Genomic DNA, 72,089 nt, shown 5'->3' on the forward strand with positions numbered 1-72,089 from the left:
CCGGTGCACAAACCACCGGCGGGACTGCTCGAACCGCTGCAAACGCTGTTTGAACCATGGGAGAGGGTGGCCCTGGACTTTGTCACGGATCTACCCAGCTCGAGAGGCAAGACGGCTGTACTAGTGGTGGTGGACTTGTTCACCAAGATGGCACACTTCATACCGTGTGCGAAGGTGGCCACGGCAGAACAAACAGCCAAACTGTTCATAGATCACGTGTTCAAAGTGCACGGGCTGCCGCGGTCTATACTGTCCGACCGCGGTCGCCAGTTCATCTCGAATTTCTGGCAGAAGCTGATGGGCTTCCTGAACGTCAAAATCAACCTGACATCAGCGAGACACCCGCAGACCAACGGGCAAGCGGAGAGGGTCAATGCCATCATGCAGCAGTACCTGAGATGCTATGCCAATCAACAGCCTGCGACGTGGGTGGATTACCTGCCGCTCGCCGAGTTCGCCTACAACAACACGAAGCACGTGTCCACAGGGGTGACACCGTTCTTCGCCAACAATGGGAGGAATCCCAGAACCTTCCCGGGACTGGACAGAGTGGGGGAAGGGGAACCGCAGACGGCGGACGCTTTCGCGTCTGAGTTGCAGGAGGTCCACGATCAACTCCGACGGCAGCTGGAGCTAGCGAAGCACGCATACAAGGTGCAAGCGGACAAGCACAGGCGGGTTGGCGAAGAGATCCGAGTGGGAGACTGGGTCTGGTTGGCAGCCCACGCAGTGCCGACCAGATCGTTAGCCAAAAAGAAGTTGGGGCACAAGCAACTCGGTCCATACCAAGTCGAAGCGCAGATCAACCCAGTAGCTTTCAGGCTGGTGCTCCCGGAGGGTTCCAGGATGCATCCGGTGTTCCACAGGTCGGTGCTCACTCCCTACAGGACACCTCACAGGTTCCAGGAACCAGGAACAGCACCGAGTCCGTCTCAGGAGCGGTCGGAGGCGGGAAGATTGCCACAGCAGGACCCCATCAACGAAGTCACGGAGATTTTGGACTCCAGATGGGGGGAAGACGGAGTGGAATACCTCCTAGCCAGGGAGGGCACCCGGGCTAGTGCTCATAGCTGGGTGCCAGACTACGCTTTGGAGGAACCCCTGCTCAAGGACGAGTTTCATGCCCTTTTCCCACACAGACCCATGCCAGCAGGCTTCTTCGACGACTGGTTGTTCACGCCCACACTTTCCTCCAGCACGTTCCATGGCTTCGACTCGGACGGGGAGCCCACACAGCGCACACATTCCCCAGAGGGGTCACCGGAGGGTTCGGCGTCCGACACCTCGTATTGGTGGGACGATCGGCCAGAGGAGCAGTGGCGCCGGAGGTGGCTGGAGATGCCAGGTCAAGCGACCGACGCAGAGACTGACATGGACGTGTGCGGGGAGGATCTCGGTTTCGAGCACGGCGGCACTGAAATGGAGGCGGAGCAGCTCACCGTTGACGAACGCGAGGAGGAAGACTCGGAGGTCTTCAGTTGGCGGCCAGCAACGAGGAGCGAACTGTATCCGGCATTCACTCCTGTGATGATGGAGCACCCTGCAACCACCCTTGAAAGTGGGGAGGGGGGAAGGGGGGGCTTCGAGGGGGGGATGGATGTCAGGGGTTCAGAAGCAGAGACGCAGAGAAGGGAGGAGACAGAGAGCGAGGGGGAGGAATACGAAGGAAAGATGAGTGGGGATGACGAACCGAGATCGCCGAGCTTATCCAGTGAGTCCGAGGATTCCCAGAAGGGAGCGCCAGCAGTCAGAGCAAGGGGGGAAAGCAGGGGGACACCCCAGGAAGAAGGGTCCAGAGAGGAATCAGAGAGCAGCAGTTGGAGATCGGGACCCACGTACCCAGACGGGAACAGCGGGGAGAAAGGGGACCAGATATCGGGTTCCGGAGGCTTTCAGAAGGAGGGAGGGCATGAGTCAGGAGTAGTCACGCCCACCTCGGGGAGCGACGAAACGATCAAGAGGAAGGTTGAGAGTTGGGCGCGCGCGCCAAGTTCAAATGTAGCGGAAGTTGGCGCAGTAAGCAGCCCAGAGAGTGAACCAGGTCCCAAAGCCCGCCGCAAGGAGGCGGAAGGGTCAGGGGGGTCCGCGTCAGAAGAGAGTAGGAAAAAGGAGACCCCGGGGGGCAGAAGGACCCAGAGACGGAGGGAAAGGCGCAGGAGGTGGAGCAAGGCTAGGGTATTAAGCTGGTGTGCTAGAGGCGGAGACTCAGACGGGTCTTCGCCGGTCTGACCTAGAAGAAGTAGGGCTGCATATTGCAGTTTGGAAATGGAAGCTGTAATCCAATAAAGACTCTTTTAACCTGAACGCTGGCTAACGTGGTCCTATGTGAGCTGGGACTGAGTGGCAGCCCTGACAGTGGGTTTCCGTTAAGGAGCTCTTATGTTGGAGACGATTCCGAAAACAACCACTGTCGGAATCTACGAGTGACTAGGGCAGACATGTTTGTGGAGCTCTGTCACACACAGAGGTTTGTGGAGTGGCACAAACTCTGAGGGAGCATGATTTTACGCACAAGCAGCTAATCATCCCATCACAGTTAGGCACTGGGAATTCTAGGGAAGTCTACACATTTTGTAAATATAATGTGGAAGACACTGGAAATACCATCCATGCGAAAACTGTTACATGTGATAGCCAAAGCATGTTTAGTACTGATCTACTGCTTTCACATTATCTGGTGTTTAGGGGCATGGTTGCATGTGACTATTTCTGATATACTAACTTTTTGAAAACACATTGGAAAAGACTTGCACATGCTGGAGGGGTTATTTCGAGATCATGACTCATTTTGTCATTTCCATTTTCAAAGATATTCCCAACCCAATCTATGAGTCATTAATAGGATACATAGCAATACTTTTCAGAGAAGATAGGAAAAGCCCTGCTGGATCAGACCAAAGGCTTATCTAGTCCAGCATCCTATCTTCACAGTGGCCAGCCAGATGCATATGCTGATCCACCTTGAGTGGGGGGCGGGAATAGTTTGCTCACCCCACCCCCCTAGAAAGAAGACTCAAAATGGTTTTGCCCTGGGGGAGATGGGGAGTGGAGTGGTTGGGTGAACCATCAGGCCAATCAGGATGGAGGGAAAGCCAAGCTTTATAAGCTGGCTCATCCTTAAAGCACTGCACTCCTTTCTTTGCAGCAACCTCCTCCTTTCCCAAGCAGTATGGACTTTGCTAGTTGCCTGTTTGGGGGGCTGAGTGAGAATTTTAAGGTGGAGCCCCCGAATTAGCCTTGGAACTCCTCTGTTTTTGTCTGCTCCACACTATTGGGAGGCCTGTTTTTTATTGCTATAATTGGCTTTCAGTCCAGACAGGAAAGAAAAGTTATGATCTGAGGGGGTGGGAAATACCTGAGGTATTAAGAGCACTCTCCGTCACCCTATGGTGCCTTGGCATTGGGCCCTTTATGATGCCCTTTCGGCAAGTGGACCAGGGTGAACAGCAATGCAGCAGTGCCATAGTGCACTTACCGGGTTCACATACCCAAGTTTTTTGTAGCAGGGAGAAATAATTTGTTCCATTCCTTTGCTGCAGGGCCACAGGTGAAACTATGGTGTAAATATGTACAGGAGTGGGGAAGGACCCAAACCTTCACACCTTACAGAATCTCCTTGTCTGGACTATGTTTTGATTTGGCTAATTGTGTTTATTTGGTTGTTTGCAGATGCTCTGCGTTGTGTCATTCAAATAAATGTATTTTATTTGCCACAGTTGTGGTTTCTTGAGTCTTTGAGAATGTGCTGGCAAAACCTGCGTTTGGCTCCATATTCCAAGAAAACATCCACGGTTTCCTTCATGCACAAGATGTTAGTCATCATGATGCAAAGGCTGAGATTAGAGCTTTTATGCAATACACACACGAGTTTCATTCAAACTAAGGCCAGATTTCTGTACCAGCAATAGTGCTGCATCATGGCTGCTCTCGGTGTGAACCAGTAACATTTTCAGGAAGCATTTAATGTGCAGGAGCACAGCTTTGTGGTTACTTCACATGAGACCACCATCTTGCCAAAGGGCTGGCAAAGAAGCAACCTTTTCATTTCTGCTGACATGACTGATCTGCTTTTTTCAAATGTTGCTGAAGCAGCATGGGAACATTCACTCTTTGGGATCTCCCACACTACTGCTAATAATGAATATTCCTAAACTGGGCTGTCGAGTACCAATTACGCTGTTTGGAGGTATGCACATAAAGATGAAGGAAACTTCAATAATATCCTGTATCTGGCTTATTTCAACCCCGTGATGAGTTTCAAGATTATGTAAACACTTTCCATAGTCTTGAAAATCTTTTATCAGGCAGTGAGATGTGTTTTTCTGGTCACACGGTCCACCCAGCCAATTTTAATTCAAACAGGAGCCATAGATTGTTAAAAGCCATTAGTGTCTCTCTGATTTGTAACACCTTGTTCCTTCCCTGCATCCTAGTTTCTTTAAAGCATCTTTGTGTTCTTTCTAAGCATCTCTGCATGCCATCAAATGTACTCCTGGTTCCACCTCCAAGGTGCAGATTTTGAAGATTTTAACCTTAGTCTAGGGGTAACCAACCCTCCAGATGTAGCTAGACTAGAACTCTCATCAGTCCCAGTTAGCATGGCCATATAGCAGGACTGATGGGAACTGGAGTACTGTGATCATTGAAGGAAGGGTGGTATAGAAATTTAATAAGTAAATAAAAATAAATAAATAAATAAATAGAGTTATTTAGCCCGTTCCACAATTCTTTGCAGGCTGAGAGTTCTGATACTCGTGATGAGTTCCTTGCTTACAAAAGCTTCTGTACTTGCTTCAGAAAGGATGCAATTCATAGAATGGCCCTTGGCCTATCTGATTGCTTAAGGACTGCCATGGACTGAATATGGCACGGTGTGTCAACAGCTAAGTATTCATCCTTATCCAAATGCAAGTGTAGCTATTTATCCTTCAGTAATAGTTCTTTCACATTATGTTATTTACCTGTTATACGTAAAATATATATCTTCCTACAATTGTTGGGTTTTGTTTTTTTATTTAAAAAAAATGGCAACAGTTATCAAGCTTGGGATAATATCAGTGTCATCAATTGTATCTTGCTTGTTTAAATTGTCATAAACTAATGGGGCAATTTCCCCTTATGGGATTCTGCTATACACAGGCTGAATCAAATAATTCACAAGAAATGATGATCAGACCTATAACAGCCCTTAAGAGCTAGATATTTCCCTGTCTGATGATGTGCTATTTTCCTCAGCTGCACTTTGTAAGGTGACATTGATACTGGCAGAAACGAAGTTTCCTGTAATAAACTAGCACAATACTTGCCGCTTCCTGTGGAATTAGACATTCTGCTTAGGGGTTGTGATCCTTAGGAGTCATTTATGATAGACAAAAAATGAATCTGTATCAGTAGAAATGCCTTGCAGAATTAATGCATTTTTAAACAAAGCAGATCCAGGAGGGATTAGATTCCTAATTATAGAACAAATAATGAAGGTGTTATGGGCACATGGTAGATTGCAGACTGCAAAGGGATGCCCCATTCAATTAATATGCCTGCTGTGCTCATTCTCAGGAGTGAAGAGGTACCTAACCAGTAAAAATTGCTCATCTTCCCCATCCTGAAACAGGATCGAAATATCTCCCTTTTATTAAATATATTGATCGAAGGTGCATATAAACCATACATTTAAAGCACACAAATTCCATTGGGAACTGTAGTTTGCTAAGGTAGCTGGGAATTGTAGCTCTGTTGGTGGCAAACTACAGTTCCCATGATTCTTGGGGGAAGCCATGTGCTTTAAATGTGCTCCTGTGTGCAGGATATAAGTATTCAGCATTAAGCCTCAGGCTCTTGTTTCTTTTAAACTATGAGATGATACTTAATTAATAGAAATGGTAAAAAGCTTAGCTGGGTAGAATTCTTTCCTATAAAGAAAAAGGGATGCAGGAGGTCAGCTTCACAGCCTGATGGATTACACAGTTCTCTTGTGGGGGAAGCTCTGTGTATCTAAAGAGGTCCATGTGAAACACTGCTGTGGCATTTCTGAAATGAGCAAACACTGAAGAACCAAAAGGCTTTGTTTTAGCTCTCTCTCACTTCTGTCACTAGTCCTTCTTCTGAAGCATTGTAGTGTTATTTAATGACGTTCTCTAGCTTCTATAAAAATTATTGCTGAGGCATGAAACAACCTGGAATTACATGTATCACATATGCTCTAGTGAACTCATTTTTCAAACTATGGATCCTTATGTAGCCTTATTGGTAGACTTCAGGGAGTTGTGTTTTGGAGGAACGAGCGATAAACAGCTCAATGAACATGTTGTTTGGTGAGGAAATGGAAGAAAAACTGGAAAGTGGGGTAGAGAGGAAATAGAATGGAATGGAAAATAGCATGGGGGGGAGGGATAGAATCCTGACTAGGACCATGCTACGCTACAACATTTTGTTGCAGGCCCAACATGTTAGAAATACAGTGGTACCTCAGGTTACAGATGCTTCAGGTTACAGACTCCGCTAACCCAGAAATAGTACCTCGGACTAAGAACTTTGCTTCAGGATGAGAACAGAAATCGCGTGGTAGTGGTGCGGCGACAGTGGGAGGCCCCATTAGCTAAAGTGATACCTCAGGTTAAGAATGGTCTCACGTTAAGAACAGACCTCCAGAACGAATTAAGTTCTTAACCTGAGGTACCACTATAACAGACAAACCAGGGCATTGGTACAAATAGCAGCTTTCTTCCAACCAGCAGCTTCAGCAGAGGCAACTTTTATCAGGACTGAAGCAGACAGAGAAAGTGCTAACCTTTCGCCTCCTTCAATAGCCAGATCATTTTTATATAGACTAGACAGCAACATAGTTTTAGCAAGATTTATTGTCTTATGGACTTATGCTGTATGTGTGTTATTGTCATTGTCGTCCCCGCCCCCTCCCCAGGTCAATATTTAATTGGGACAGTCCACTAATACAACAACTATTTTGCTAGCAGGAGCCCTGTCTTTCTGTAGTGCAACACTCAACTCCAATGGTTGTCTTGCACTTGCAAAATATGTTGTGCAACACTTAGCACGAACACTATAATTATTATACTCAATTATAGTGCTTCCCTTTGATTGTGTTTCCTATTATACTCAGTGATGTTGCTTCCTGTGTGACTTCTTGCACTACTGCTAGTGCTTTCATAACAATATCAACATTGAAACTGCATGCACTAATAGTAAGTTGCATGTTACCTTTGGACTGGGCAAGTGGGATACATAGGGGGTGATAGATATTTGTGTAAGAAGATGCATTATAAACTGGGAGCTAAATGGGAAGCTTCTTGAAGTCAGATGGAAGGAAGAAGAAGAAGAAGAAGAAGAAGAAGAAGAAGAAGAAGAAGAAGAAGAGGAGGAGGAGTTTGGATTTTATATCCCTACCCAAAGGAGTCTCAAAGTGGCTAACATTCTCCTTCCTCCCCCACAACAAACACTCTGTGAAGTGAGTTGGGCTGAGAGACTTCAGAGAAGTGTGACTAGCCCAAGGTCACCCAGCAACTGCATGTGGAGGAGCGGAGAAGCGAACCCGGTTCCCCAGATTACGAGTCTATCGCTCTTAACCACTAGATAGATAGATAGATAGATAGATAAATTTATTGTCATTGTCCATATATACACAGTATACACAACAACGAAAATCAAACACCCACCCAAAGACCGGGTTCACATATACATTTGCACGTATCTCCGACACTCTCATCCTATTCAGACATAATCTATAAAACATAACATAATCCAGAATATAACATGACCTATTAAGGCATAACATAACCTAAAACCTAAAACATAACCTAAAACCTATCTCATTCCTTCCTACTATCTGCTTGCTAAACCTTGCAACTGGCCCTGAGATCATTATTTAGTGCAATCAGAGCTCTTGGATAGAAACTATTCAGAAGGTGTGTGGTTCGTGTTTTCATTGTCCTATATCTTCTGCGCGAAGGCAATAGTTCAAAGAAGTTGTGAGCAGGATGGGTGGGATCTCTCAGGATATTATATGACTTCTTCAAAATGCGAGACGTGAAGATCTCATCCAGGGTTGGTAGTCGGAGCCCAATAACATTCTGGGCAATTTTAATTGTTCTCTGTAAAGCTTTTTTATCCGTTTCAGAGCTGCTCCCATACCACGATAATATACTATAGGTTAAGACACTCTCAATGGTACTATGATAATAGGACAGAAGTAGGTGCTGGGATAGATTCAGTCCCCTGAGCATTCTCAGGAAATACAACCTCCCCTGCACCTTCCTCACAACCATATTAATATTTACAGTCCATGAGAGGTCCTCCGAGATATAAATGCCCAGGTATTTAAAACTACCAACCCTCTCCACTTCCTCGCCATTTATGTGCAATGGTAAAAATACACTTTTCTTTCTCCTAAAGTCAATTATGAGTTCTTTGGTTTTTTTTGGTGTTAAGCATAAGATTATTTTCTTTACACCATTGAATTAACCCCTGTACTTCTTTCCTATAAGCAGTCTCATCGTTCTCACTGATGAGCCCCACCACTGTTGTATCATCCGCAAATTTGATGATTGTGTTGGACTTATACAGTGGGGTGCAATCAAATGTGTACAGGGAATAGAGAAAGGGACTTAGCACACATCCCTGAGGGACTCCTGTGCTTAATACTAGAGTAGAAGAATAGTAAGGTCCCATTCTCACTGTCTGCGGCCTATCAGTCAGGAAATTCCTTACCCACAGACAGATCTTCTGATGTATACCCAAATTGGTCATTTTAAGAAATAACCTGTCTGGCAGAATTGTATTGAAGGCAGAACTGTAGTCCACAAACAACAGCCTTGCGTAGGTTCCCTGTCGTTCTAGATGACTCAATACAGTATGGACAGCGATGGAAATAGCATCATCAGTAGATCTGTTTCTTCTGTATGCAAACTGGAACGGGTCTAAAGTGGATGGAAGACCAGCCTTAATATGATCTAGCACCAGTCTCTCAAAACATTTCATAACGACAGATGTTAGGGCTATTGGTCTATAATCATTGAGAGATACCACCACTGACTGCTTGGGGACTGGCACTATAATCGATGTCTTCAGGCAGGTAGGGACAAAACCCTGCACCAGGGATAGGTTAAAAATGTCCGTAAATACGCCAGCTAATTCTGCAGCGCAGTCCCTAATAACCCGTCCCATGATTCCATCTGGTCCAGCTGCCTTCCTAATGTTAATGCTCCGAAAGGCACGTTGTACGTCACAGGTCTGTAATAAAAATGGTTGTCTATCAGTAGTAGTTTCTGATGATGTGCTGGTGGCCAATGCTGTAGTGACGGTAGTTCCAGTTCCCTCCTCAAAGCGGCTAAAAAATTGATTCAGTTGATCAGCCAGGTGCGCACTGCTGCTAGCCAATTCGTTTTTAATATTTTGCCCTGTAATTTGTTGCAAGCCTTGCCATACTCGACGAGGGTCGGAGCTCTCAAAATGTTTTTCGATCCTCTGGCAGTACATAGCTTTGGCGTTCCTAATGCCCTTTTTCAATTTGGCTCTGGCTTCTCTATACTGTTGCGCATCACCAGAGTGAAAAGCAGCATTCCTTGCCTTTAACAGAAGATACACATCCCTGTTTAGCCAGGGCTTGTTGTTAGGGAACACCCGTATTTGTTTGGTGGTAGTGACAACATCAATGCAGCTTTTAACGTAGAACAGTACTGTTGAAGCATATGTGTCCACATTATTCTCCACAAAAAGCGACCACTCGGTGCTCCGAAAGCAATCTTGGAGTTGCTCAGATGCACCTACTGGCCACACTCGTATCTCTCTAGTTGATGGTCTGATTCTGCGTACGAGAGGTCTATATGATGGTATCATAAGTAAAGATATGTGGTCTGACTGCCCCAAATTGGGCAGGGGCTTGGTCTTGTATCCATGCATGATGTTACTATATACTCGGTCCAAGGTATTTCCCCCCCTAGTGGGACAATCAACATACTGGTGGAACTTAGGGAGCACAGTCCTTAAATCGGCTCGGTTGAAATCACCAGCAACCACAAGTGCTCCATCCGGGTGGGCCCGCTGCTGTCTGCTAATAGCAGTTAGCAGGTGGCCCATAGCTGTAGTAGTGTTTGCATCGGGAGGTATATACACCGCTGTTATTATAACAACATTAAACTCACGTGGCAAGTAAAAGGGGCGGCACTTCACCACTAGGTACTCCAAGTCAGGAGAGCAATGCGTGTCCATTTGTTTAATGTCCGAGCTCCAGTTGTTATTTATATAAACGCAAATTCCTCCTCCTCTGCTCTTCCCGGATTCGGCGGTTCTATCCGCTCTAATTACTGAGCGTCCTTCCAGCTGCAGAAGCCCCTGTGGAAAGGAGGGATCCAGCCACGTCTCTAGAAGGACCATAACACAGCAGTTCCGGATACACCACACTGGCACCTTCAGAGCCCTCATATAGAATGTATTCCCTTTGTCTTGGGGAATATTAATGTGTTATATTTTTTCCCTACATGGAAAAGGAGTATATTCATACATGTTGTTTTCCATGCAAAATAAGCACACAAGAAGTATGTGAACCATCTTGATTAATGATCACATACTTAAGTATTTCAGTTCACACACGTGTGTGGTTGCCACACAGATACAATTCCTGTGTAGGAAAAACACAATTTAAGAAGTATCCCTGATTTCATGCAGTTTGAGTCCCTCTTTCAGAATAAAGCTTATGATCCCGGTCCATCTACCTCAGCCGTTCACTGCTCTCACCCATAGAGCTCATGACTATTTGTATAAATCAGACCTTCCAGGGAGGAAAGGAATTATAATTTGGAAGATAATCTCTTCTCCTCTAGCATCTTTACTGATTGACAAAGCCCGGGTGGAATAAAAGAAAGAAAGAAAGCTGTGCAGCTATAAAACTGACATTATTTTTATGGCAGCCTTTCTGTGGAAAACTGTGCCTCATATATGGTGTTAACATAGTTCAGTTTCAAAGAGCACTTGGGCTGCACCCTTATTTGTTCCGCAGTCTCTTCGCAACAGCAACACATAACCCGTGGCCTCGAGGCAGTGGTATGGTAATTGTGTTAGGAACAAAATGAAACTGCAGTAGTGCAGCTGTGATCCTGTCAATGTAGCTGCCCTATATACATTTTACATTGCTTGGCTATAAAATACCAGACTGATTCCAAAGCTGGCTGTGTAGGTGTTTATAATGCACACATGGTAAAGGCAACAGATCTGGCCATATATGTGATGTCACCTGTAAATCTCATCTGGGGCAGACACCCAGCCCTAGCTATCTTCCAATAGTTCCTTTGGCCATCGTATTAGAGGCCATTATGATGGACACCACCCTTGGTCTGTAGACAACACCCATTAAAAGTTTACAATCAAGCCCTATTAAAACCTCCTGTATCTCAATAACATAATAAGGCACCCCAAGGTTACTTCACTAGAACTCAAGGGTTGCAGAGGAGGAGATAGTCTCAGCTGCTTCACACTGATTTACACATTTGTCACAAACTTCCAACCTACGTTTAGTGACCACAGGTGCTAGAAAAATTAGCAATGCCCTGCTATCTAAAGAAGCTACATGGCAATTGTTGTTTTAAAAAGAAAGATTTCTCTTCCTGAGGCACTTGCAATAACGATGTTCCTAGAGTACAAATTACTGTTGTTTATTTGAGAGTCATTTAACTTTACTTTGGTTCCTAGATACACTGTTTATTTGATCAAATACGAGCAGCCCTTTTGGCAAAAGCGCTTTCCGATTCTTTTAAGAGCTTCTGTTTGTTGGCATCACTCATGTTTAGCATTGTATTCCTGGGGCCTTCCATTTGAACACAACACTTGAAGAAAACACACAAAATGTTTGCCTGGATCTCTTTGGCTTGGAATCAGAGTGCACCTTTGCTCCCTTTGTTTATTTCGGACTAGATTTTTTTGTGTGTAAGAAGGATAATTACAAAGCTCTCTGTGGCAGGAAGGAAAAGAGTGGATAAAATTTTTAATCACTGTGCATCGAATTAAAAATCTGTTTTGAGTTCAGTACCGCTGAATAAATTGAGAACAACCAACCTTCCTTCAATGGGGACTGGGATGAATCTAAAGAACGAAAGACAATAGATATTATAAGAGCCACTCTGGTCCTTCCATCACAGTTTTATCAAGTCATGGAAGGGAACTATTGGAAGAGGAGAGTCTTCTGCATCTATGGAGGTTTCCCCATATTCTTAAACCCTGATTTTCAGGTTTAAATAATACAGGAAGCCCAAGCATATAGAACAGACTCTCTAGTTCAGACTTCCCCCCTCTATGTGAAGAGTGGTGGAGCCAAATGCTGAGGACATGATGGAGGAGTGGGTTCAACAGGCATGCTCTCATGTTCTCCTTCATATGACTCCAATTGCATGGAGCTACGGACAACTGAGTTTGGACCATGTTAGCTAACAGCATGCTGGGATACTGAGTTTTTCTTCTTCAGAATCTATTGTAGGTACAGTGCCTGTTGGCTCTCTGTTGGACTGCTTAAGCTGTGCCTCCATTTGTGTCCAACCTCTCTCTCTCTCTCTCTCTCTCTCTCTCTCTCTCTCTCTATATATATATATGTGTGTGTGTGTGTGTGTGTGAATAAACATGAATATTGCCACATTGATGTTTTTTACTTCTTCTTTTTACAATCAAGAGGTATATAAATTGTAAACAATAATAAATAATTACATGGTACCAATCTGCTTTAATTGGCTTCCAAAGGCAACCAAGCCTGGGTAAGTAATTCCCCTCTTTGGATTGGTATAGCAATATGTTATAATTCTAAAATACTATAGTATTTTAAAGAAACAATTAAAAGCAGTTCAAAAAGTGAACAACCTAAAAAAGGAAATTTCTGATCATCCTAGAGAAAAACTCCTTTGAGAAAAAGTTCCAGAGCTTGGGTTCAGCCACTGAATCTACCCTCTCCCTGATCTCACTTGGGCATATTTCTGGAGATCTTTGGTAGAGATGAATGAATCTGTCAGTTTTGGTTTCTCTCTGTTTCTCATTCCTTCTTCTTCAATTTCAAATTCAGATCTGCACATGGCTGCCGCACTTTGAATAATTTTGGGGGAGTGAGGGCATTGTCATGAAAACTAGTAAGCATTTTAAGTGAAAATTTGACTTTTTGTGAGTATTTTTTCCTAAGATAATGCATTTTTGTATATTGCATATTATTTTTGTATATTACTTTCATTGGCATATGTATTTTGCATACTTTCCATCAAGATACATGTTGCTTGGTTGGTTGCACAGCAACATTCCAAAAAGTGCAAATTTCAAAATACAGTTTCTGTTAACTTATGAAGTATGAAATAAGTGGCAAATCAAAGAAAATGTCTTCCCCATCCCCAATGTTGGGACACATTTATCCCCTGCACCCACACCCCGGTGCTTGATACTGCAAAATGACCACAGGAATAGATCTGAAAATAGACAATTAACAAAGCTCAGCCTGAAGAAAGGAGACTTTAAAAGCTTTCCCAGCATCGTTATGTGCTTCTTTTCTCAGAGGAGCAAAATAATGGAGACAAGTTTAGAAGTCATTTTGCTTGCCAAATATCTGGATATAGTTTTGGATTCTGGTATGTGTTGTAGTCACTGGGGAGCAGTGAGGTACCTATTTTATTTTGATGCCTTCTGTGTCCTCAAAACTTAGCTGCCATTTGGGGATGAATAGCATTAATGCTCTTCAGTTTCTCTCTGCTTTCATGTATAAACGGCTGCTGGGCATAATGTAAGAATTGTTATGGATGTGGCTCATTACATTTTCCTTTCAATGAATCTTGTTTTCTTTCTAACAGGTTTTTATGTATCTTTTATACCAGAATGTGTGTGTGTGTTCTATTAATGCATTAAAGCAATGTGCTAATATTTCCCACGTGGAGCTTAGTCTTTTTCATAACCTTTACAAAAGGGAAAAATATCAGTTGGCATTGTAACTTTTCAAAACCTTTCAAGAAAGGAATTCCTTTTCAGCAAGGAATTTCCATCAGGTCAGATTGACTGAGAACCCTTGAAATATGCTGGTGTGGTGACTGCCTCTTCTGGTAGCATGTGGTTTTCCTTGCTTATGTGTGAGGACCCCCATCACACACCACTGCTTTTTTCATGGAAATAGCCATTTTTGGCTCAGCCTCAAATTTTAAAATCATTGCAATATAAAATTGACTAAATGTGTTATTTTAATTGGGAGCTTTACTTGATAATGGTTCTTTAGTTGACGACCAATTTTTATTCCATTTCTTTGCATGCTTGTTGGTTAGTCGGGTCCTCCATCATGGAGGGTATGTGTTGCTGTGAGATCACCAGAAACTGCCTCCCTGTTGTGGGGCAGGACCGTTTGGATGGCCACAATGTCCCATTGGTTGCCCCTCTGTTTCTGGGGCAGAAATTTGGTCATTTGGGTTGTCTATTGGCTGCTGACGGGCTACTTAAGCTGCTGCACATCGCTGGAGAGTTTCACTTTCTTGCGATGTGCAGCGCATCACCCGCTCTCCTCTCCCTATATTTAGGGTTGTTGTTATGGCCTTGCTATGCCTGTCTAGGGATCGTCTGTTTTGGAGCAGGGGCCCGATAGGAATTTTGCCATTTGGCTGATTGGCTGGTGCCACTTGGCTTTTGCCTACCATGTAGCAAATCGTCACAACTTTGTAAGGTTGGCGGTTAGGCATTTGGTTCAATGTTTTGGAGAGGGGACATGGTTGGCTGTGGCTTCTCCTCCATTGCTGCTGCTAGGGAATTCCATTAAAGGAATCCAGGAGCTTGCCTTGCTTTTGTCTGAAACCTGTCAAGGGGCTAGGGCCATGCCAGAGCCCTTGGGAGCATCTGGGGTGAGCTGTGAGATCGAAGGAGTTCTCGCTCTCCCAGGACGCTTTCCCTTACTGACATATGGTGGTGCCCAGTGTCAGTCCTGTTCCTGCCACTGTGCAGGTTCAGGTAGTCTGGAACCAATGCCTAAGCAACCACTCACATGCTGTAATCAATAAAGTTGTGCCCAAAACTTAATGCCAAAAACCTTAAACTAAAATCTGTGTCTATTGTTTCTTCATTTGGAGGTGGTTTTGGGGGTCTTCACATGCAACTCCCTTTAAGACATAGCACTGAAAAGTATTTAATGCAAACCTGCAATGTAAATTGTTATGCAATCCTAAATGCTCTCTTCTGTCTCCCCCTCCCTCTTTTCTTTCTCCTTCAGTCCTACATAATTCCATCTGGCGCTCCCAAGACAACAGAGCTGAAATTAAGTCTCCATTCATTACAAAAATTGCCCACAAGTAATTCAGGGCTATGGACCGTCTGCTATTTGTCAGTGGTACTGAATGATTTCTATCTACTGTAACAAATCACTCAACAGTAAAATAAAAAAAATGGAAGTTGATCACATGCCAACCATGTGTTTAACAATGCCCTATTGTATTGTATGCTGCAGATGTGTACGAGGTCTTGAAGAAGAAAAGGGGGACACCCACACACTTGATGCAATCTTTTGGTTTCAAAAAATAAAATATGGATACAGTGGCCTAGGGACACGACAAGCCTACAAGGAAGATTGGTTTTAACAGAGTCTTAGAAAACCTTGGGATGCCTGGGGAAAAGGATCTCATTCATTTCAAGGCATTTTAATTAAGTGTACTAGTGGTACCACAAGCATCCGTAGAATGGTTTCTCCCCCCCCCCTTCAGTTAACGAAACCTAGAAGCATCTTATAGATCTGCAGGAAAGAAAGGAATAGTAAGATACTTCCTAATGAGCACTCAGAGGCAAGGAGGAGCAATCACAGCTCTAAAGCTATAATCATTCCTTCTGGGCAGTCTTTTTTCACAGGCTGATTGGCAAGACCAGACAATGCTTGATGTTTTTCATTACCACAAGCTCTCTCTCGTTGATGGAAGATCCCTCTTCTTGCTCACTCCCCCCCCCCCACTTTGCTTTCCTGTTGTTTTCTGCTCCGTATTTCAGCCTCATTTTGCCCTAACTACACCTTAATGCAAACATTTGCCTTTCTTACCTCTTCTCCCTGGTAATCCCTCACTGAGCCTGACTTCATTTATTTTTTCATTGTTAAAAATGCCAGTTGGTAATAATTCCAGTGTCCCAACCAGCCCAGTCACCACTGGCATGCAATACATTTGGAACTACCCATATTTTCTCCATTAACATTTCAACAGCTGGCTTTGCTGAAGGAAAAACAAAGTCTTCGAAACCCAATCTGAGTGTAATTTTGATGCCCACTCCAGAATCCCTGAATTAAAGGAGTGGAAAAAAGTGAATTATTTTTACTCCTTTCCATCTAGAGACTTGTTCCAAAACCTGTCCTCCACAAGGCTGAAATTATGTTCACAAAACAACAGAAGCAAAATCTTATTTCTGTACATAAACACTAAATCTCCTTAGGGGCTTTCCGTTCAAGTTTCTTTGAGCAAACAGGCAAATAGTAGGCATTTTAGGTTTTATAACTCCTTCTGGATCTATGAAGTTCAAGGTGCGGGTGGTATCTATGCATCAGTATGAGTGGCTAATGGAGCAAACAGAAATCAGTCTGCTAAACAGCCGATTCTAATACAAAGATGTGGACAATTATATTTCCCCTGCTGGTAGTGGGGAACTATTATTATGCTGACATAAGTAAAATAAAGATGAAGGGGGCGAGACAAATAAGGGGAAGTAAAAATTCAGCATTTTGAAATCATATACTCTTATCACTGATCTTAAGCATTTGTTCTGTTTGAATTTGTTTTCTCCCTGTCCATACTATTTGTAGATTTCTAATGGAGCCATGTGAATTCCAGATGTCCTATTTTAGAACTCATTGTGCAAGAAAGTGATGAGTGGGGGATTTATTTATTTATTTATTTCTTTTGAAGAAGAACCAGCCATGCCCTATGGCTATCATCATTCGTCTCTTATCACCATTTATCTCTTGTTGACTGATTTTCCATCTCAAAGAGATCTGGGCTTGGTTTATTTTACTGATTTTAATATTGATTGCTGTATTTACTTTCTCTTTCATTACCCATCCTGAGACCTACTATGGACAAAGGTTGGGATATAAATTATATTAATATATACCTTACTATGCATAAAACTGGACCCTCATTTGTTCTGACCTCTTTCCCCCACCTTCTCATTTCCCTCAAAGATGCTGCAACCCACCAATGTTTTGATATCAGGGTCAGTCTTTCACAGATGTATACATGCTCCATATGACTCTGTATTCACATGAGCCCCACAGCTGAAAAAAGTCTGAGCATGTGCAAACTTATGCTTAATTGTAATCTTATTGTACCGTGCTTTGAAATGTTGGGGCTAAACAGTATATAAATTGATGAAACAAATAAGCAAACTGTTTCTCATGAAAGGCTATAACCATGGCAGCACCTACTTATTTCCTTATTTCCTCTGTATAACCCTGGCTTCTCTGCGTGAAGCAAAGTGAGATGTCCACTTTAGGTGTAAGGTAAGATCTACCATATCAGAATGATTCCACCAATGTTGCACTCAGAAATACCCAATGATACCATATGTGTGTGTGTGTGTGTGTGTGTGTGTGTGTGTATACAATTTTTAAAATGTTCATAAATGGAGTAGTGGTTTGTTATTTCCATTTGTAGAACAGGATCATGTTACTGTTGCTGCCAATGACATCATCACACCCCAGTGGCTTTACCTCCAGACATGAGTGTGTGGAGAGCTGTAGGTCTGGAAAAGGGTAACTATCAATATACAACCAGTTAGATGTCTCTAAGTACTGAGTTCTGAGATTGAGTCCAGTGGGACATCAGTAGTGGCAGTACTGGTGTGATCCCACCGCTTCCTCCATGCGCATGGAGAGATTTTGTTAAGGTCACTTTATCTCCAAGCATGTCCCAATGGTTCCCAACAACTTTACTTGGTATTAAAGCAAATAATTTTATGTGGAGGTGAAGGTTTGAAAAATTCAGTATGTTTAAGATTTATAAATTTGCTTCTTTGTGCCCAAGACACTTGCTCAATAAAAGACAATAGACTTTAAGTGACTTTTAGCTACTCTAATATGCAGGATGTTTCGTTGCGCTACAGATGTGTTTGAAAATATTTTGAAAGAAGAAATACTAATAGTTAAACCTGTATACTGGGAACCACAAGCTGCTGTCATGGCCACTTTCCATGCCACCATTGGCCCTCACTGGGGTTGGCATGGGAAACAAGGTGTCAGGGACTGGACTGAAGGGGATGAGATGGAGGAGGAATGGAGCCCCTCCCCTTCTCCTGACGCTTCCAGAGGAGAGGAAAGCAGTATTGATTTACAGCAGGGGTTTAAGGAAGGTCACAGCACAAAGACAGGCAAAAAGAAGAGTTGGGAGGTGTTGGGAGATGAGAAGGGGGAGACAGAGACAGAGCAGCCGGCTGACACATTATCACTGCAGAGCTTTTCTGACCTCCCTTCCCCCAGAACTTTGTGTTCACTAAGAGTGCAAGAGCAAAGGACCCAATGACAGTTGGCTATGGGTGGACACTATAAAGAGAAATGCTGATGCTGTTGCTAGGAAGGGAGGGAGGAGGAGCTTAGTTGGAACAATGCCATTATCGGTAGGAAGACTGCATTCTTTTGTCTCTCGCTATTATGAATGAATAAACTCATTAGAAAGGACTCACACAATTTCCTATAGATAGATCTTACTGGAAATGGAGCCACAGGGTGGTGCAACTATTCCACTATGGCAAAGTCTGGGATCTTGGAGAAAACAGTATAGCCTGTCATACTATAAACTGCAATGAGTTGCATTGGCTCCATCCCCTTACCAGGATTTGAGTTATTCCTACTACTCTCACAATCCTTCTTGACATGAATCATGAATTTGTCGACAAGTGTAATTAGAATAGAAATAACAGAACAACTCATGTATTCTTTGACTGTATATCAGTAGCCTCTGTTTTCATAACCTGGCAGCTCCTGCAAGTTTCTATGAAAATTTAGTGTGCTGTGGAAGGTAGGCCCAGTGTTTTGCAGATGAGCGATGCATTCACAAAGAAATGCTTAAGTTTATAAACTTCAGGCTGGAGAATCAATTTAGCTGCATGGAGAATACTTAATTACACTAACATTCGTGCCAAGGAAATGACATTCTGAGAACCCCATGAAAAACTGACACTGACATCCTGCTGCTAGGGCTTTCTTCTTTCCATAAATAGACTGTGGGGTGAGTTATTTAGTGCCTGTGATACTATGAAGAAGGGAGTGGAACTCTCTGGATATGCTGTAGTCTGCATTCACTGTGAAGGTAGAGAATGTATGAACAGCACTTTCAAGATTGCAAAAAATCAGCAAGTAGGCTTTGGAGAATTACAAGCATAAATATTCTTCTACAGGAATTTGCCCATCAGCTGGCAGAAAGATGAAAGGGAGGAATGAAGAAAAGATGAAATGTGGCTCTGAAAGGCACAATATATTCTCAACCACCCTTCCTCTCAGTAGCAAGAATATTTGCTTCTTCTTTTTTTTTATTTTTACAAGGAGGAAGTGTATAATACCATTCAGTAATTGCAGCAGAAGGCTGAGATTTTTAATTTTTTTCTGAAATGAGGAAACATTACTATGGAGGGGTAGGAGGCATATAAAATATAGCCTAAAGGTATGATGTGGTTGCTAAATAAATCAGTGAGGTTTTCAGAGTTTGCTAATAATAATAAAAACAACAACAAATGCTATGCTCTAGTTAATGCTAAAAGATGGTGAGGCTGCAGTCCTATGCACACTTACTTGGTAGTAAGGCCTTTCATACCAAATGGAGCTTAATTTCAAGTACACATGCACACGGTTGCACCATAAGCTCCTCATATTTCTTTCCTAGCATATTCTTAGTTGTGTTCTATTTAAGTTAGTGTATCTTTGAAATGGGTAGCTTTGATTTGGCATTTATGGTCCGCTTTTTTCTGTTTGAAGCCAAAGCTCTAAGACAGGCCAGTGTTCATATTGCAAATAGGGGATGAGTGTCACACACTAAATTGATCTCAGCTGAAATCTAAGGCAAGAACTTCCTGAATCACAGTGCTAGCCAGTACACCAGTTTGTCTGAACTCTTTGCGATGGCAGGAGCATTGTAGGAATGAGTGTGATTCTGAAAATATGAGTAGAAGCTGCTAAGGATCATCTAGCATTTTTCTCTTGACTTCTGAATCTTTATGATTGTTGCCTTGGATTCTTTGCACACCTTAGCTAACAATTTGTCAGTTTACAAATTTTGGGAGTCCTCATCTCCTTTCATCTATTGGAATCCCCCTACCATAAATGTTCTTTAATTCACATCCTTCAAATCAAACATTGGGCTTCCCTGCTGATAATGTAAATGACAGGGAGGGACAGGGCCGGCCCAAATCTGAGGCAAGGTGAGGCAACCACCTCAGGCGGCAGGATCCACAGAGGCAGCACATCCCACTTTATATCTTTCTTCCCCTCTTGTTCCTGATACAGATCTTCACTCACCCCTTCTTCTCTGGCAATGAAAAGGGTGACATTTTTGGTTTGCCTCAGGTGCCAAAATGTCTTGGGATGGCCCCTGGGAGGGGAGATTCTTCCCATTGTCTCACAGGAGCAGCAATAGGCATATTTCATAGCAGTGTAGCTGTAATGTCTCTGGCCAATAGTAGAGGGGTGTGTGTGAATTTATCCTGCTCATGATTACCCTAATCATATTATGTCAAACACCAGACCCATACAGCTTCAACATAAATTGAGAGCTTATTATAAACAGAAACAGCAGATCACTTCAAATCAAAATAAAAGGCTGAAGAACTGGTACAAGGTTTTTAATTCCCTCCTTTCACCTGTTTTATTTATTCATTTGTGTTTATCCCCATCTCTAATAAGGGCTCAGGGCAAGAATGACCTTTTCCAAACTATGATATTGCAGTCACGGTCTGATTTGCACATCACATATAAAATGAATATCAAAGATGTAAGAAGCTTTCCTCAGTGGCTATGAAGCCAAAGATCATTCTTTCAGATTCAAAGATTGTAGATAGCCTCCTTATTATAAGGGTTTAATGTTTAAGTCCTGCCAGGTTTAGTGCAACTAAGGCAACTGACTACACACCCATAAAGAAGACTCAAGAGGCAAAAAGCTTGTAGAAATGGTCATATAACATATAGAGAAACTGTAACCCGATTAGACAAATTCAGAAAGTATGGGGGGGATGTTGTTGCTAAATCTGGTAGGAACACAGCCCTCCAATCTTCTGGACATGTTTACAGCTTCAGTCTGTGACTTCCCCGTCAAGGTTTGAGAGCAAATCACTCCATTTTTGCTAAGTGGATCATGTCCACTTTTCATCAGAATGTGCACTTCAGGCCTTAAGTGCACCAAACAAGCCAAAGGCAATAGAAAGAAGCTAAGGAGTGTCCTTAACCCAATAACCATTCTTGATGTTTTTAGAATTTCTCCTCTTACCCACACTGAATGCCAAATATGTAACCAAATTAGTGAAGCACCACTCCCAATTATAACCCCCAGAAGTGTGAAACAGGCAAGATGAAGAGTCTTAAGGGCCTACTGAAGATTCCCTCCAAAAAATCCTACTCTGTCCCTTTAAAAGCTGATGAGCACAGTCCACACTGTTTTACGGGAGGGGGGCATGGCAAGAGAGAAGTCCAAGATGGGAGCAGAGCTGTCTTAAGATAGCTAGCTTTCAGTCCTCCTCCCGGCCGCCCATGTAATTCCTCCACTCCATGCCTCCATTTGGGGAATCAGATTCCCAAGCCATCTTTACGAAAAAAATGGGTGGAGACAAACGTGTCCCCACCTAAATTGGAAATTGCTTTGTAATTGTAACAGCTATGAGTTACTTCTGTCTCCCCCAGCCAAACAACAATTCTATCCCAAATGCCATTAAACTTACCTGTTTTCGCTTAAAGGAAAATGTGTTACCAGCATCAATCGACTGCTGATACAAATATCACATATCTTACTAGCAATGATGACAAAGATCTCATCATTAATTTACAGGAACTAACCTGATTCTGATCTGAAGACGGTACAGCTTCTGACTGATAAAAATGCTAATAATACTGTACTGTTGCAGGCTGAGTAGGAAGCATAAAGGACCGTAAAGTCTGGAATCTGCTTGACCTCAAACAATAGTATCTTGAATAAAGTCTCTATTAAACATTTCTTTTTATTAGAAAATGTTAAGTTTTCAACCCCCTTCCAAAAATAAATTCCATTATTATTGTTGTTGTTGTTTCCATATGTTGTTGTTCCAATATGTGAACAACAACTTCCATGTTCAGCTGAAGTTCACATATTGGGCTACAGCCTATAGCACTTACATGGGACTATGCCCAACTGAAGCGTATATCCATGTAAAATCCGCATGAAGCATTTCTGAATTTGCAGGGATCTGTCAGTCGAACTCAGGGCACTGGAAATATGGACACTATAAGTCTAATCCTATATACATCACAAATAAGAAAAGTAAAATGGCACTCATTCTGATCGCTCCTCCACACAGCACACACATAAAATTTTGTTTCACCCCCCCCCTCAAATTACAGATAAAACTGCCCATTTCAAGGTAAGCAAAACAGTTGCAAAATGTATTTGTTTTTCTTTCTAAAATAATAATAATAATAATAATAATAATAATAATAATAATAATAATAATAATATCCCGCCCTAGCAATCCTAACAGGGTGGCTAACAATCCCGAAGCAAATGATTTTGTTGAACTTAACAATTTTAATGAAAAGTTCTTTCCAAAATTGCCTTTTGCCCTTGGTTGGAATAAATACACACAAAAATGTTTATTTTACTTGGAGGGGGAAAGAAAGGAAGGGCATGGTGAGGATCGTTGTTGAGAAATGTTCAACAAACCAACTCAAAATGGGGTGTCAGGTTTGTGAGGTTTGTTGTTGCTCGCACTGCTTTTAAACAATATATTATTTCTAGCTGGATACAAATCAAAACCCATTCCCTGTGCACCTTACAGAGCAGCAGGCTCGCTCTCGTGGCTTCTCTGTATTTGGACATCTTGATTCAGAGACATATTTCTGTATTCAATTTTTAATGAGTTCAAAATCAACTATATATGAGGGCAGCAAACTTCTCCTTGGTGCATTTATCAGTGGTCATTCTGAAGTCAAGGCAGAAACTGGGGAGGGAGGCTATTTTGTCTAACAGTCAAAACATCATCATCACCACCACCACCGCCACCACCATCATCAACATTTTTTATTTGTATGCCGCCTTTCCATAGTTAAAACAATGCTCAAGGTGGCTTACAGCCTGACAAGATTTACATAATTACCAGCATAACAAAGGTCATAAACCATAAATAAATAAAGCACATCAAAAGGTACCCAACCAAAAGGAAAACAATTTCCACATAAATCATAAAATTAAAACTAAAAAATACAACATTAATATCAATAACAATTTTAAATGATAGAGATAAAAAATAATTTTTTAAAAAAGCATCCATCTCTATTGAGCAGCAGCAGTCCTTTATGGAGCCTTCCAGCCCCCGCCCCAAGCCAGGTGAAGAGAGGCGGGGCAGGGCCCTTCAGGCTCCCAGCAGGTCAGTCCTGGGCAGCAGCAGTCCTTTATGGGGAAGAATCATAGAATCATAGAATCCTAGAGTTGGAAGAGACCACAAGGGCCATCGAGTCCAACCCCCTGCCAAGCAGGAACACCATCAGAGCACTCCTGACATATGGTTGTCAAGCCTCTGCTTAAAGACCTCCAAAGTAGGAGACTCCACCACACTCCTTGGCAGCAAATTCCACTGTCGAACAGCTCTTACTGTCAGGAAGTTCTTCCTAATGTTTAGGTGGAATCTTCTTTCTTGTAGTTTGGATCCATTGCTCCGTGTCCGCTTCTCTGGAGCAGCAGAAAACAACCTTTCTCCCTCCTCTATATGACATCCTTTTATATATTTGAACATGGCTATCATATCACCCCTTAACCTCCTCTTCTCCAGGCTAAACATGCCCAGCTCCCTTAGCCGTTCCTCATAAGGCATCGTTTCCAGGCCTTTGACCATTTTGGTTGCCTTCCTCTGGACACGTTCCAGTTTGTCAGTGTCCTTCTTGAACTGTGGTGCCCAGAACTGGACACAGTACTCCAGGTGAGGTCTGACCAGAGCAGAATACAGTGGCACTATTACTTCCCTTGATCTAGATGCTATACTCCTATTGATGCAGCCCAGAATTGCATCCCAGAAGAGCTATAGTGCAGTGGTAGAAAAGGTTCCAGGTTTAATCTCTGGCATCTCCAAGCAGGGCTGAGAAAGTCTCTTCTCCAAAACTCTGGAGAAGAATTGTCGCCTAGTATAGAGTGGACAACACTCAGATAGATAGACTAATGGTTCAACTCAGTGTAAGGCCACTTTCAATAAATTTGAGAATGTACGGGACTACATTTTGTTATTATACTGTTTTTAAATTTACTTGGAAACCCACCCAACCCTAACCTTCCACAGAATCACGCTCCAAGTATGAGCTATAGCAGGAGGGTATGTGGGAAGTCTGGCATAGCTGGGACTATGTCTGCTCCATCAACCAATGGGATGTGAATGTGGTAGAAGCTGGGTGTGGCAGCAATTGGCCGTCTGAATTTTCCCCAGCCTCTGTATGATCATATAAGAACGTAGGCAGACAAAGAGGAAGCAAGGCTGCAGGAACGCCGCAAGAGAACACTGGCAGTCTAGATGCTACATGGAGCCAGAACAGGAAGCACCCTTTCCTGTGGCTTAAACTAGCAAAGCTGGAGGCAATTCTGGGCAAATGTCACCTGGTAGTATTCCAGGAACTGAGAGGAGACAGGAGATTTGCTGTGGGTTAGAAGAAATATCAGCAGGAGTCCTTTAAGAACCAAGTTGCACTATTTAAAGCCAGCTAAAACTGTTAGGTAATGAAAAGATGGGGTAGGTGCAGGGGGTTTTTCAGCCAAAACTCAACAGAACTCAGTTCCGGCACCTCTCAGGTGGGCACCATTATAAGAGAACAAGAGTGAGTTCTCGCACCTCTTTTTCTAGAAAAATAGAACTGGGCAGATGTCTGTGATGGGCTGGGCTTCCTGACTCTGCACAAATATCAGGAAGAAGTCATGTCTTCTGTTCCCTGGATTGAAAGAGAGTGGGGGAGAGACACAAATGTTCAAAAAGAATTTGAGTGGAGTATGTTTTAAGGTTCAGAACAGATTATTCTCTAATGGGCATTTGTTAGAACTCTCAGTGCCTCACAGCAGCAACAAACAACAACCCACAACTTACGTGATCCTATCCCCAATGAAAATATTTTGATGGTGCCAGCTTTCACGTGGCTGCATACAGCATATTTGCTAATGTCTGTCATGCACGTAGGTGACAGGAGGGAAGGTTTTATAATGAGAATCTTCACAATGACCAAACACAATGGGTTACATCATTTACATACACGATCAATGACTGCATGACTGCTGGCTTTCTGTGTGAATTCCTATTGTTAGCTGTACTTAACTGAAATTAAGCTGTCATGCTCTTTAACATAAAATGTCATCCAGAATGAAAAGAAATGTAGTGACTCTCTTATACTGTTGGTCTGTGCAGATAGAAACATAGGCCTGGACATACTGTACAGCATCTTTCTGATCACCTCACCTCCAGTTGTTTTGTTCAGAAAGAATGTATGTTGGAAGCAAGAATTTCCCCAATGTATGCATGAATGTTTATTAGTACATTGCAGACGTAATTATGAACACATTGGTGTCAAGGGGACGTAACTGGTATAATTTTCTTTGTGGCATATTCCTTGCCATTACAGAACAAGGGAAACTCCTGCTTTCATGGAGCCCCTTGGTGCAAAGATGTCAGGACTGCAGCAGAAATTGAACTGTTGACTTGAGTGGACCACTCTATCCAAGGTATCCACATCAGACACTAACCCAGAAAAGGTCAGGTGACAGCTCCTGATCCTTATCCATCAGAAGCAGGTGGTATGGTGGGACAGAGGCTCTTACCTGACCTGATCTCCCAGCATGTGAGTTGCTGCTGCATATCCAAAGGGGAGGGGGAGATAAACAGTGGTACAACCAGTGTGGTGCAAACACACTGGCTACGGCAATCCAGCACTCCTGCTGGTATATTTGCACTGCACCACCTTCCCACTGTCTTGCAGCAGTGACTCCACTGCTGGGAGGTCAGGTAAGTACTTCTGCCCAAACACAACAACCACTCCTGTTGTGCATGTTTCCATATCATGCTTGGTTCCTTGGCTGAAAAACTAGGAGGGAGCAATTCTTGAAGGCAGACCACTTTCATGTTGCCCTGATCTGCCATCAAGTGCATATAGAAGTGAAATCTGTCAGATCGACATTCAAAGGCCCTAGCTATGATTCACAGCAGTTCCTGATGGGATGGCATACAAAAGGAAACTATAAGTTCAGCTCCTGTGGGGGAAGTGTTTTTAAGTAGCAGCAGTGTGATAAACTTGACTTTAAGCTTTGGTGGAAAACTTATCATACTGCTACGTATTTTATTTTCTATGCAGACTTAACTTCCTGATTCTATTTATTGTTTCTCTCCCAACTGTTTCTTTCAAGTCTATTTCTTTTAGGCATATTTCTTTGTTGTGCTTGTGTCTTTTGTTCTCCATACTGTTCTTTTATTCTGTGATCTGCCAAGCTCTGCACAATTAGAACAGCTAAGTCAACATTGCCAGCCTACTTGAATTCACTTGGCACTGTAACTAGCATTTAAGATTTGCATGGCCTATACACTCTTCATCTCTTTTATTGGAGAAGGTCATTGTAAAGTCATTTATGTATTCCTGAATAGTTTATTGATCTCCTAATTATTCTGTGTTTGTGGTTCCCTCTGATGTGTCTCTCTCTCTGTTATTTTGTTATATTATTCTAAACATTCAATAAACAAATTTCGATTTATAAAAGGCAGCTTAGACAAGAGGGTAGAAATTCCCTGAAAGTTCAAAGGAGGAACCGAATGTTTAACTTCTACTGAACTTAGAGGGTGGGAATAAAAACACAAGGCAAAGGGGAAGCTAAAGCATATCATGCCTATCCCAAAAAAATAAATAGTGATATTATGGCCTTTTCCTCCAGCACTGTGGTCACGTTAGCCTTGGTTATTTCATAGCAGTTCCAGAAATGAGCGTTAATAATTCTCAGAGTAGTTTGCCCAGAAAAATATGAAATCAGCAAAATGATTTGCACATTTTTGGAACAATAAATATCGACCTCAATTATACAAAAGAAATTTCATAATATTTCTCCTCCCCAAACAATTACAAAGCACAGCCCATCCCTGCATCCTGAAAAGGGCTCAATGACCAGAGCTAATGCCAAAAGGAGGGGTGGGCTTTACTAAAACCCATATTTTTCATTTTGGTATTAATATAGCATGCCTGCTATCCATGTCCCAGAAGAAAGGCACATATTTTCGCATGCATAAAATCCCAAAGGCATTCCCAGCAGTTAAAGGGTTTCGGATAATGGAGAAATGCTTGGCTGAAAGGGCCTACAGACACCATCGTCCCAAGAAACCCATCAAACGTATGCTTACTTCTAGGTTCACATCATGATAGCCAAAGGGAGAGGGGAGGGCACAAGGGAAATTGCTCATATACACGAAGCAACAGCATTCTCAGCATCACCTTCGAAAATTGTGATCACGAACTGCCAGCCAGGCCCAGGAGCAATTCTGCATTTGGCTGGCTGCATGGAATTATAACATCAAAACTCTAGTAATCTGCTTCTGGGTGGGCTAAGCTAGATGGACAATTGGTCTGACTCAGAATAAGAGTGTAACTACATGCTAGGCGAAGCATGGCTGATGCCAAGAGCAGCAGCCTGATGTCTGACTCTTCCCTTTTGTCTCTGAAATGTAAGGATGGGGGAGAAATTCAATTCAGCTCATATTTAAAAGTGAACCTACCTAATTTTCAGTTTACAAAACAATATGCAAACCAAAGCACAGCCATTATTCTGAATTTGCACTTTCCTGAATTTTGCAATGCAGATTTCCCACCAACTAATGTGTATAAAACATGCATTTTGGTGAAAATAACATACAGAAATGCATTATATTAGGCAGAAATGCTTTGCCAAATGTGTATATAAGGAGAAATTGCATACAAAAATTTGGGTATTTGGTGAAATTAGTACTAAAATTTTCACAAGGAGTTTGTTTTGTTTTACTTACGAGCAATGCAAAAGTCACAAGGGCAGAGACAGACCAATCATCCAGCCTGACTCTTCATTGCCCAGAGATGACTTGGGTTTGTATTCATCTTTTATATTACATTTATACCAGCATTGCTGCTGCCACTACAGCTGAAACTGTAACTGCTGCTTCTAATCACTGCATATTTGACACTGAACTTGTTGGTCAGTACAGTAAAGGTAGTTGTTGAATGCTGAGAAGAGAAAAGAAACTATAACCATAGTCCTCCCTGTTGCATTTCATTTTAGGGTGCTGAAAGAGACGTCAAACTTTTCAGCATGTGTTCGGAAATATATTTTTAAAAAGCAGTAGTTCAGCTGAACATAAATATTATTGTTTCAATCCTAATTAAAAACACAGGTCATTACTACATAAATAATAAAGCCATCAAAATATGTTTTCCTTTTATGAGGAGAAATCACATTAGGAATGGCATTTCTAACACTCACTCTCCAAAAAGCAATTTTTGACAAGTATCGCCTGTGTGTGCATATGCTTACACACACACAAACCAACACAATACAATTCTATTATATAAGAAAGCGAGAGCTCCCAGCCCTGACACTTTTATAACACCATACTGAAAAATACAGCTTTCCCAAGCAAAGAAATCGGAGAAGGCCTGTATTTTTTGTTATCTTGTATTTACATTAACTAGAATCACCATTTTACTAGCTGTGAGATCACTGACTAGAAACCCAGAGGGTGTTAGCTCCATATTTGTTGTATTGTATAGTGCTATGTGACGTTCTTTTTCCATGGGAAGCACATAGATTTCATGCGCTGTGCCGGAGGTTACAAGACCCTTGCCGTGGTCCCTATGGAGTATCACATACACCATGGTGCATTATCAAACAAAGCTGTTTTGTTTTTCTAATGAGCTCATTGAGCAAGGATGACTACCATGTGCAGATACAGAAATGGAAACAGCGTTTGCAGCTTCTTAATGATTTCTCTTTTCATTTGATGTAGCTTTGCATTGTAACTATTCATATACCTATGTTTCTTGTGTGACGGTTAATTTCTGTCTGTTATCCTGACACAAGGAGTGTCAGGTTGCATTACCATATGCGGAAATGCTCAAGTGCAAGGCTGATATGTATTTATGTATTTATATTAGCAGATAATAGCAATTATTCTATTCATGAAGAACTGTGTATGATGGTTATTGCGATAGTTGCATTGGGATTTCTATATCTTCCTGCCGCTATACAAATTGTGAGCTTTATTTTTTTTTTAATTTTATTTACAGGCACAGTTTGTCATGCAGGGGTGAGTGACACAAACACACTTGCACCATAAAGTTATATTATACGGGATATCCCAGTGGTATATCTGTTGTGGTGTAATGGTAGACCTGGCTGCTCATCTGACTGATTTTCAGCGTAGGATTGACCTCTTAATGTATCAAAAACATCACAATTAGCCAGCTCAGAAAATAATATGAGGTAAGATCATGCCCCTTTACTTTAGATAGCAGATAAGAACGCCTAGAGAACACTGGCTGGCATTAGGATATACAGGATCAGTATGGGTCTCTATAGAGACCCATACTGATTAAATACTTTCTATTAAATACTTTCTGCTTTACCTGTCAGTACCCATCTCCTCTCCCCTGCAATAGATATTCCTGATTGCCTCCATTTTAGTACCTTCTGCTGTGATTCTTATTGGTTGTTGGGAGCACCATCCTTTCTGTAACTGCTGGTGCTGCTTCATTTGCCCCACCCAAAAGTGGTTTATGTACACCAGCCTACCTTTCCCAGATGTCCTAATATGGATGTGGGTGGCGCTGAGGTACAAACCACTGAGCGTCTTGCACTTGTCGATCAGAAGGTCAGTGATTCGAATCCCTGTGGCGGGGGGAGCTCCCATTGCTCTGTCCCAGCTCCTGCCAACCTAGCAGTTTGAAAGCACAGCAGTGCAAGTAGATAAATAGGTACCGCTGCAGCGGGAAGGTAAACAGAGTTTCTGTGCGCTCTTGTTTCTGTCATGGTGTTCTGTTGCACCAGAAGTGGTTTAGTCATCTTGGCCACATGACCTGGAATGCTGTCTGTGGACAAACACTGGCTCCCTTGGCCTGAAAACAAGATGAGCGCCGCAACCCGATAGCTGTCTTTGACTGGACTTAACCATCCAGGGGTCCTTTACCTTTACCTTTAACTAATATGCACCTCTTTATCCTGACCTCTTGAAATTTTCTGATTATACCAAAAAAATTTGTATATTGGGTTGAAAATAATCCTAAATGAACTAACAGAATACTTTCATCTTACCCAGATGAAATATATAAAATATTTTCATTCTAAATCTATTTATTAAAAACCTGAAATATTGTTTAGGCTTTTGGTTGTGACAGTATCAGGGAGTTGCCTTTTGGACACCAGATTCCCTCCTTACGCCTTTCTAAGCTGAAATCAAAGCTATGTCAATTGATTCCCAAGATGCTTGCTAGTCAAAAGTACAGATGATCCAAGTCGGTTTTCTGCTGCCAAAATTTTAGCCACAGTTCCAGTCACCGTTTCTGCTCATTAGGCCGATGGGAATTGTTTAGATCATTTTCATTCTCTGCGAAGATGTGGTGCCAAGTGTTTACTATTACATATGCAAAATAATTTTCCAGAATCACATTACAAATGGGAAACGCTCAGATAACTCACAAAGACTGAAACAAATGAATAAGAAATAAATAAACAGTCCCAACTGCATGGGTTATCAGTTTTATGCACAGGATGAATAAGCCATGCACATTTCCACTAATCTGGAATTACAATAACCACTTTTCTCTTGGGGGAGGGGGGAATGGCAGCTGAAATACTGCATTAAGATGTGCTTTGTTCGCTTTTCAGAATAGCAAGGAATGGTCTTGACTGAACTGAGTTTTATTGAGTATGCAAACAATTCTAGAAATCTTAATAGTGCTGTTGGGCTACACTCCCATACCTACTTACCAGGGCCGGATTTAGGTTTGATGACTGTCAGGGAAGGAGGGAAATGAAACGTAAAGATCAAAGATGTCTCCATGCCTACTTTGTTGGTTCCGGAAACGAAAGATGCCACTCCCCGAATCTGACTCGACAGGTTGTTTAGCTTATACGTAAATCCAGCACTGCTACTTACTTGTGAATATGGCTATAAGAAGGCAATGTTTTCCTTTCCGCCCTGTAGTTGTCACATGCAGTATTGTTTCCATTTCAGTGCAGCTCATCTTCTGCAATTTTTATTTTTTTTAAATGGCATTATTCATCTTGTCTGCTGTGGCAAAGTTACATAATGTGCATAATTAATTACATTATCATGTTGCCATTACATTCTTTCACTCCATTCCTTTCAGTGCAAAGGAAATGCAATGCAAATGAGGAAGAAGCATTATCAATTACATATTATTTATTGACACAGATAGGTAGCCGTGTTGGTCTGCCATAGTCAAAATAAATTTTTTTTTCCTTCCAGTAGCACCTTAAAGACCAACTAAGTTAGTTCTTGGTATGAGCTTTCGTGTGCATGCACACTTCTTCAGATACACACTTCTGAAGAAGTGTGCATGCACACGAAAGCTCATACCAAGAACTAACTTAGTTGGTCTTTAAGGTGCTACTGGAAGGAAAAAAATTTTTATATTATTTATTGACTGAAACATCAACAAACTTGAATACCAATCATATTTGCTGGATTGATTTCTGGATATGAGATAAATAAGTGAACACTGGCATTTTTTGCTCCCATTTCCATTTCCACTGGAATTATCTGGCATTTCTTCTTAGGAAGAGATGTTGTTCTTAGGAATAGCTATTGTGAGCCGCCATGAGATCTATGGATGAAGGGCATTATACAAATTACCGTATTTTTCGCTCTATAAGACCCACCAGACCACAAGACGCACCTAATTTTTGGAGGAGGAAAACAAGAAAAAAAATATTCTCAATCTCAGAAGCCAGAACAGCAAGAGCGATCGCTGAGCAGTGAAAACAGCAATCCCTCTTGCTGTTCTGGCTTCTGGGATAGCTGTGCAGCCTGCATTCACTCCATAAAGACGCACACACATTTCCCCTTAATTTTTAGGAGGGAAAAAGTGAGTCTTATAGAGCAAAATATACGGTAAATAAATAAAAGAAGAGGAAGAGGAAGAAGTAGTAGTTAGTAATGAGACTTACTTCTGGGTAGACAGGTACAGGATTGAACTATTTCTTTTCTTTTCCAAACTTTCTTTTCCAAGCAGAATAAATGAATTTGGGGGAAAGTAAACAGCATCCATCTCAGGAAATGAACTGAACTGCAAGAGATAAGAGCTCAGATCCAGACTAAGCTAGTCACACTTTAAATCACAGGGACAAGTTCACCACGACTAAGTCTGGATATAAGTCAAAAAGGAAAAGGCAACCAAAACTTCAGAGTAAGTATCAGTATTAATATTACTGAACATATGTAGAAAACAATTGCTGGTAATTTAACTCTGCATTCTGAACGTGCTGAAGATGTTACTATTAAAGCTACAGAAGGCAAATTCTGTTGAAAAACCCAAATCAGCCTTTGTTGTAAAAAGCAGCAGAAAATTGCTGACAAAACCTAATGGAGGCATCAGAATAATCTCATTAAAGTGTAACGCACTTATTCAAAACATACAAAGAAGGTTCACAGCAGCTCTCAATCTGTTTGGGGAATGGCAGGGGAAAGAATGCATTTGACCTCATCTCCTTTTTGAGTCGAATTTTCTCCATTAACTCTATATTAAGCTCTGACATTCTAATATCCTTCACAAATACACCTTGTGTGTACACACACACACACATACACACCCAACTTTAATACATCACCCACACAAAACACCAAGTAAATAGACTTCAAATCTTAAATGTAGATAACTAAAGATAACTGGATCCTCTCCCTCTTTCCTTTTGTTCCTGATGGGAATGTATTTTTTATGTTGGCTGTGAGGGATATAAATTCTATACTTTAATGAAGATAAATATTTATACTCCTATCTGCCAGAAGCCAGGCAGTGACTGGTGGAGAGGGAGGCCTGAAATCAGAGTAGAGGGTTCTCTTCACAAGACTCCCCATTGCAGGAGTGGTAAGTTCCACTGATTTGCTGCTGCTAAGGTTGGCGTGCTTGTTTTCCTTCCTGTTGAGACCTGGGACTCATGACACTATCTGGAATCAGAGCTGGGAATAGGATTTCTCTAGTCTAGAGTCTCAGCATTAATCTGAAGTGAGGTGATGTTTGAGTGACTTCCGTGTGGCAGTTGGAAGCTTGAGCGTAACTGGCAGGAAACACTGTTAACCATATAAGAACAGAATACCAGGCTGCCCAATAATCCCAGAGGCTGATGTTAGAAATGTCTGATTCCTTCTGGACCTGAAGTGAGGGCTCAAGGAACTGAAAACTACAAACACAGGTAGCGTGGACCTAGACGGACCTGGTTCAAGCCTCAGATTCCCTGTCACAAATAACACACTCCCTTATTCTCCACCCCAGTTTGCAGGGTTGATTGGGGCAGAAGATGCACGTAAACTGTGCCTGTTTCACATACATGGAAGCACGTTTCCAAATGCTGCTCAGGCACTCTCGCTGAGTGAAAAATATCTGCATGTCCATGGCAAATCCTTATTTTGTGAGAACGGAGTCCTAAAGATTAAGTGAATCTCTGGCCTAGCTCGGTACAGTTAGTAGCAAAGTAAGGAAAGGTGAGTGTAATGTGTATGGGTTGCTTGTGCGTAAGTTGCCGCCTCTCCAGACTTTGTTGCCTTGCTAAACCTTTCAGTCTGGGCAGCCCTTCACTTCGTGGCTGCCTCAGTCACTAGCAGAATCCGTCAGTGGGCGTTTCTTAAATCTTTTCCAACATAAAAGTTGTTTGACACCCAGTCTCCTCCTACTCTCTCTGCGCGGAAGTCTTCTGCGCAGGGTGGGTGTGAGTAGCGGAGGACCCGTGCTCTCCCCGCTGGTGTCTGGTGAAGAGTCCTGGAGCCCTCTCGCCGATTCCCCCATCAGCCCCTCTATATCCCTGGTGTTGCGCTGATTTGCTTCCCCATCTGCGGAGCTGCCTCTCTCCCTGCTGGGCCCTTCTCCAGCATCATTTGAGAGCCTTCCCTCCGCCTCTAGCTCCGATGTCAGTTCCCTGACAGTGGGTATAAACGGGAATCAGGTGAAGGTGTGTCTAACTTCATGGGTTGGGTTAACATGGAAGCAAAAAGTGCAAAGGCCAGAAGGTCATCAGTTTAAAATTTGTTATATACTTTCCCATCACTAAAGGGAAATAATCATTAAAAAAACAACCCAAGACTGAGAATTTGCTTATATTGTATTTATTGACTGTGCAAAATCGCACAATTTAATAGGCTTCACCAATGCCAAAGCAATTTGTTAGTTGTTTTTAAAATAAATAAAAAAAATATGTTTTGTAATTAGGAAGAAAAGATTGCCACCAGGATAGTTTTCATGAAACCTGGCTGAGATGTGTGGTGACTTAGCCAGAATTGATTCTTCAATCTAAGTATTAAGTAATAAGCAATTTTCTGTTGGCATATAATTCAGTATGCTAGCATATGAAAATGAATGACAATACAGTTCCTGGGGTTGTGGGTTCCTCATTGTTAAAAGCGACAGATATGGCTATGTTGTACGATGCATTTTCAAATCATTTGTGATCTTTTTCATCCTTTGAAGGATCCCTGTCATTCTGTTTAATAGCAAAGACATTGAAAAAAGGTAAGGGCAATTGCTGATAGTTAGCTGTAAGCATGCTTCAAATCTTCTGAAACTTTTAGATATGTAGTGTGGTAATATTTACAGTTTTCACTATATTGTAACTCTTGCATTGCATTAATAACATACTATGATGCCTGTGGTCTGTGCCCAAACATGTGATGAAGGCTAACTCTCCCCACAACCCAACACACACACACAAATCTATCCACAGGAGAGTCATCTGACTCACAGAATAAAGTGTGTGTCAATTTTGATGGGCACCATTACAGCTCAGAAGTTGCAAGCTTCCCGAGAGGTCACCAGCAGAGGAACTGAAGGCATCACTCAAGAGAAATACTATCTTTCTGAAAGATTTCAAAGCACGGAACCTTTACAGCTGTTACATTGTTTTGGTGTTCCCTTCCAGTAAGCATATCTTTACCAACAATGTGTGCCCATCAATCTGGGTACAATGAACTTGTTTTCATCAGTCTGTAACTTTCAAGTTCCAAGATGGATCCTTTGTTATGTTCAGGTTGTTTTACCCAAACTAAAATATTTGTATCTAAAAGAGGCTCCTCTGCTAGGGAATGTGGGATAATGTGCTTTTGATCACTGAAGAAGTGGTCTTATTTTGCAATGCAATTATCTGCATGATGAAAACAAGTGATTAAAGTGATTGAAATATTCAGTTCTTATGAATTCACAGGTGTGAATTTGACTGCAAAATGTAAATAATATTTTCCAAATTTGAAACAAGTTCTACAAGGAGATTTATTATGATCCGTGTTTATCAGTTTCCTCATGAGTTTTCAGATCTGTCACAATCCTATTTTACTTTGCAGTGGTAAAACAAAAGTTATGGACATGCAACATATTTGCCAATGGAATTGGGGTTTTTTTCTGAATCCTTTTAATTGTACAGTGTTATTGTTGATTGGCTCTCAATCAGCAAAACACATCAGTGCTGGTTTACTGATCACCTATACCGATGTATAACTGATGTACAGTTACAGACGTTTCAGATTACAAACGCTTCAGGTTACAGACTCCGCTAACCCAGAAATATTACCTCGGGTTAAGAACTTTGCTTCAGGATGAGAACAGAAATCGTGCTCTGGCGGCGCGGCAGCAGGGGGAGGCCCCATTAGCTAAAGTGGTACTCAGGTTAAGAACAGTTAAGAACAGGTTAAGAATAGACTTCCAGAACAAATTAAGTTCTTAACCTGAGGTACCACTGTATTTAGAAAACTGAAATAATCTCTGCCTTTGTAAGCACTCATTGAGTTGCCTCTACAGCAAAGACACTGATGCATTTATGTGAACTTCGGTTGGTAAAAGTCTTGAAGTGCTTCACCCTTATGCAGGTCTTAATTAAGAAGAATTCTTCACTGACACTGAAAAACTCTCATTTGTAATTTGGCAAATAGCTTGTGTTCTTCCAGGTTGGCCACTTTGAAAACAGATTCTGGACTAGATGGGACATTAGCCTGATCCAGCAGGATCTTCTTATGTTTTTGGTACATTGTCTACACGATGGTTCCCAAGTGTTACTGTCAAGTTGTATTTTGTTTGCCAGAAAAAAAAATATGTTGACTAAACCCAATAGCTCTGAGGTCTCCACCCCATTTTCCAAGATAAGATTGCAGTTGCAAAATCTGACTTATAAACATACATGGTTTGGATCCAGGTTAACTTAGTCACATGTTGGCCCCACTGGAATCAGTGAGATAAGTTAGTCATGATTCCCTTTACTGAACCAGATCATTGGGTCCATCTAGCCTGCTAGCTCTTTGAATTCTCAGGTAACTGTCTTTCATGTTGATGGTATTACTGGAGAAGCTAGAGATTGAACAAGGTTTATTTTATTGTTTGATAAAAGTTATCATTTTATTATTTGATGAGATTAACTTAATACAGTATCTTTACAGCATCTTTACAGTAATGTAAAGATATGATGGATTTATATGAAAACAATTTTTTGTTATGTGTATTTAATTTTAAAACAAATACAGTCATACCTTGGAAGTCAAACGGAATCTGTTCTGGAAGTCTGTGCGATTTGCAAAACATTTGAAAACCAAAGCATGGCTTCTGATTGGCTTCTGAATCGGAAGCCATGCAAGCCCTGTCAGACGTTCAGCTTCCAAAAGAACATTCAAAAACCGGAACAGTTACTTCCGGGTTTTGATCGTTTGGGAGCCAAAACGTTTGAGAACTAGGCTGTTCAACTTACAAGGTACGACTGTACTTTTCTCCTTTTTTAAAGGAATTATTAAAACCTGTCTGCATAGGCTTTTATTAGAGTCATTTGTAAATATGGCTATCCTACTTTTCACTCCTCCTGTATATCATTTACGAATTATCACCGGACCTAATATAAATCCTTAGAGGACACCACTTATTACTTCCCTCCATTGCAACAATTTCCACTTGTTTCTATTTTCCACTTCCTGATCTGTCAACAGTTACTAATGCATAAGAGGAGCAATGATCTTATCTCACGACTGAACTTCTCTCTGATCAACAGCCAAACCTGATAGTTGATTAAAAAGAAAATTAGTCCAGTAATTCATATTGATAATATTTACAATGCTTCTGTTGATGTGATGTAGGTCTATAACCAGGAAGAGAAAATTATTTCCCACTAGCCATCCCTAGCCTAGGAAAATTTCCTGTATCCCTAAGTTTGGTAAAAATGTTACTGTGATAAAATGCAAACTAGTCAAAATGGAAAATAGGAACTTTGCAAAATGAAGTTGGTTTGGAAGATTCACGCTGAGTTAAAGTAGATTTGCATTTCCAATTTATTATTTCTACTGCAGTTTTGGAAAGGCGCATGTTTATTTTGAGCTTGACATCTTTGCTCTGCAGGCCCTTCAATTTCCAGAATACTGCATATTTTCTGCAGAATGGTAGCAAGTCTTTCTATAGATTGCTCTAAATTAATTTGACTTTGTTCAGCATTATCTTACAATTGCAGTGACCCTAAGGTGAACTTCCCAGTGTTAATTCACATGCCCATAGTGAGACTCAATGTTTCTAAGACCAGAAAAGATTATGCTAAACTCATGCTAATTATAATTTTCTAATATATTCTGAAAATCACACAGTTACCAAGTAACAAAAGGTCATTTCCAATAAACGATACCTTTCGAAGTAAAATTGTTTGGGGGTTTTTATATATACTCTAGCTGGATCTTGAAAAGTAGAAATAGGATCTTTGCCAAGGAAGTGATCTTTGACACTCATAAGCAGCATATTGTGTACAAAATTGTTGTAGGCATCCATCTGTCTCGGGAGAAAATGGAGGAGTGTGCCTTTGGGGGTGAAGTCAAACTGTTGGAAGGTTACAAAAGCACCTGCTATGGCTGCAGAGACCAAATAGAGAAGAGACATGTTTTGTTGCAGCTGAGACAGTTAAAGATGTCCACTTGTGCTGCAGCAGATGCACCACGGTGCTCCTTCTCTCAGTGTTCCTCCCAGCAGTCATTCCTCCTCTTAGGCACCAGCAAGGGATCAGGAACAAACAGTTGTAGTTAAAAACATCAGTCTATGGCCAATGTAAAGTTTTTTAAGAAGAATTTGGCAACCTCTCCCATAACCTTAAAAGTCACATGGAGGTACTATTGTCTAGTTCATGGGTAGGCAACCTAAGGCCTGGGGGCCAGATCCTGCCCAATCGCCTTCTCAGTCTGGCCCACGGATGATATGGGAATCAGTATGTTTTTACATGAGTAGAATATATCCTTTTATTAAAATGCATCTCTGGGTTATTTGTGGGACACAGGAATTCATTCTTCTTATTATTTTTTCAAAATATAGTCCGGCCCCCCACATGGTCTGAGGGACGGTAGACTAGCCCACAGCTGAAAAAGTTGCTGACCCCTGGTCTATGGGGTTTTTAAAGGCCCAAAATAGGTGAGCATGCAGAATATGGGAGGAATGAGGACAACAGGAAGAATTCCTAGCTGCAAAATAAAAGCTACTGGTTGCTTGCAGTGGTAATGGAACATGCCTTTCTTTGGTGTTCCCCACCCTAGTCTCTCCAGAAGTTAAATATTGGAGAGTGGAAGAGCAGATGCTTCATTTCTAATATCAACATACAGTATGACCATGAACACTAAAATACCATGCAGTGCAGAGCCTGCTACTTCATATTTCAGGTGCTTGAGATATATATTTGTGGGAAATTGGCTTGGACTAGCCTATCTTTATCTGAAAGAAGAACAGACAATCTTGGTTTTTATAATGACAGAAGGCACTATATTACAGTCTGAGTAAGATCTAATTTATATATTTTAATTGCTGCTATATCTGTACTGTCGCTGTTATACCAAACTGCAAATTTAAATGTATCCCTATTGTGTTTCATGACTTCCCTGCTTTTGTATATGAGCTGGAACTGGTCTGTGACCCAAATAATAAATTCATTCATATATTACAGTCTATATTACAGAGTAAATAGCATACAGAAGGAAGGTGTGGACTTCTCAATCAAGTTCAATGGGAAAAAGTGGTGTCGGCAGTCATACTTGGTATGAGAATTAGGGCATCACAGGTCTATTCCTCTTTTTTATCTATCAGGTCCTTGAAGGCATGGACTCCTTAGTGGTTTATGCAGATTCATAGATACTACAGGATACCATACCCTTCCACAGTGGACACAGATGCTGAGTGCCAACAAAATTGCAGCCAAAATGGGACAAGCGAGGAAAAAATAGCAAGGCATCAGCATGTTCATGCAAATCCTGAGGTCCACAGATGCAGATCTGCCCCCGAAAATACTAAGGGGGCATCCCTAACCCAATAAGGCCAATACATGCAAAGTAGCCATGGGATGTGGTCAGCTGGAAAAGGTCTATGGGGAAAATAGGATGAAGAGAAAGAAGAGTAAGGTACAATACCCTGCTTAGAGGGAATGGCGAACCATTTCAGTAGGAAAGATACACAGCAACATTAGGTTGCAGGACACACACGTGTGTTTGTGTGTGTGTGTTTCTTATTTTCTACTTCTGTTTCTCATATTTTTCATCTTGTGCTGTTCTCATCAAGTTCAAAGTTAACACAAAATCGCATGGAAGAAAGAGTAGCTCTGTTATCTAAGAATGTGTAATGCAGCATACCTTTCACATTAGCATCTCAAATCCCCAGATTGCACATGTAATGTAAGAACATTTTAAATAGTCTCAGTGGATATCTCTCCTGTTTGGAATTTGAGCCACAACCCCTCAGCATGGTGCCAATAATCCTTGTTCAGGTGCTAGCCCCTAGTGTACAAAGTGATGTATTAACTAATAATCTCTGTCACCCAGAAAACAAAATCCATTCATCATATACAACCTTTTTCACCCACCTACCCATCCTTGCCAATAAACACACAAAGAATAATAACAAAAAGGAACAAGAGCTATCTTGTGCTGCCTCCATCACATAGCAAAACATATTATAAATCAAAATATGGCCACACAGGACTCTCAGAGCAAAATGAATATGGGGCAGAATAGTTTCTTCATTTAACATAAAATGTATGCCTTGTACAGTCAGGTCTGTATGTGAACAAAGGTTGACTCTGTACATTGCATTCAGGCTTCAGTCCTACACACACGTGGCCTGGAAGTAAGCCCCATTTAAATCAGTGATTCTTACTTCGAAGTAGACTTGGACAGAATACACTGTTGGCTTCCAAGATGATAGAAATTGTGAATATAGACTACCAATCATTTTTTTCTGCAAAACATAGGCCTGGTTCATTCAGCCTCAAATCGTGACATGGATAACAGGTTCTAGCTTAGATTTCTCTCATGTATTATATTTATAAGCAAGGGTATTTGCTTATTTCCCCCCTAATCAAGAGCAATCACTTCTCCAATTTATTGGCTAGAAAGTTGTGAGAGTTTACATGTAGAGGTGCCAGTGAAATTCTCCTGAGTTGGGTTCAGGGAATAACTTTGAGGGGCTTGTAAAAGCTTGTCTCAGTTGTGAGGTGAGCTTTTCACAATAGCTCAGAAACACATGGTTCGCATAAAGAAGGTTCCAGATGGATTCCCAGGCATCTCTGGTTTTGGGGAGGGCCAGAGTTCAGTCATAGAGTGTATGCTTGGTATGCAAAACACCTAAGTTTGGTTTCTGTAATCTCCAGATAGGGCTGGGGAAGGCTTCTCTCTGAAACCTTGGAGAGCTGTTTCAGGTTAGTAAAGACCAGGGGTGGTTAACCTGTGGTCCTCCAGATGTTATCGGGCTGCTGGCCCCATTGACCCCAGCAGTCATGGGCAATGGTGGTGGGGTGATAGGATTTGTAGTCCAAGAACATCTGGAGGGCCACAGGTTAGGCACCTCTGGGGTAGACAATACCGAACTACAGTAGATGGCTCAGTTGTCTGATTAGCTTTCTAGTACCCAAATCCTTCTCTGACAAATCAATACTAAGAAAAGAGCTGATAGGGACTGCAGGGTTCCAAGCCTCAAACTAGGTCAGTAAGTGATACAACTTATTTCCTATTTTTTTCTTAGGTTTTTGTTTGTTTTGTTTTTTCTTCGAGGAATGTAGCCATGGCATATCGTGCATGTCATTTGTTTTGATTTTTTTTTACCATGAATAAACCACAGCAGCGTAGTATATTGAGCATATTACAGGTTGTTCCCAGATATTCCAGAGTGTTTGGCTATAAACAAAGGAACTGATTATGATGGGAATACAATAAGCCAGTGCTCAAGGATAGGCGCCAATGTGGACTCATTGTGTCAGCAGCCCATATGTTATTTCTAAACTGGGGTATTGATTGTTACTTGTAGGGTAGAAGCTGTATTTGTATGTCAATGCTGGATTTAATGATGAGGGGATGAAAAAGTGATCAAGGGTTCAAAAGGATCTGAAAGATTCAGAAAATGTGTGCCTCAATGCATGCAAACATCTGGAATGCATACAGGAGAGAATGGCAATGAGACTTTACCAGTAAAATGTAACCAAACCGTTTAGCTGCCCTGCTCCATATTTCAGACACTTTCATTTTACAATACACAAGAAACCTAGCACTCCCTGTTAGATGATTTACTATTCTAGACAGCTTATATGGAAGAAAAGCAATTGAACATATCTGGCCACACCAACCTCCCATGCCAATAGCAAGGTTTTAAAGTAAAACTCAGCACAGCTGTGCATATACCTGCCATGTCTTCTTCATGTGTTGTTTTCAGAAAGAACAGCTTTGACCATGTTGATTTACGAAATGATAAACACATCGTTCACCATGGACAATTTAATGTGATTCAAAAAGATACCCATTAAACAGCATCATTAACTTTTTCACCTAATATTTAGAGTCATCCGGGATGAAAAGCTGGGTGAGTTACCAGTAATTATATTTGGAGGACAGGTTCAAAAATAAATGTGTCAGGCTAGCATAGACAAAACAGACACCATGTAGCAGTCATTTTGTGAATAATGGCTTTCAGGAGGGTTTTATTGTTGTTGTTGCTGCAAGGATTAGCATGTTCATCATAGCACTCTGTATGACAAAAATGCTTGGACAGAGCCATATGACAATATTCACAATTATGTAAATCACATTAAACTTTTGGCATTGCTTCCTGGCACTGCTTGGTTATTTTGTTTTATTTTTTAGGTTTATTTTATTTTTTGTTCAGATTTTTATTTTTATTTGTAAGCCACCTTCAGTTTGCTTTTATCCTGGGATATAGCTCTCTAAGGGAGATAAATTAAATTTCACAAAGGCAAAGTGATGTAGCAACTCATTCAAATATGACAAAGAAACCCACATTCTTATCACAGCATATCATGACTTCTGGCCTCGGCCCAGTATACCTGAAGGAGTGTCTCCACCCCCATCATTCAGCCTGGACACTGAGGTCCTTCTGGTGGTTCCCTCACTGCAAGAAGTGAGGTTACAGGAAACCAGGCAGAGGGCCTTCTCAGTGGTAAACACCTATCTGACTTTTAGAAGACATCTGAAGGCAGCCCTGTTTAGGGAAGTTTTTGATGTTTAATGTTTTATCGTGTTTTTATGAATGAATAAATTTATTAATACGGTCGCAGACCAGCATCAACCGACAGGGCCACCTATCCAAGGAAATCCAAATCCATCAGGGGGTCAGGCAAGGGTGTGTCCTTGCGCCTACTTTATTTAACTTCTATATCAACTCGCTAGTAGGAAATATGGAGAAAGAAAATGCCCATCCCCCCAAATTGGCTGGTACACCCCTTCCGGTCCTTTTATATGCGGATGACACAGTTTTAATTTCCTTTTCTTGTGTTGGATTAAGAAAACTTTTGAGATCTTTTACCAAATACTGCAGCATCGAACAACTAACAATTAACTACAACAAATCCAAAGTTATGGTGTTCTCTAAAAAAAGGAGGAGGCACAAATGGAGAATAGACAATCGTTTAATAGAACAGGTAGCAACCTTTAAATACCTGGGTGTAACCTTCCAGGAAAGGGGTTCCTGGCGCTTTCAGATTAATAATACTATTGCAAATGCAGAAAGATCTACCAAAGTGTTAATAAGATTCTTCTATGGGAAAGGGGGCCAACACATACCTGCAGCCTCCCAGGTCTTTGCTGCCAAAATACTATCACAATTGTTATATGGATCCCAGATCTGCAGCTTTAAAAACCTTACTCTCTTAGAGGCATTCCAAACCAAGTTCTTCCGCTGCCTGCTGGGGATCCCCTCTTGCGTATTCAACATAGCGGTCCGTTTGGAGGTTGGGCAAATTCCTATCAGTACTCGGATATGGATATTGAAGATCCATTATTGGCTAAAGCTTATTTTCTTCCCGGTTGGGCTGACACCTTTAACCTTATTAGATACCTAGCAATCCAGATGGAAAGCTACACTGCGGGAAAAGCTTAAAGGCTTGGGGATCCCACAGCAGACCCTGATAGCGACAGGCTTCAAGAAAGCTAGGGGAAATAGTAGAAAAAATTGGAGATAATTGGAGGTTACAGAGCTATGAAAAACTAAAGAACAAGGTGCAAGATTGGTTTCATTATGCTCAAATTCAAGAGGTGTTTAAGTTGGATAAAAAAACAGGATTCCAGGTGGAAAAATCGAAACTAGAGACAGAACTGTTAGAACCAAAGACTAAGCTATTATCAAGAATGTATAACTTGCTGCTTAAATGGAACACTCAGGATGAGACAGTTAAATCAGCCATGATAAAATGGGCTCAAGACATTAGGTACAACATTATGTTTGAAGACTGGGAAAGGTTATGGACCACCGGTATGAAATTTACGGCATGTAATGCCTTGAAAGAAAACATTATGAAAATGATATACAGGTGGTACATGACCCCAGTCAAGCTTGCTAAGATATACCATTTGTCTGATAATAAATGTTGGAAATGTAAGGAGGCTGAAGGGACATTCTTTCACCTATGGTGGACCTGTCCAAAAGTGAAGGCCTTTTGGGAAATGATTTACAATGAGTTAAAAAAGGTGTTTAAGTACACCTTTCCTAAGAAACCAGAGGCCTTTCTCTTGGGCATTGTCGGCCAAAAGGTGTTAAAGAAGGATAGAACGTTTTTTATGTATGCAACTACAGCAGCAAGGATTCTTATTGCAAAATATTGGAAGACTCAAGATTTACCCACACTGGAAGAGTGGCAGACGCAATTGATGGACTATATGGAATTGGCCGAGATGACTGCCAGGATCCGAGATTTGGGAGAAGAAGCAATGGAGGAGGACTGGAAAAAATTTAAAGACTATTTGCAAAAATTTTATAAGTTATATGAATCATAAGTATCCGCACGATTTGGAAAGGTTAGCTCCAGCAATGAGAGTGGATGATATATGAAACTAAGTTATATTAATGAAAGGACTAATGTTTAAATGTTTAAAATAACATCATATTTGTTTTTAGAGTAAATTAATATTAAGTAATTTAAACTTAAAATGCAATTACCTGAAAGTACAAAAGAAACGCATGAAACAAGGTTATAATTTGCTGATATTTTTATTGTTAAGAATGCACGGTGAGGGAGATGTGGGGAAGTCCGGTAGAAGACTGAAAAAAGCTCTGAAATGATGTATCTTCTTTTCTTTTCTTTTCTTACTATTCTTGTTTCTTTGTATATCCGACTGTGTATCTTTATCTGGAAAAATGTAATAAAAATAATTTTTTTTTAAAAAAAGAAAGCTAGGACTACAATTCGCCAGTGTATCTGGGACGTAGAATTACAATGCCACATGAGCGAAATGATCAAACATCCAGCAATAAGGGACCATGGGAGAGGTTTCTCTCCAGCTAACTATCTGTCAGGTCTTCAGGTACCCAAATCGTGTTTTTAATATTCTGTTGGGAGCCGCCTACAGTGGCATTATTAGTATTATTAGTATTAGTATGAGCATGTCAGTATAAATATTCTTTATTATTGCCTCCTAGCAATAAAAGAAATAAAAAGAGGTGCCAGGTGATGAAAATGTGATGTGGAGGGGCAGACCAGCTAGTGCATCATTCTGCCTTCATCAGGTGAGGCTTTGAACACTTGAAGAACGCTATACAAAAAGAGAGGGCAAAGAGGCAGCTTCTGAATCTCTGCCATATTTCCAGGCTCCAATCATATGCCCACCTACGTATATGGGATTATGCCCCTCTGACTGGGTCTTACTTCCAAGCAGATGTGTCTAGAATTGCACTGTCAATCTCCAAACTATGCTTTGTTGCATGTGAACTGAACAGTATAGGGCTTTTAGAAAATGCTGCTAAATGTTTCCCCCTTACAGAAGAAGAAGAAGAAGAAGAAGAAGAAGAAGAAGAAGAAGAAGAAGAAGAGGAGTGAGGTGCTTTTAAAACTAGAAAAGACAATGTGAATTCACAGTATTGTTTAAGTAGAAGAAGAAGAAGAAGAGTTTGGATTTGATATCCCGCCTTTCACTCCCCTTCAGGAGTCTCAAAGCGGCTAACATTCTCCTTTCCCTTCCTCCCCACAACAAACACTCTGTGAGGTGAGTGGGGCTGAGAGACTTCACAGAAGTGTGACTGGCCCAAGGTCACCCAGCAGCTGCATGTGGAGGAGCGGAGACACGAACCCGGTTTCCCAGATTACGTGACTACCGCTGTTAACCACTACACCACACCACACCTCCCCCCCACATTGTCCTTATGATTGGATATGGTTAGGCTTGCATAGTCTGCAGGGGCCGGCATCTATGGGAAGAATGAAAATACGGTAACCACAAGGTTCATTAAGTCTTTGATGATTTACTAGCAGAGACTTATGGCAAAAGTGATGCACAAATTCAATGCAAGTACGGTGCTCTTTTGATAAAACAAAAATTACTAAAATAAACCGGCGGGCATCTGACAAAGAACTGAATATATTCTGCAGAAATCAAATATAGACTTTGCCTGATTTATGCATAAACGTTATGAACTAATAAATGAAATGCATTATTATGTTTTACTTTTTGTGCAAGTCAAAATTTTAGATCATAGTATTTTAACTTTTTTTTAAGGAATATATATGTGCTCATGAGTCATAATTATAATCTTTTGGATAACCTGCCTCTACCAGAACAATGGTAGGGTGTTTCTATATCAGTTGCAGATCGACAATTGTGCACTTATCCCCCATCTCACACCACACATGTACTTAGCCCTGCAAGTGAAATGCTTACATCCCGCAATTATATACTGAATGCAAAAATTTTTTAACAATTACACTCCTTTTGACTGAATGGTCCCCAATGGGACAATAGTATTGTGTTTTCGCATATATACAGTTTCAAATCTGCTTTATTTCATACTCCATCTTCTAAACACAGATTTATGTATCCTGCAGTTTAAATAATTGTTAAAGTTATCCTTTTTTGCATACTTCTATTTCAGCTTTTCTATAAAACAGTTTTTAAAAAAGCAGAAGTCAGAGAAACAGAAGTTGCATCAATTGTAAGGGAACCTGAGATATATCCAGAACCCCACCCTCCTCCAAATCACCTTGATGCTTGTAGTTATTGCATAGTAGGGCTAAATCTTAAAATGGGATTAGACAAATTAACGGGCAGAAGGTCTTTCAAAGGCTATTAAATATGATAAGTAAATGCAGCCTCCATCCATGCTCAAGGTAATGTGCCATTTGAGTCTAGATATTGGAACAAATAATTGAGAAGGACACTTGCCTTCTCTTACTTTGGGTCTCCTTAATCAACCACTGCCTACCTGGTGAAAGGCCCCATGTTTGATGACCACAGAGTGTGATCTCTCACCACCAGACCACCAAGCTCTCATTTTCTTTTTCATTTCTTTATAAATATGTTTAGATATATGCAGAATCCCAGACACATGTCCACTTTCTGTGGCTACCTAAGGCTCAAAAGGGAAGCAAGGATTGTGCAGTCGTAAGTCAGAACCAAGGAGAGAGCATACAGAACCTTGGACAGCTCTTTAAGCTAAGGCAAGAGAAGCTGGTTCACAGAGAGCTGGAGCTGAATTAAACCTTATGTAGGCTGACTGGGACGCGTGTGGCGCTGTGGGTTAAACCACAGAGCCTAGGACTTGCCGATCAGAAGGTTGGTGGTTCGAATCCCCGCGATGGGGTGAGCTCCTGTTGCTCGGTCCCTCCTCCTGCCAACCTAGCAGTTCGAAAGTACGTCAAAGTGCAAGTAGATTAATAGGTACCGCTGCAGCGGGAAGGTAAACAACATTTCCGTGCACTGCTCCCAGTTCGCCAGAAGCGGCTTAGTCATGCTGGCCACATGACCCGGAAGCTGTATGCCAGCTCCCTCGGCCAATAAAGCAAGATGAGCGCCGCAACCCCAGAGTCGGTCATTACTGGACCTAATGGTCAGCGGTCCCTTTACCTTTACCTTAGGCTGACTAGATCTGAAGTGGAGGAGTCTCCACTTTCTGAAGGAGATGTTTGCTTAAAGGGTCTTCACATTATTTTGTAAAGTTTGTCTTATGTGAAGCTGAGGGACAGACGTACTGTAGGGGACCCATCCTCTGGGTCAGAGGCTGTGCCCTCTGGCTGAGAAGTCCCTAGATAAGGGATTGTTAGTTATCTCCCCTTAACTTCATCTGATATTCATTTCTGATCTTCTTTAGTCCTGGTTTGTTCTGTGTTTGTTTCTTCTGGTTTACCCTCTGATAACCTTTGTTGCTCCTTGGACTGGACTCCCAGTTCCCATCTGCAGGCACACTCCAAACTGCTATCCTGATAAAATGACAGCTGTCATATATTATCATCTACTATGCTAATTACCTTTTCCCACTTTACTCCACTACATGCTAGTGGCAGAATGTAGCACACATCAGGTGATTGTGCCATCTTTTGACACATTAAGGTTGAATCTGTTGTGGTTCCGATTTCTGAAGACCCTACAAAACCCATTCCAGCAGTGCATTGCTAGCTGAAATGATAGTACTTCACTCGTTCACAGCTATGAGTGTCCCATTTGGCATGAGCTTCTCCTGCTCATTTTCTTTCTTGTTTCTTCTTTGGCTGACAAAGCTCAGCTTGTAATCCTGTCAGCAATCACTGAATGATTGGCAAAACATTCTTCACCAAAGCCAACTCCCTGGTTCACCCTTCAGTTATTTCATATTTTAGCTCATCATTGGTTAGGAAAGCATTTTTACACTGCCGGGATCTGGACTCTATTCATGCACTTTGCTTCCAGCATCAAGCTGGATAGGCCGATAATTCCAAAGCTAAGGCCCTGCTCGCCAGCGCTATAAATTTTATCACGCTGCAGCAAAATGCTATGATGCATGTCAAGCTCTTTTAACTTTACTCTGCAAAACTAACAGTAGAAATCCTGGCAAAGCTTCCACTGTTTGGCATTTGGTTTAAGTTCATCCTGGGTATCAAGATCTACTTAACAGACAGAGACCACTGCTGGGTCTAGAGCACAGAGACATCCTTCTTCAGGGAATTAAGCTAAATAGCTGTGAGACTGAAACCCAGACAACCATTTGTTCAGGTGGTGGCTGTTTCTCTCGAGCCAATGGGCAGAACCTTCTCTTCACTATGGCTTGTAAGAGCACATTACAGACAGATACAGATGAAAGGAAAGTGTGACATCTGCTCATTCCTAGGGAAAAAACAGCTGTGGCAGGAGAATGTAGAGCGGGGAAGCAATTGGAAAGCCTTGCTTAATCCTGTTTCTGTCCCAGACTACCATATTCTAAATTCTCTGTCTGTCTCTCTCTCTCTCTTCCACACACACATACACACCAGCCCCCTTTCCCACATATTTATATTCCACATATTCCTATTACATATTTATATTTGCAAGAAAGTATGCTTTTGAAAAAATGCAGGTGGAAAAAAGTGGCAGGGGGTTCAAACAGATTATATGAAAAGAGGTCTGCAACCTATCATCTGTGGTTGATTCTCCACTCAAAATCCCCTCCTAACATGCCCCATCTAGAAAAACAGATATTGCTCTTAGAGAAAGCAGAGTTTTCATTGCAGACCTGTTTATGTGTTCGTTGGGTCTGCCACACTTTTTACTCCAGTAGGCATATTCAGAGTTTTGAGAAAATTCCAGTGACACCTGTCATAAAATGGCTGCCATGGTAGCATGTAGCGGAAGCCAGAGCTGAGCAGGAAGAGCAAACAGTCTCGTATGCATTGTGGCTTTTGCAGGGAATAGTTACTAAGATACTTTTTGGGTGCCATAGGAACTATGTTGGTGCCCATGCTCACCACACCAGTGACTCCATGTCTAAGCTATAGGTAGGCCCTAATACAGGCTGTGGGAGGACCATCAAGCAATAGTAAGGACCCCTACCCATTAGGTCCAGTCGTGACCAACTTTGGGGTTGCAGTGCTCATCTCACTTTATTGGCCGAGGGAGCTTCTGGGTCATGTGGCCAGCATGACTAAGCCGCTTCTGGCAAACCAGAGCAGCACACGGAAACGCCATTTACCTTCCCACTGGAGCAGTGCCTATTTATCTACTTGCAGTTTGACATGCTTTAGAACTGCTAGGTTGGCAGGAGCAGGGACCAAGCAACGGGAGCTCACCCCATTCAAACCGCCGACCTTCTGAGTGGCAAGTCCTAGGCTCTGTGGTTTAACCCACAGCGCCACCTGCATCCCTATCAAGCAATAGTAGCTGACTGCAAAACAAATAAGAAATTGGTGTAGCCAATGCAGGATGAGTGAACAGAAGCAGAGCCAGCCAGCCTATGAGGTGGGCTGAAGCAGCTGCCTCAGGAAGTGGAATCCTTGGGGGGCGGTGCCCCCATGGGTGCCCCACCTGCCCCTGTCACCATTGGGCTCTAGCAAGATCTCAGAGTACTCTAGGAAACATTCCATGAGATCTCACTGGAATCCACCATGTGACCCTAGTAGGCAAGGCTTTGGTGGGGCAAGGGGTCTGAGCAGAAGTGTCAGTATCAGGGAATTGTCTATGCCAGAAATACCATGCAAGGCAGACAGTCAGGAAGTGTGCTAAAGAGAGAGTGTCAAGGAAGGAAGACTGTGACAGGTAATAGGGTGGGGAGAGAGTTCATTATTGGTATCCCCTGTTTAAGAGTGTAAACAATGCAAAACACCCCCTCGCCTTGAATCTAATTGGATTAAAAGTTTTCTGTGCAAGTGAGGCATAATAGCGGCAGCTGTTGCCATTTATAATATCATGAGGCTAGCTACCAGTCTCTCCACCCCCACCCCCAGCGCTGACTACCTGCAAACAGCGGAAAGACAATAGCCATTCATCATTTCAAAACGAGATATTTTGGAGTGGTCTAGTAAGTAGTACACCGAGTTTTTGACTGCTGGGTTCTGCTTCTATACAGAGGGGAATTCCTCACTATGTTTTTCACCAGATCATATTGATTGCCGAGTGTAGCAGATTCTCAGCTGTCCAATAAATATTTTCCTTTCTTTTCCTTTCTTTTGTTTTTTACACAGGTAACTTAATGCAATGAACTTCTTCTTCTTCTTCTTCTTCTTCTTCTTCTTCTTCTTCTTCTTCTTCTTCTTCTTCTTCTTCTTCTTCTAGCATATTGGACTGGTTTTGTAAGCCTACAAAGATAGCTTCCTAAAATACCTTGGTTAACTCATAAGTAATGTCGAACCAAAAGTCCTCCCTAGGAAACCTGCTCAACTTTGGAAGGGGGAGAGGAAAGGAAAGGGGGAGAGGTAGCAATTTGAGGGAATGGGAGTGGGACAACAAAATATGCCAAAAGATTCTCTGCCACTTATGGTGGTGACCAGGCTGCAGCATCAGATCCTTATGAAGAGTGAGGATTCATCAAGTGGCAGTCTATAGGAAAAACACTATTTGACATTATTGTATTCCTGGATGATATTGTGTAAAAGTGTTATTGTAAAAGCTACTCAGTCTCTGGAGTATCCAGGTTGGTACTATATGTCTAGCTATGCTTATCTGGGCTAAGCAAAATGTATAGGGCAAGGGAGTGCTGCCATTGATTGTCACTTATGCTTGATTAACCTTTAACCATTATCTATCTCACATGAATGGAATCCTTTTTATGTCACTCGCTAATACCAGTGGAACTATTTTGCTCAAAATTTGACTGATGTAGCTGCCAGCTTCCTTAAATGAAAGGATTATACTGCTTAATCTTCCTTTTAAGATAATTTGTGGCAGATAGTTATGAAAGTAATGGGTCTTAAAAGTATTTCTGAAGAGGCCCAGGCTACTGTTTTAGGCATCCTTTCCCTACCTTGAACAAAGTATTTACATGAGCGGAACTGAAAACACCACAGAATATGAAAGGATGTTCTGATTTGTGTGTACACAAAAGAGCTAAATACTAGAATTTAATTATGCAGGTGGCGTTTCATTGTTTAAGCTCTTTTATATTTTGCTCTTAATGCTGTCTGATAGATCAAAGCTTTCTTTTTAAAAAAAAAGAGTTGCAGGGCTGTCTACAATTTATCTTTCAGCAAACGTCTGACCCTGTATTTCATTAGCAAAAAGCACCAGATACTGTCTTGTCCAGATACATTAGTGAATCTTACGCTTATCCACAGGCCAGCAAACATTCATTCATTTGTAAATGAGCAAATAACTAGTGTGTATCATGCTCTTCAGTAGGAATATAATATAAAATGTATATACTAAAAACAGCTCAAAGAATAAAACACAATCAAAATGAAGTTGCAAAAGTTATAGTTCTCATCAAACTAAAACTAAAGTGGTGGAGAGAATATCTCAACTTTCATGGGACCATTTCTCTTATGCCCCGAAAGGAAGATATATTACAGTGGTACCTCAGGTTAAGTACTTAATTCGTTCCGGAGGTCCGTACTTAACCTGAAACTGTTCTTAACCTGAAGCACCACTTTAGCTAATGGGGCCTCTTGCTGCTGCCACGCTGCCAGAGCACGATTTCTGTTCGCATCCTGAAGCAAAGTACTTAACCCAAGGTAATATTTCTGGGTTAGCGGAGTCTGTAACCTGAAGCGTATGTAACCTGAGGTACCACTGTAATTGGATTTCTGCAGGTGCATTCTAAGAATTATTGGCGGGGGGGGGGACTCGCCTTATTCTGGCATGTGAGTGAGGTGATAATGAGACTTTCAAGTTTGTTTGTGTCAAATTATCATAGAGAATTAGAAAAGTACTGAAAAAGAGGCTGGATACCTCTTTTATTTTCTTCAGATGTGTAAAGGTCACAGCCCAAAATGTATCTGCTTGGGTTTGCATAATTGTCTCAATAAAAGGAGGCTCCACAGGGCTGGCCGGCAGCTTGCATGCAGCTCACCTGTGCGCAGCTCACCTGTATTATCAACTCCTGCCTCATGTCCGTCACTTCAACGCATTAGTCTCCTCTAACGTCTTCCTGCTTCCTGGGGCCAACTTCCTGCTGCTGTAACTCTGGCCACTGGAGTTTTCCTCTTTTTGTGATCTCTTTGAGCTTTTGCATTCAGTGAATCCCTCTCTTCCATCTCTCTTTTTCTTCTTCTTTACTGTGCTGGCTGATCATCAGACCACACATTGACCACGTTGTGGACAACTGCCCTTTATATAATACAATTTTGTACAAGACCCTCTGACCAATGACTTTTAATTACTTATCTCTCTGCACATCCATTTCTATGGAGAAAACTGGCCTATCAAATCCTGAGCTTTTGAAGCCTCCTGCCAAGTATAAAAGCTGGCAAGCTTTTAAGTGTTAACCACTGGGGCCTGTAGCAGCTTTCTTTGTAACTGTAGGAGCCGACAGCAGGATGTATAAGAAATAACAGTTGGACTTCAGCTAGCGCTGACCTTTTCATCACTTATTCTTACCCAGGTGTAAACACAACAGTATTATTATACTCATAAACATTCTTATTTTTTCTATTTATAGAGCATCTTAAAAATATCAGACCTTTTCTGATTCTTCACAGAATGCGTGGAGGACAACTTCTAAAAGAATCTCATGGGCTGCAAGGCATAATGATTGGTCTCATCACTTATCACAGCTGGCTACTCCCAGAAAGAATCACCAATCTGAGGAATGGAAAAAGGAAAAGGGAAAGGGGAAAAAAAAAACTTGACAAAAAGCAGTGGTCAATCAGGTCACAAATAGGCAGAAACAGCATGAATAAAAGGCGATCTGTGGAAATAGTTTAGCTGCCCTGACAGAACTATTTGTGCACTCGTAATTAAAACTGGCAGCTTAATGAGAGAAACAAATTATTATTTAGTTCACAGAGAAGGTTATTTTGTTGTATGATTTTTTTAAAAAAGTGAATTGTCCTTTGATAGTTGCACATCACAAACCTTCCCTGGTCCCTCACTTAAAACGGCTCCTTTAAATTCTTTTCAACCCGTATTCTTTAAAGTTTGAAATCTCCTACTTTTGCAGTAAAAACAAAATGAGAAAGCAGAGCAAGACAGAGCAACAAGAATGCAGAATACTTAAAAGGGCAGCTTCCCAAAGGCTTTGAAAAGTTGAAAAAGTCTGCCTAAGCCATAGCCAGGTTTGTTTGCATTTGCTAATATTATATGCACTTTCATGAAGTTTAACAGCGGGAAATGCTTCTTGTTTTTAATAGATGACACACCTGTATTCCAGACTGCCAAGAAAAAAGGACATTCCAATCTGAAAGTTATTTTTCATGTGAATCACATATTTGCTTTGAAAGTGCAGACACCTGCTGATCAAGATTCGAGAACACCTGTTCACCCCCACATATAGGGGCATATATCCTTCTCACATGAGCACCATGATCTTTTCTGCTGCTGCTGTTGTCAGTTGTTTTATCATGCGATCCAACTTTTATTCATCTAAGCACAAGGTGGTTCGGTTAGCATTACTTTGAAGTTTCGATACAGATGTTTTAGAGCTGAGTCAGATCCTGATCTACAAATGGAACCTTTCTTGGCAATGATGTATAGGGCACTCCATTTTGTCAGCTCTATCCGGGGTAGGCCAGGAAAAGTATGTTCCAGTACTGGATTGTTCCAGACTGCATTCACACACGGGGTTTATTGTGCTAGTTTTACTGATGCAAGTGCTTCTGCCCTGATGTCTAACATTCCTTTTACATGGCAGTACCTGTTGCCTTATGGAGCTGTGGCTTTTAGATTGCCATACCACAATGTCTTGCCTTCCTGTTCAGGGTGCAGGACTCGCAGGGTGGTGTGAGTGCACCCTTTGGGTGCATGCCTGTTGCACCCACCAAGGGCACCAACCCAGGGTGCGCCCACAACAACCATGCATGCTACGTCACAGGCTCGGGGTCATGAATTGGAAAGTGCTATTGTCACCAAGTGCCTTTAAATACAGATAGGGGACCTTTGGCCCTTAAGATGTTGTTGATTTCCATCTCCCCTCAGTTTGAGACATTATAGACTTCTGGGTTAGCGCTTCTGGCAATGTCAGATTTCCTCTGATCGGGAGGAATCCGCTTCGTGGAAATTAGGGTCTGGACCGCCACGGCGAGGCGGAGACCCACCAAAAAACACAGGCAGAAGAAACCTGTGGATGTGGGATTCGGCTGACTCCTTTTGCGCCTCCCCTACTCACGGGGAAACCCGGTTTCAGGGATCTGGAGTGACGTGGGGTGAGCTGACTTTTTTCTGTGGACAATTGGACTTTAAACAACTACCCGTGAGTAGAACGGAAAATTGGACTATGAAACATCTTAATTTGGTACCGAAGCGGGAAGGTTCTAAACAGGAAGTCCGCCTTCCGCTTTTGTAAATAGATTGAAGCAAAGACATTGCAAGCTAAAGTCTGGAAAGTCTTTTGTAAAGGACTAAATCTCCATCAGCTAAAACTACTAAACCCCCCTTGGAAGCAGGAGAAGAGGGGGGAAATCTTAGATTGTTTAAGCCTACAGGAGAGAGAGTAAAGAAAGATAAATTTTCACCGTCTTGGACCTGGGAACGGGGTGCCAGGAAGACAGACGTTTTGGGAAAGTTCATTGACTGTGAATAAAACATTTCTTGACAGATAGTTTAAAAAGAGAAACATATTGATTCCAATGTTTCCTTTTAAAAGGAACAAAATATTTGAAAAACGTTTCGTTTTTACTTTCATCAAAAAACGAAAGTAATTTTGTTGCTGGTTCTGCTTTCAAAAGGACGGATACAAATAGAAATTGTTTCCCCATGAGGGAGCTTTTGAAACTGTTGTTGGAGTCGATCTCCAACTGTTGTTGGAGTCGATCTGGGGAATTCTCCAGCTGCAGAGATTAAAGATCGTGAGAACCAGACATTGACCTTGAACAAGAATGTGCGCAGAAGAAGCCTTAGTGATTGCTTTTTGCAAGACAAGCACTTTACTGGAACAGCTACATGAGAAGATGGATTTGATGACTGTTGCAGTTAATAATTTTGGACAAACAGTGAAAACCTATATAGAAACCACTCAGGAACCGACCCAGGAATCTGCTTTGACAGGGCAAGTTGTGCAGAAGACAAAGGAGGAGGTTGTTGTTGAACCTCAAGTAATACAAGTGGAGAGAGCCGCGGCCTTGCAGGAACATAAGCTGTTGTTTTTGATGACTGAATCTGGAGAAAGTCAGATTTGGAGAGATGGAGTCTCGTTTGGTTTAGAGATGGGAAGTTGGATAGATCCCCCTATGCAGGGATGTTCTGGCTTCTGGGATCTGGTTTTGGGCCAGGGGGAGTCTGGAGTTGTGGGGGCCTTTAACTTTGGAGGGACTTTGAAACATGCCTTCAAATACCTTTTGGATTTTAGTGCTGACTATGGAGAATGGGCTGACCTGTCGAGAAGGGATAAAGACATTGTTAGGTTGGAGTCTCCCCGAGATCTACTCCTCAGCGATAAAGGAAGGAAATTAAGAACAAGATCAGCAGAAGACAAAGTAAAGTATATGTATAAATATGAAGAAGATTTGCAGAAGGGACATGGAAAAGAGTTAAGAGCCTCGGATAGAAGATCACCAGGTTGATGGACTAGATGGAATGGATAGAAAGGACTGACAGAACCCGAGACCAGGAAGAAGAGACAGTGGATGAAGATTGGAAGAAAGTTTAAAAATTCATTTAGAGAATTATTGTAAAATTAATGAGTGTTAGAAAAAATGTTGGAATGAAAATATTTGGCTTTAGTAGAAATGCTATAAGGAGTTATGTACAAATAAGTTTCAAGTTTTAGGGCTTTTTATGGTAAGATAAGGTTAAAATAAATTAAGACAATTTAATGACAGAATATAGTGAAAGATGGAAAGGATTTGCTGAGATAATTAATAACTAGAATACAAAAAAGGGAGGTGCAAGGAGGTCGATGAAACAAGTTAACGAAAGATAAAGCTTTGGGAATATTGGATTTGTTTTTAATTTTTTGTTTGCTTTTGTTTTTGGTTTTGATGTATTGTGTGTTTTGTTCTCTTTTTTCTTTTTATTGACTTGTATTGTTTAATTCCTTTTTTGTTTCTCTTTTTCCTTTTCCTTTTTTTCTCTGTAATTTTAAATTCTCAATAAATATCATTTAAAAAAAAGTTTGAGACATTATAGCCAATGTTAAGGGATGGTGTGGCAACATCTGGCCCATCAACATCTGGAAGGCCAGAATCATAGCTGTCAACGTTTCCCTTTTTTTAAGGGAAATTCCCTTATTCTGAATAGGATTTCTCACAAATAAAAGGAGAAGTTGACAGCTATGGCCAGAATGTCCATACATCTGCTTTAAAGCAAAGGAACAAAATCTGTCATTTTCTTAGCCTGAGGAAGCTTGATCCATCATAAGGAGTGTAGATATTTGAAGGCTAAATTAGGTCCTCCAAATGTCATCCACCTAAACAGATTAACAGCACTGTTTTCTCTCTTAATAGACCTTGCTAAGAAGCAGATACAGGAGATAACCAAGTACCAGGATGGGGTGGGGGTTGTGAACTGGACTCAGCCAGATAGGTCTCAGGTTATGCAAGCCTCACCTGGATGTAACTTCCAATAGGGTTGTGCATCTTTTCAACTGCTCTAAGTGGTGAAATGTCTTTTTTTGGATTTGGTCCCCCCCAGTAATAGTAGTTTCTGCATATGACAAAAGCAAATAACCAAGTGCTCTTTGGGGGTTAACTAAAGTCCTTCAGTCGGGGGGTAGGGGGGTTAAAATGGTGCTGAAAGATGAATGAGTGTGTTTCCATCACTTTTGTTATTTTATCTTCTGGTAGTAAAGAAATTTAGTCTGTAAAATTTTGTTGGTGTCATTGAGAGACTGCATAAAGTGTCATGCTCCTTGTATAAATGAACGGGATACATTTTGAATCAATGTTTGAATATCACATAAATCTTACACCAGATTTTCCTCCCTCTGCATTGTTTCTATCAGATGACCCATTTAGACATTAAGACACTTCTATGTGCATACAATGAGCAAATGGCTTAAAGACAACAGCAAGCTCTATACTCCCTGTCCACACACTGAAGTTTGCAACAGGGGTCATGCATAAGGATGTATGCAGTGCCACAAGTCCACAGGATCAGAAAAATCATGTTTTCCACTTGTGCAAAGTCCTGCCACTGCACACAGAACACACACTGTGTGAACGAACCTGCCAATTTCAGTTTCTCCACTCTTACGTTCAGTTCTCCAGAGTTCTCTATCTGTTTCTGTGTTGTTCTTTTAAAATAAAGTCCTTACAAAAAATTACCAGCATTTTAGTGTGCATTTCTTTTAACACAGAAAAATTTGCAAGCCATTTTGCTTAATATAATGCATTTTTCTCTGTCATACTAATATGTGAATTTTCATGCATATTTCCCTAATATGTTTTTGGGTGGAGTGCAATGCAAATTTTGAAGGCTCACTGCATTTCAGTCTCTGTATTGTTTTAGCAAACTCCAATTTGGTAGATTCACATTAAATTTACAGTAACTCCAATTATTTTCCTTCCCTAGACATGGATAGCAGAAAGTGAAGCAAATTCTTTGCAGATATGAAGAGAAGCCCCAGTACTTTGTCGGGACTGGAGTTTGCTCTTTTTTTAGGTGGGTGGGTGTGGCGTTTGCCCATTCCTTGTGATTTTGTTTGTAGAGGGGGATGGAAATGGTTAATGTAGATTGACCAATGAGAAAGCTCAGAGGTGGAGCCTACCTGGTTTTGAGGCTCAGCCCAGGGGTTTTACCATTGGAAGATAGAGGAGTCAGAGTCAGACAGAGTCAGTAAGGCGAACATAGCGGTTGTGACAGCTAGAATGAGAGACAGGGATAGATCTGAGAGAGAAGAGTGTGACAGTGTGAGATAGTGCCACATCTAGTTAAGGGCGTGATTTGAGAAACCATTCTGAATATATTTAAAACTTGCTTGTTCTTCAGTAAACTTTAATCTTTGTTGTTGACTTTACAACCTGACTGAGACTCAATATTTCACCAGAAGAAACCTTGTTGGTGGCAGCGCAAGAATAAAGCAGTGGTGTACAGGTCAGTAGTCTGTGAAACGACCGGGAGCTCTGTACGAATGCCACAGTGGGAATCAATGTCTATTTTGTCAAAATCATTTCTATCAACAAAATATTTGAGAGCTGATTATTTTCCTTTTACTCAACATTAACAACAAGGTCAAAATAGCTATGATCATATCAGGGCCGTTCTACAAGGGTTCCATAGCCGGACTCAGAGCTGCCAATACAGACAGTATCTGTGCAGCGATGTATGTACTGCTCTCTAAATCCAACAAGGGGTAACATTCATGCAACATTGTTTTGCCTGCAGAGATGGATACGAAAGGGATATCTGAAATAAAGCCTAGTTCTGAGCATGGAGCATCCTTGTTGGTCAGGGCACAAGTAACTCTCTTGCGCTCCAAATATAGGCATAACCAGTCAGCTTCCTCATCTCAAAGGTTTCAAGGTGGAATCCCTGAAGGCCACATACCAGTGCTTCAATATAAACATATTGACATGTGTTTGTTTTATGCATTTTCTACTTCAGCAAGCCTGGTATCCTTACACTCCCTGGAAATGTGCAGCAGAAGACAAAGTCGAGATGTAATTGGTCTATTAGGCAGGGAAATATATGCAGTGACATATTCATGGAATTGGATTGATTCAATTTGCATGTTTGTTGAAAAGGACTTATCCTAGTTCGGGTAAACAGAATACGATTAAGTTTGATCTCTAGCCTCTTATTCAAACCAATTTACACAGTTCAGTGACAACACACAAAGAAAAAAAATATGTGTGTGCTAAGAAACTGTCATTTTGTAGGATATTGTGCTTGCTGTAAACACAAGTTTATAGTACACCAAGCTGCACACCTATTGGCCACATCTTCAACCTCATCTCTTCATCTGATTTGCAACTATGATGTGGCCTTCTGACTAACAGGATTTCCATTTTAATAAGGTCATGCTGTACTTGTTAACAGAATCACTAAAGGAAGAATTACTGTAACTTACTAAGAAATTGGGAAAGGCGACATTTAATATTATAATGCAATGTTTAACCTCAAACAAATATTACAAGAAATTATTATCCATATATACCAGAACCAAATTCTTAGGTAGATAAGACTCTATCTATCTGTGTATCTATCTATCTATCTATCTATCTATCTATCTATCTATCTATCTATCATCTATCATCTATCCAAACTTTGTAATAATCTGTTATTCACTCTCCCTGTCAAAGTGATTATGCCACTTTGAAAGAGAGGCATTTTTTTTTACTGCATCTCAGTGTCACATGTTTTCTATTTTAATCAGCTGAAGTCATACAAACCCTAGTTTAATATACATATGCACACATATTTAGAAGATAGTGAATATTACCAGCACCATCCATGTTTGTTTAGCTTTGTATAGGCTATTTTCCATTTTCAACCAGAGGAATCCAGGAAACAAGGGACCATTTAAATGGCGCTAAATTACATTTTCAAACTTAAAGTGTAATCTGTGCACAGCTAAACAAACAACATACAAGCAAACCCAGGGTGTACAACTGAAGTGGGTTGCCCATAATTCTGGAGATTCAGCAGTCCGAACTCAGAGAAGGCTTCTCTCTTTGGATCTGATTCTTGAGAAAAGTTGTCCACAGCTCTGACCTGCTTTTGGGTGCAAGCATCATAACCCACCAGATACGTTTTAGAAGAGAGGACGAGGAGCAAGAGCACATTAAAGAAATGTCCCTCAGAAACCAAAGCAATCTTGTTATTACAAATTTGGAGAAACCAATGTATGTCCTTGAAAGTGAAAGCCATGGTAGGTAGATGTATCCACGAGCACCAGAACAAGATTGACATTTGATATACCTATACCTTATTGTTTGTTATTTTAAAATCCTTTTTCATTCCCACAAACCTGGATTATATATGCTAAAAACACCAAACAGATTAATATTTCTGCCTTCTCATGTTTACTGGATGAGCAGCTTCTGCCTAAGGGAAGCTTTATGAAAGGCATTTGTGAAAACAAAATTATTGCTTAATTATGTATCAAAGCCCGCTATTATTTACAGTGATATAAAGACAGGGAGTCAGACAGTAATGAGGGTATCAGAGGAAGACATGAGCCCAATTAATGTAGCCAGCATTACACACTGTTAAGGCTACTACTGATGAGAGGAATTCCTTTTCGGCTACTGGGCTTCAAAGTTCAAGCAGCAGAGGGCTTTTGTGGCCAAACCAGGAATGGGATTCTGGCATGACTTCAGTCATGCAGCATGCTCATGCATGCTATGATTGAGTGGGGCTTGCAAGACTAGATTGAAGACCACTCTGCTCCACCACCTGCCTCTTTCATTCTCCACCCACTCACCCTCCCTGAGTGCAGTATAGATTTCACTGGCTGCCTTTTGGAGTTGAGCAGGATATTTTTGCCAATTGGCTCACTTGTTGACTGATCATTATGGGGTTTTTTGTTTTGTTTTTTGCCTACTCTGTACTGCTTCTCTTATTGTGCTAATTTGGCTTGTTTAAATGGGTTAATGTGCTGCTTTGTGAATTGGATTGCTTGGCATTTTCCTAGTTTCCTAGTTTAGTTGGTCACATTTGACAGGTATCTGTGGGAATTCCTCTTCCCGGGGAGGTTCGACTGTCACCTTCACTATATACCTTTAGGCGCTAGTCATATTGACATCTAATATCCTTTTAAAATGTGTTGGGGAGGGAGGATTATTGGCTTGTTCTTGTTCTTATTATGTATTTTGTGTTTTTATATTGTGATTTTATGTTGTGAACCACCCTGAGACCTGTGGGTATAGGGTGGTATTGTTATGTACTGAAGTTCTCACCCTGGGCCAGCAGGGGGATACTGTAGATAGTTATGCAAATGAAGGATCGAATGTGACGTTCAGTGATTGGATAGTTTTAGAAAGTTGCTACAGTAACGTTGTACTGGAGCTCTATATAAGCAGGCTGACTGAGCCCTTCAGTTCAGTTCTGTTCTGGCCTCTGAATAAACAAGAGCTGTTTGAAGAATCGCTGTGTCATCTGATATGTTCACCCACAACTTAACACTGGTGACGAAGGTGGGATCGATGGACATCAGAGCACAGCCAGATGCGGCCACCCTCTGAACTGAGCTGAATCACTGAGCTGAATCACTGAGCGAAATCACTGAACAGAACCAATTCAGAGCTGACCGTTCTGGCTAGAGCACGGTATTCCATCCATCACCCTCCACGCCGGCATCGGAATCATGGCTTCACTTGTGCCTCTCCCGCCGTTTGCGCCAGCCTCTGAATCATGGGACTCCTACCTCACTCGGTTCGACTGCTACCTCCAAGCCAACGAGCTGACAGAGGGTAGGGAGTGGTGAGCACCCTTAGGAACCTTTAAGATGAAAGGTGAGACACAAAATGTGCCTACCTGATCTGTGGGGCTTGTTGTCTAAGCAAGGCTTATCTTTGGTGCTATCTTGTAACACCCACCTGGATTTGTGGGGCACCAAGATGGGGTGGGTAAGACAAGGGTGGAAGAAGTGGGTGCGGTGGGTGTGGGCTGCCCAGGTGTCACCACTGAGGGAGAGACAAAATGCCAGGCAGCACTCACTACAGGGCCTTCAGCCTCCTGGGAGAGACGCGGTGGCTTGGGCGAGAGCAGGCTCCGCACTGCCCCAAATGGTCCGTCCGCTGCCTCCCCCCCCCCAGCTGTAGGGCGGCTGAGTGGGAGGAGGCAGGCCCTGTGGTGTTCCCCACCCCTATGGGCGCACCACCCCAGGCACCCAAGCGGCTTCCTCCGCCACTGGGGTGAGGAAGGCCTCCCTACCCACCCTTGAATAACTACTTGTTTCCCACAAGGCCACACTGCTGATAGTAAATAAACAGCGGCCATGTTTTCCAAAATCTCTTTTGTGCCACCTCTCTCTTCATTTCATGCTTACAGTCACAATTATTCTGCTTTCCATGTGCTTTTTGTCATTTAAACTGATACAGCTTTATATATGAACTCTGTACTTTAACAGAGGATTCTCTCCTCCCCCACTTCCCCCAGTGATTTTTTTTTTATAAAGTTTCTTCTAATTGCAGTGTGACAGAAAGGCTGGTATCTTAGACAAACTGCCATGAGGCATGATCTGCAAATGGATGGTTAAGTGACATGCTTACTGTGCTCACAGACAGGGAACATAGTGAATTCACAAATGCATTAAAAGTACAGTAGAAAGAAACCCAGCAGGATCTTACAGAATCCCATAAACATCCCCACAGGGCTCTCACAATATTTTGCAAAGGGCACTGAGCCAAAAAGACAAAAAGGCCCTTCAGAACATAACAATGAGGAAATGATGAGATCTTAAATTGATGGTTTCAGCGTATCTTTGTGCCTTCTAAACTTAGCCTGGAACAGTTTGAAATTGTGCAAAAATGTCAAAATCTGCTATTTTCACACGACCCTCCATTACAGCTATTGTGGGTGAATGACAATAGGTTTACCAGTATTGGGGTGGGTTTTTAAAAAACAAATATTTTAACATTTAATTTAAGAACATCTAAATGTAGGGTTCAGTGTTCGGGCACATTACCATGCTGGAACTTTAATGAAAATATTATCTAGTCTTTTTTTCCACTGAAGTGCTCATTGGCAATTCTTTCAGTATTTCACTACAGTCTTCTTCTACACAGCCTAAGAACTCTGACAGGCCCACTCTTTCCCTTCAAAGGCTTGTTAACTATGTGATGAATAAATCTGTCACTTTCAATTCTGAAGCTGCTCACTGTTTTGATTGCTGCAGGATCCCATATCTGTGGCAACTTTTCACCACTCCAAATCGATTAAAAAAGTGATTGGCTTAGCTTATCGGAGGAGTGGTGCTGATGGAAAATGATTGATTCATTGAAACTGAAAGACAGCGTGTGTGTGTGTGTGTTTCTGTGCACCTTTTTTTTTTAAAGTGAAAAACAGATAATGAATTCTCAAAGAATCTATCATGGCCAAACTAGATGCACTTTCCCCCCTTTCTACAACTGGAGACTAATTAAATGCCCCTGAAATCAATAGTGGAACTTCTGATTAATATGTAGGGGCTTCATTTAAGGAAATTACTTCATTTCACAAGCCTTGTAAAAGACTCGACAGAGCTTTGTCTTCGGCAGTGGAAGCGTTTTGTTTATTAATTTGCTTCCTAAGTGTCTTCAGCGTAATGGCAAAGTGAGTCGAAGGGCTTCAGTTTCGCTTCCAGAATAAATTTGTTGCTGCATACAGCTATCAAACCACTTACTCTTGGGTAGGTCCACTTTGGAGTCAATATAGCTACCCTGGAAAATGTAATCTTAACTCTGATTGTAAGATATACCGTACTCTGCCAAAAGCTAAGTGTTTTATCAGGAGAATATATCTGTTACAGATAAATAACCCTAGTGTGTGTCAGTGAGTCAACCAGCGGTGCGCTTTTTTTTTACCTAAACATCTTAGGAGAAGATTCAGCTTTCTCTCACCACTCACTTCTGACTAAAGTATAGCTCTATTGACGGGACACTTCCACTAGCAGAAGGGAGAAGATTTCCTCTCCCCCTTCTTCTCCTAGGGGCATCCTGCCACACTTTTCTAGCTGAGCCTCAGCCTATGGAATCAACTCCCTCCCATGAATAGAAAGAGTCTTTCTGCCCACAAAATGTGAAGTCTAGATCCAACCCCTTGATCTTGCCAAAGCTATTTACTCAGCCCTGTTTCAGCTAAAGCAACTTTCATCCCAATGAATCTGCAGTCAGGACCCCTGCAACAGCTCATGGACTATAAGGAAAGAAGATTCTAGTAAACCACAATCCCCCTGAAGAATCATTTCAAGTTTTGTCATATTATAAGGAGCCCTTGACTCATGTTATGTGTTATTCTTGGAGCAATTTTCTTCCATGTGGAAATATCAGAGATCGGATGTGCATGCTGGAAGTGCTAGAGATTTATTCATTTATTTCATAAGATCCAGAGAAGCTGGAGGTTCAATCAGATGGGGCCTTCATGGATGGAAGAAGCTGCTCTACAGAGAAACAAATGGACACATCACTTTTGTAATTTAGAAGCAACGGTAGCAATGGAGAGAACAAATGCAACTTCAGAGGAGAAGGAAATGATTAATTGTATGGTACAGTTCCTTGGCTGTAATTGAATTATTTTCTCTTTGAAGAAAAGCTTAAGTGTACAATAAATGTTAATTATATTAAGATCAGCACAGTAGAACTAGGATTCAGATTATTTTGTGGAAACAAGAGGGATTTACCGGAGATTTCCTGAAGAAAACCTCCACCTAAAGATTGCCAGAAATTCAAAAACCATCCAGACCACAATTTTTGTGAAGTATTGTGTATTGATGTGACACTAAGGTGATCGTATTTAAATCAAGTTAGCCCCGCTGACATAATAATGGTTATAGGCTTGTCAGCACCAATGTCTCACCACATATTCATTGAGATTTCAAGGAAATTTAATGTGCAGCTCCTTTGATCTACACATGGACAGGAAACTAATGCTAGCTTGGGATCTAGTCATCAAATCTATGGGGATGGGTGAGTAGGGCTCGTCTTGGTACAAAAAAATGTTTTGTACACATTAGTATACTTCTTAATCATAAAAGAGAATATCAAAGTGGCGAACAAAACTATGGGCTATCCAAAGGCCTGCACCACCAACTTGATAGACTGTTCTACCAACTATGGTAGTGGGTGGGAATTGGAGAGACCGCAACATCTGTGGGCGGCATCATTTCCAGCCCTGTTTTGAAAGTATGTGGTGTCCCCTTGGAGTAGTTTGTACCTTTAATAAACGTTCAAAAAAGAAGGAAAATGGTGGGAAGCCTTTGTCTCCCTTTTCACTGTAACCCTCCCACCACAAAAAGCTCTACTTTTTCTGCAAAAAGCTCTACTTTCTGAAACATGCACCTCAAGCTCAAAATCTCCAGGAAGGATGCCACTGTCGGAAGCGCCAGGGGGCACCGCACACAACCCCCAGATCAAGACAAACCTCTCCAGGCGTCTTCCTCTGGAATGCAGCATGGGACGGTCATAACTCTTCAGTCCCGTTGTGCAGCAGCGGCACATATACAAAGATATGTTCATACTCCAGTATATCTGAAGGAGCGTCTCTACCCCCATCATTCTACCCGCACACTGAGGTCCGGCACCAAGGGCCTTCTGGCAGTTCCCTCACTGCGAGAAGCTAAATTACAGGGAACCAGGCAGAGGGCCTTCTCGGTAGTGGCGCCCTCCCTGTGGAATGCCCTCCCACCAGATGTCAAAGAAAAGAACAACTACCAGACTTTTAGAAGACATCTGAAGGCAGCCCTGTTTAGGGAAGCTTTAAATGTTTGATGTATTACAGTATTTTAATATTTTTTGGGAAGCCGCCCAGATGGGTGGGGTATAAATAAATTATTATTATTATTATTATTATTATTATTATTATTATTATTATTATTATTATCAAACAGCATAGTAAAGCTGGAAGCTGAGGCTATGAAGTGTGGAATCTAAGTTATTTTATTAAGCAATATATACAGGACAAAGCAATCATGGCGTCCTCTCACATCTTCTCCAAGAGAGAGAGAGAGAGAGAGAAAAGTACAAAAGTACAATACAATGGAAGAGATAGGATTGGCTTCCGTTTCCCACACTTTCCTAGCATGGAATGTAAACACAGACATGTGATGTAACAATCACACATCCAGCAATGGGAGAGAATGAAAATGCTGACAGCCACCCCCACCCAAAAGTCCCAGGAACTTCCAGAATTTTCCTGAGCTAAAATGTTCAGTCAGGCCCTGTGTAAGCAGTCAGCCAAATCAGGCACTGGCCAAAGGCTCCAGGGTCTCACCAGCCTGACCCAGCTGTCCAGCCATTCATTTCCCTTTGCACCAGGTACTGAGATGGCTGCTTTAGTGGTGTGTAAGGGGCTGTGACACTTTTGATTGGATCCACACTCAGCTCCTACCTGCATCGACCACTGGCAGGAGCCAGAGTCAGGTGTAGATCAGCAATAAATAACACGGTGTCAATGAAGTTAGCTCTTTATTCAAAGAAACAGTGCAGGCCTAGTGATCCCAGCAACTCTTTGCAGTAGATCTTGTTCCAATGCGGCAGTTGAAAGGACCAAAGGTCCCTGCCTTCCTACAACTCTTTAAAGCTCCTCCTCTCCAGGGTCTTTCCCAAGCAGTTGCACACTGCGTCTGCACACAAACAATCTATGCGCTGCTGTTTTCATTTCTCTGTGTGTTCTAGGAGACCAGTAGGGAGGGAAAAACTCCCTGGCTTCTTCAGCAGCCTGTCTCTCTGTCTCCTGGCCTCGCTCTTCTCCATCCTCCACTTCAGCTTCAGAGTCTGAACTGCTCTCTGCCACAGCTTCTTCCTGCTCACTAAACCCAGTTGCCTCTTTAGCTTCCAACACCTCATCCTCCCAGCCTGCTTTCTCTTCACCCTCTGCCCAATCATCGTCATCCCACCACCAATACTCTGGCTCTGAGCCTTCTTTCCCTGGCGTTCCCCAGCCAGTGCTTTCCACCGCTTCTCTGCATCCAACCAGTCCATGACAACCACCTGCCATCTTAATTTATCCAAAATGCTATGCTGCGGGCTACAGATCTATGGAATCTGTAGTTCTGGCTCCCATTCTAAAGCACCACCAACACTCAACGAAAAAAAAAATATGCTGTCTAGGGGACCAGCAGGGAGATGAGAAGCAGTGTCACTGCTGCCTCCATGGCAGCAGTACAATAAAAAACAACAACACTGTGTGCCCACATTGAGGTTGTGTCTATTTATACTGAGGTGAGAGACCATTGTTGGCACTGTGCTGAGGGCCCCCTGAATTCTGGCACTGGGCATGCATTCCACCCAGTCCTACTTTCATACAGGGTCTTCTAAATCCTGATTTCCTCCAGTTTCCCTAGCTTAACACATAGAGTAATATTCTTCCTAAGAAATAAAAAGCCCATTTTAATTTCTTTTTTACTTCTTCTAAAAAAATGATTTCCCCACCTTGCAAACTGGCACTGAAGCAACTCTTTAATGGATTCAGCACATACAGCATGCCATTATGTTTTGGCACCTATTCCACTGGTTTCATTAAGTGAAAGATTAAGACTTTACCGATGGAAGTGGTTCCCCACCCACCCAGACGCTGGAAATTCTTGATAGCTTTGAGAGAAATGGAGCTCATCGGTTTCTGAGGAGACGTAAGTGCTTTAATGCTTGCAAAACAAATCTGCATGATGTTTTAAAACTAGGGTACATAATCAGTAATAACATTTTGAAAAAGAGTAATATTTTAAAAGGGTTGTTGACTGAACGGGGAGTGGGAAACTCAGGCCACTTTATGAGCTACCCGGTGCAATGCTAATCCAGCAGGCTGGAGTGGCATTTGATATGACATATTCTGCAAGTGTTCAGCTTTACTGAAGGTAATTTAAAAAGACACTTCACACAATTATTTGGATAAGTTTTTGTGGGATTTTTATGAACTCAAAAAACAATTTTATTAAAACAAATATTTTCCAGGTATTTATAAAGCCATTTTAGGAAAAGCATAGGTGTTGATTTACATAAAACACATTTTGCTGAGGTAACAAAGGTAACCTTTTGAACCAAGGGTGACACCTTTATCAGAAGAAAAACCCCTTTGACTAACATTAATCCAGTGAAAGTAGTAACTTTAAAGTTCAGGGTGAGAGATTTCTTGTAAAAGGTAGACAGCTATTCACAGTCTTAGAGAATGGAGAAAGGGGGGAAATCAATAGGAAAGATTTTATACTTAGTGACAGGACTATGAAGAATTATCATAATTCTACCTCATGACAGAAAGTTTTATGATTGGGTATATGATTAGGTTACTTTATTATTATATCATCATTACATTCATATTTCACCTTTCCTCCAAGGAGCTCAAGTTAGTGTACATGGTTGTATTCCTCCTCATTTTATCCTTACAAGAGTCCTGTTAAATCAGTTAGGTTGAGAGATTGTGACTGGCTCAAGTACATAGAATGAGTATCAATGTGTGGGTATTTGAACCCTAATCTCCTATGTCCTAGCCAAACACTTTAACTGTTGTGGCACATTGGTTTTCATATATGTGGAACAGTGACTTGCTGTCTTGATTTCAGGATAGATTCCAGAAAGTTCACTTGGGGTGGTTCTGTTAGATACCTTGGCTGGTTCCCTGCACCATTAGCATGCAGTTGAATTGCTGGGGGAGATATTCTAGAGAGTTGGAGATTTGGTGGCATCAGTATTCAAATGTCACTCATGTCTATCTTGTCTTCCCATTCACATCGGGGAAGCTGGAGGAATTCAGAAGCAGTGTCTAGACTGCATGTGGGCCAACAAATTGAAACTGAATCCAGGCAAGTCAGAAGATGGCCAGGAGGACTGCTGAGTCTGCATCTGTCTGCAAAACTGCTCATTTGCAAATAATACAAAAGTGGGCACTCAGCTTGCACCATATTCCATAATACTTCCGGAAGTTGCTTTTATGTTGCGTGAAAGCTCAAAAAATTATGTGGCAAGTAACGGTTATGGGAACTTTGAGGAAATGGCATGTGGATGCAGGATCAGTGGGGGAGCAGGAGTCTGGCCAAGTGTTTTTATTTTGGGAGCAAAAGCCAAAAAGTCGTTTGGAAGCTTAGGGGACCCCTGATCTTATCTCAAATGCCTCGTTAATGAAATGGGAAAACCTTCTTCATATCTCCCCAATCTGCCCCATAATCTGGGCTACATACAAAGCAGATACACACCCCTGCCATTCACCATCTTCATTTCAGATTATCAGTGACCTTGAAAATTTGGTTATTTCTAGCAAACTTCTTAGCAATAAAGTTGGTCCTATCATCTATCAAGATGATGCAGTAGATGAGGATTCCAGCAAGATACAAGGTCATCTAAGACATTATTAAGACAATAGAAACAATACTATTCCCTGTGATATATGCCCCATTGTTACATGTTTGCAATATGGTACGGTTTTAAATATTTGCTGTGCATATGAAAGGAAAGGCAGTGGAAAAAAGATTGACCTACAGTCTGATCCAATGCATGTCTACATGAAAATAAGTCCCACTTGGCTCAGCCAAACTTACTCCTAAGTAAGTATGCATGCCTAAGGCATATGATAAACTTTAGTCATTTTCAAAGAGTTTTGTGAGAGTGAAAGCAACTGTTGAGCTGGTAAGTTTTGAAAGAGAGTTTAATTCATTTTAAATTCATTTTTGCATGTCTGGGTTTTTTTTAAAGACTAATATAACAAATTCTTTATATACTTACCATACTTCAGTATTTCACTGTGGAACTTCAAAGTTCCACAGTGTTTATAAGATTAATCAAGCAGTGATCAATAAATTCCTTATTGTTTTACTAGCCCATGAAAGACCTGAATCATATGACAAGCTGTACATAGTTTAAAGTTACTTACTGAAAATTAGCCATTCTCCAGGTCTAATATATCTGTCTTTCAGATTAGCCATACAAATGATTTTTTAAATAATATGCTGCTGATAAAGAAAACTTACATATAAATGTCAAAGTCTTAATATATAATATATTAGAATGAAGAAAGATGTCAGTAAAGCAATCCAAAGGTTTAAGCACCATTATGCCAGCACAGTATGCCTATTGCCAGTCCAAAATTCTGTTTTATTATTGTGGTGTCTCATATTAAAAGAATCTGGAACAAAATAGACTCATTTAAATTATTTTTTTACAGCAGGTTGGATGCTTATTAAGATCATACTAAAGTAATGCAAAATGATGGAATAGGCATTTATTATACTACTAACCCTTAGAGAGAAAATCAAGAATAAATCAAAATGCTTAATCAAATTGCTTATGAGACAAACAATATATTGGCTGTAATAATCAGGGTAGGCAAGGGCTATACAGCAGTATTTGAACCTAGACCTCAAAGTGTGTTCTCTAACTCATGGGCTCACTTCAGGTGATATGCTAAGCCAAAACCCCTGCTCCCAGCCAATGGTTAGGATTGCTTTCCCTAGCACAAGATTAGAATCAGCAATTGCATTAAATAAGCCAATAAACAGAGCATTTTCTCATCTCAAATTGAGCCATTAGCAAGCCCCTTGAAGTTTTCATAAACCCAAAATGTTTTAGTAGAGGGAATGCTTAAAATGCTTTACACAGCTAGATCCACATTGCAGTATCACCTTGGAAAGGGTTCTACATTTGGTAGTCATCCTCTGTCCCTTTGAAGAGAGTGTATGGTTTGGGTAGAGAGATGACGAAACCCAACAGGTGCTCACTATTTCTTCCTTGTCAGCCTGGGGGGGGGGGGACTCTGCCTGCTGCAGAGTTCTGTCCTAGGCTCATTGTTGCTCAACATCTTTATAAACAACTGGGATGAAGGAAGTAAGCAGATCAAATTTGCAGTTGACATCAAACCAGGAGGAGTTGCTAGTACCTCAGAAAGTGGAATCAGAATTCGAGACTAACTTAACAGATTGGACAATTGGGCCAAAACTAACAAAATGAATTTCAAAAGGGGCAAATGTCAGATTCTACACTTAGACAGGAATAACCAGCTGCACAAATATAAGATGGGAGAAAACTGTATTGCCAGCAGTACATGTGAACATTATCTAGGGCAGACCACAGGCTTCACATGTGTCTACAGTGTGATGCAGCAGCAAAAAAAAAATTTAATGTTGTTCCAGGCTACATCGACAGAAGTATAGTGGGAAGTAATAATACGTACTGCTCTATTCTGCCCTGGTGAGAACACCACAGTTTAAAAAGAATATTGGCAAGCCTAGAAGGTGTGCAGAGAAGGACAATCAAGATGACTGAAGAACTGGAAAGCAAGTCTTGTGAGGAATGGTTGAGGGAGTTTGGGTATGTTAGTTAAGAGGAAATTGAGGGAAGATGTGCTTGCCATCTTCAAATACAGTGGTACCTCAGGTTACATACGCTTCAGGTTACAGACTCCGCTAACCCAGAAATAGTGCTTCAGGTTAAGAACTTTGCTTCAGGATGAGAAGAGAAATCGTGCTCTGGCGGCATGGCAGCAGCAGGAGGCCCCATTAGCTAAAGTGGTGCTTCAGGTTAAGAACAGTTTCAGGTTAAGAACGGACCTCCGGAATGAATTAAGTACTTAAACCGAGGTACCACTGTATCTTAAGCGCTGCCACATGGAAGCTGGATCAAACTTGTTTTCTCCTACTCCAGAGCGCAGGACCCAAACTGATGGCTTCAAGTTATAAGACAGGAGATTCTGACTAAACATAAGGAAGAACTTTTGATGGCAAGAGCTATTTGACAGCGGAACTGACTTCATCAGAAGGTTGTGGACTCACCTTCCTTGGAGGTTTTTAAGCAGACATTTGTGGAAACTGTAGTGGAATGGGCAGTGCCGAT

General features: G+C 41.5%; 2 long non-coding RNA genes across 2 annotated transcripts; one reads left to right on the plus strand and one right to left on the minus strand.

Annotated features, from left to right (window-relative positions):
* Positions 1-24,219: 24,219 nt before the first annotated feature.
* LOC308586319 lies at positions 24,220-33,468 on the minus strand. Its single transcript, XR_014007805.1, has 4 exons — positions 32,367-33,468; positions 31,869-32,023; positions 31,333-31,423; positions 24,220-25,114 (listed from the first exon to the last, which is right to left on the minus strand). It is a non-coding gene; the product is annotated as an uncharacterized lncRNA (long non-coding RNA).
* An 8-nt stretch (positions 33,469-33,476) lies between these two features.
* On the plus strand, positions 33,477-53,770 carry LOC308586312. The gene is made up of 3 exons (XR_014007794.1): positions 33,477-33,608; positions 34,877-34,918; positions 53,241-53,770. It is a non-coding gene; the product is annotated as an uncharacterized lncRNA (long non-coding RNA).
* Positions 53,771-72,089: the final 18,319 nt, after the last annotated feature.

This window comes from Podarcis bocagei, assembly GCF_964188305.1.
Source record: "Podarcis bocagei genome assembly, chromosome: 4".
NCBI lineage: Eukaryota > Metazoa > Chordata > Lepidosauria > Squamata > Lacertidae > Podarcis > Podarcis bocagei.